The sequence below is a fragment of the Phyllostomus discolor genome, chromosome 1 (assembly GCF_004126475.2).
Source record: "Phyllostomus discolor isolate MPI-MPIP mPhyDis1 chromosome 1, mPhyDis1.pri.v3, whole genome shotgun sequence".
Classification (NCBI taxonomy): Eukaryota; Metazoa; Chordata; class Mammalia; order Chiroptera; family Phyllostomidae; genus Phyllostomus; species Phyllostomus discolor.
This window is the reverse complement of record NC_040903.2, coordinates 183,883,586-183,941,948: the sequence shown is the minus strand read 5'-3', so window position 1 is coordinate 183,941,948 and position 58,363 is coordinate 183,883,586. Positions and strand designations below refer to the sequence as shown.

At 38.5% G+C, this 58,363-nt stretch overlaps 1 protein-coding gene across 2 annotated transcripts; it reads right to left on the bottom strand.

The window, feature by feature from the left end:
* Window positions 1–22,138: 22,138 nt before the first annotated feature.
* NAA30 (N-alpha-acetyltransferase 30, NatC catalytic subunit) lies at window positions 22,139–45,234 on the bottom strand. 2 transcript variants are annotated; one of them, XM_028505500.2, is made up of 5 exons: window positions 45,035–45,234; window positions 44,018–44,762; window positions 39,187–39,310; window positions 37,146–37,201; window positions 22,139–25,513 (listed from the first exon to the last, which is right to left on the bottom strand). In XM_028505500.2, the coding sequence occupies exons 2-5, from the start codon at window positions 44,759–44,761 to the stop codon at window positions 25,376–25,378; spliced, it is 1,062 nt and encodes a 353-aa protein (XP_028361301.1). In that variant the 5' UTR covers window position 44,762; window positions 45,035–45,234; the 3' UTR covers window positions 22,139–25,375. The 2 variants fall into 2 exon arrangements, with proteins under 2 accessions (XP_028361301.1, XP_035866225.1); XM_036010332.1 differs by lacking the exon at window positions 22,139–25,513 and adding an exon at window positions 35,055–35,924 and having other exon boundaries at window positions 45,035–45,191.
* Window positions 45,235–58,363: the final 13,129 nt, after the last annotated feature.

Here is a 58,363-nt window from a genome sequence, read left to right as displayed (position 1 = left end):
CTGACATCTCGGCTCACTCTGGCATTTCTTTGCCGGCCTGCCCTCCTCCCTGGGGTCTGAGTCACTGCCAGCCATTCCTTATGACCCTTTCCTGGAAAACAGGTCAGCGGATCTGGCCCTGACCTTCTCTCTTGTTCTGAGCTGGCTTCAGGTTTTTTTCCATGTCTCTTTGCAAAGTTTCTGTTATCTAGCTTCTGGCTTCTTTCCTGACTTAGTATTTCAGAGGTGGCCCCAAAAATAGGCTATAAAGGGAATACCAAGTCTTTAGAATAGTATCTAATTACTAATAGGCTGGGAGCTCCCGGAGGCAGACACGCCGAGCCATCTGCAGTTATTATGTGGTGATCCCTTGCAGACCAGGCTGCGAATGGCTCAGGCCGAGATGCGTCGCCCACCACATGCTGAGGGCAGAGCCTGTTCCACTGCTTATTCTCCCTTCCCCATTCACATTTCTCCTGATCCCTATTTCCCTGGAGCATGTGTCAGGCCACCCTGCAACTCTTTCCTCCACTCTGCAGGCTGGGATCTTCCCTGTCAATATTGAAAAATAAAATTCTGTCCATTTGTCTAAGGGTGAAGGGAAGCTGGCCCAGAGGATTTCTGAAACTCCTTATAGTCATCTAATTCTATGGTGATTGGTCAATCCACAGCAGAGTTGACTTAACACTCCCTGGCACAGATATAAATGAGCTGTAAGGAATCAGGACTGCCTGGAGAAATGACTGATTCCAGTAAACAGTATGAACGTACAAGATAATTGTGGGCCACTTTGTTATTCAAGAAAGCAATAAAAGTATCAAATACTATTGTGATCACCTTTAAAGTTTACAGTAGCCATCTGAAGGGGTTCCAACTAATCAAAGATGGGACAATTTGAGCATAAAAAAATGAATAACTTCAATGGATTGAAATATGAAATATGTAAAAGCCCATTAGTTCATAATAACACTCAAAAGATGAGTATGCTGATTACTTGGGAGATTTCTACCACACCAACTCATTTTTCTTAAAATTCTTAAATAACTAATGGGAAAGAACTAGCAATTAATCCTGTCTTTCCTGTATAAATTAGATTTTAGCATAATCAAATATTGATAAAAAAAAGTATTTATAGAAAGAGTCCTACTAATAAATGCAAACAGAATGGTAGCATTAGAGTGACACCACTTTGCAACTTCTAATAGAATAATGGCTCTAAGCAATAGCTGTCCATTGATGCTAAAATCTTTAAGGGAAAAGCTAATGGGAGTTTTGTAATGGAGAGAGCAGGCTGGCACCACCTGTGCCCACTGACCAATGTTTTTATTGCTTTTTAAAGAATATATCAAGAACTGTGAAGGGACTGAGATTTTATTCTACTTGTAAACTAACAAATTAACCTGCCACGGTTTCCTGGAAGCTGATAGAAGATACAGATTCTGGGTCAGAGATTATGATGGTGGATTTTATGTGTCAACCTGACTGGGCCACAGGGTGCCCGGATATTTGGTCAAACATTATTCTGGGCATGTCTGTGAGGGTGTTTCTGGGTGAGATTGACATTTGAATCAGTAGGCTAAGGAAAACAGACTGCCCTCCCTAATGTGGGTGGGCCTCATCCAATCCAGCAAAGGCCTGAAAAGAATAAAAAGCTGAGTAAGAAACAATTCCTTCTCTTCACCTGACTGTGTTTGACCTGGGACACTGGTCTCCTGCTTTCAGACTTGGACTCAGACTGAAACTTACCCTTTTCAGCTCTCCTGCTCCTCAGGCCTTTGGGCTTGGACTGGAACGCAATTCATTGGTTCTCCTGAGTCTCCAGCTTGCTGACTGCTCTGACCTTGGCCTTCCCAGCTTCCCTAATCACCTCAGCCAATTCCTTGCAGTAAATCTGTGTGTGTGTGTGTGCGTGTGTCTGGAGAATCTAGACTAATACAGAGACCAAGGACAGTCCATTGCTACAGCACTAGCAGTGGCCAGAGTGTTATCATTTTTACACTGGTTCCCTGAGCCTCAATTCTAACAGAGAGGGTCAGATGACTCTGTACACATACTGGGCTGTTTAGAAGAAATAACCCCCTAGCTTAGGGAATTCTGATATTTTATACTGTCTAGTGAGCTTATCTGCCCTTTGCTCCAGTGGGAGACACTACCTCTTTCTTCCAAGATTGCTTCACTACACAAACAACCTTGAGAAGGTAGTGCAGACAAAGGGCAGTCAAAGGCTCTTCTTGCGAAACATAAGGAATGCAGAGCCCCATGGAGAACCATCACTCAACAGCCAAATCAGCTGATCTAGCTTATCACTGAAAATGGGACATCATATGTCTCCTGATGAGGTGCAATAAGAAGTACAAAGCACTACCTCAGATGTGTTCTTGCCAAAGAAGGTTTACCTGAACCTAGTCAAGCCTGGGGATCTAGCTACCAGTTTACAGGAAATACAGGGAAGAAATACAGAAACAAGTTGGACAAGGAGGCAATCAGCCAAATACAGAAGACAGGAAAGTGTATGCAATAAATGACCCAGTTTCCCCAAAAGATAACTGGAATTTTAAAAAGTGGGAAAAAAAGAAATAGTTATGGATGAAAAGAGACTTAGGAAATAATGCAGTGTGTGGATCTTGTTTAATTGTAACCTAAACAAGCCAATTGCAGGACAATGGTAGACAATGGGGAAGATCTGAGCATGGGGGAATTAGGTATTATTAAAATTACATGACAGCCCTGGCTAGTGTGTCTCAATGGTTGAGTGCTGGCCTGCAAAGCAAAAAATTGCCAGTTTGATTCCCAGTCAGGGCACTTGCCTGGGTTGCAGGCCAGGTCCCCAGTGGAGGGCTTATGAGAGGCAACCACACATTGATGTTTCTCTCTCTCTCTCTCTCTCCCTCCCTTCCCCTCTCTAAGAAACAACTAAATAAAATTTTTTTAAAAAAATTACATGACAGATTATTGTTAGGGATGATAATGGCCTTGGAGTGGGGTTATATCTTTAAAAATCCTTGTATGTTAATTTCTGAACTATCTATGGGTAAAATGATATAATGTCAATTTTGCTTTAAATTACTTTACCACCACCACCAACAGAAGTGGAAGGAAAAAGATGAAATAAGGTTAGCCAAATGTTATTAATGGTTAAAGCTGGGTTACAATACACGAAAGCTCATAATACTATTTTCTTCTATGTAATTCTGAAATTTTCTATTAAAAATTTTAATAAATAAAACCATAGACAAATGAAAAAACAGAACCCCCAAAAGTAAGAATATTAACTACACACATAAAAGGTTGTGGGGGCCCCGGCAGAGGTGCTTTCACTCAGACTTCAGTGGAACATCTCAGGTCGTTGGAAGCCTGCCCTTCCAGAGAACAACTTCCATTCTTCCTCTTCAGCCCCGAATAGTTCACACCCTTTGTTCAGTGAACCGACAGACTTCCTATGGGAAGAAGTGAGGCAGGAAGAGAAGCAGGAAGAAGTAGAGAAGGGGAGGGAGAGAGACTCACACAGCTGTATCCCCTGCTCCTGGATGTTAAGGTCTAGTGCAGGAGACATCCATAACCTCATAGTCACACAGACCAAGTACTTAATGATCAGTGGACATAAATGCTATGAAGTGAAAGAAGAAATTTCTTTAAGAGCAAATAACATGAAAACTTGGGGGTCAAAATCAATCTCCCTAAGGAAGTGAATGTTGCTGGAGCTGAGATCTAAAGGGTGGGTGGATGGGCATTAGCCAGAAGGGTGTGGGCAGGGCTGTTCTAGGACAGTCACACAAGAAGGCCACAACCTTGGGATGCAGAGCGAAGAAAGAATTGAAAGAGACACTTGGGTATGCAAAGAATGGAGGCTGGGAGAGTCTTTCAGTGGCCCCATCAAAAATAAGGATGGCTTACACCAGAATGGTGGCAATGGAGGCAGACAGAATTGGACCGAGAGATTATTTAGAAAGGAAAATTCACTGGACTTGGTGATTATTAGATATGATGATAGATATGGATGTTTCATATTGTGCTCTTGTGTTATTTCTGCACTCTTGTTGAAGGAGGTCCTCAAGAGGATGTGACAGCCAGTTGGCCCACGAGCTGGACCCAGGCAATCAGAGGCTCTTTGCACCGTTTCCCGTCTTTGGAAGGTTCGTCCTACACATGGTTCCCACAGCAGAGTCAGTTCAAAGACACAGACTTGAGAAAGTACGGTGTTGCCTAGACCGTTCAGACTGAATATGTGACTGAACCCAGTTAAGTTTAACTCTATTTAAACTTCTCGGATTCTGGCTGGTGGATGCACAGACCTACTCATCTTGAGGTCACCCAAGACAAGCCTCCTTGGAAGTTCCCTTGCTTATTAAACCTGCCACCTACCAATCTGGAGTTATCGGCCTCTTTCAGCAGTCTTGACCTCCATGTACAGGAAACAGTTTCGGGGTTCAACAGGGAATCTCCCTCGGTTGCAAACCGACAGGTATCTGCCTAAGGCACTGAGTTTTGGGAGCTGCTATTACCCAGTTTACAACGGGATAAATTAAAGTTGTAGGGTTTCAGGAAAAGGGACTAGGAGCTGGTCCCAAATAACTCATCTAAGTATTTTATTTCAAGCCTGGGGAGACTATTAGGAGAGAACTGGGGCTGCTGTCTAGCCTCTTAACACTCCTACCCTTTATACTCACATACCTTCAAGCCCGCTGCCCAGGCCCTAAGGAAGGAGGAACAGACTAAAGTCAGGAGATCTGGTTTGAATTCTGATTCTGGCTCATACAAGCTGAAAGAATTGGTCAGTGCAAACTTCTGGGTTAATGACTCAAGTGCTGCCACTGAGGTCTGTGGACCAATAGCCTCTGGACTCTGTAATAGGTGCCTGGGATGAAATCTTGAGGGAAGGAACCTGGGGGGAGGGGGAGGCGAAGAAAGTAACAGTTCAGATCTGGAGGTGATGAGCCCTACAGTAATACTTTGGGAGCTGGTCCTTTCTTCTTGTGAAATCACCCAAATGATCCTTTTTTAAAAAAATATTTTTTAAAAATTATTTTTAGAGAGGGGAAAGGAGGGAGAAAGAGAGGAACAGAAACATCAAAGTGTGGTTGCCTCTCACGCACCCCCACTGGGGATCCAGCCGGCAACCTCAGCACGTGCCCTGACTTGGAATCTAACTGGTGGCCCTTTGGTTCCCAGCCTGTGCTCAATCTGCTGAGCCACACCAGGCAGGGTAAAATGGTTCTTTTTATTGTACAGATGGTCCCTTTTATTTCCTTTTTAAATGTAAAGGAAAGAACCTCTCTGAAATATTTCCATTTCAGAAGAGGGTCTTTGCTTTAAAATTTGCATAACTAAAACCTGGCAGCAGTAAAGGGAAACTCCCAGGTTATATCTGAAGTTACCTTTGATAGATTATAAGAGTAAAACCATTTAACAAAGCATGTATCTCATGTAAAGGATCAAAGAAACCAGCAACTAGACAGCAGCAAGATCCTACACCCAGAACACAAGGAAAATACTATACTCTGGTCACCATGTACATTCTCATTCTAAAAGACCACCTACCCATGAAAGATGCCTACCCTCGGGTGAAATAAACCAATCTAATAACTCTAATTTTTTCCAGAATGCATTAAGAATAGAGATGTTAATTGTCTGAAAAATTGCATTCACATTAATCACTGACCTGTATTTCTATATTCTGCTTTAAAATTCAAAGAACAGGTCTAGTATGGATGACAAAGTCAGAAAATATAAGAGGTTGGTCAATATAGTGTTTATTGCACAAAGCACCAGATTTAAAGACAAAGGTCAATGGTTAAAACTCTCCATGGCCACTAACTAGATGTGTGATCATGTGCAAAGAAACTACACCCTCCTCATCTCCCTTTCCCCATCTGTGCGACTGTGATAATAGAGTCACCTGCCCACTAGGTGACTTACGACCATTGAATACAACACTCTGTAAAAGCACTCAACATAAATCAGTGCTGATGGATAGCTTGCTTTCCTTCTGCTTATTTTTCCCATCATCCGTCTTTGTCCCACAAGGAAAACTGAAGAGAGAAAACGGACTTTCAGCAGGGGTTGAAAGCATATGAACTCAGTCTGTCTCCAGTTACTTCTCAGACTTAATAAAAACACCAGCCAGCCAAGCCCAAAGGCCTGAAGACCCAGCCCATCATGTTGGCATCTTGGTGGGGGTAGGGTAGGGGTTGCTATAGTTCTACCTTGTTGGCCAGGTTTCTGGCTTTGATGCTACCCCTTCCAGACACACTAACACAGCCTTGACCTGTGAATGTTGATAAACCATTGTCACATTTGCCCTGTGATGGCAGGTGTAAGCAGACCAATTCAACGCATGGATTTATTTGCGTGTTGATTATGAAAGCTTTGATGGATCTAATGATCAGTTCAACCTTGCATATGACCAGGAATAATGGACCACAGCTTCTAAACTAGAATTCTCCTGGTCTTGTGTAAAAACATGGCAATCCGGTGTTCCTCAAGGTGTGGTCCCTGAGTTACCCACTCCTGAATCTGCTGGGGATCTCATTGAAATGCAGACATTCCCCAGGGCTACTGAATCCAAACCTCTGGGTACGGCCCAGGCGCCAGCGTTGTTAACCAGCACCACAGACGTTTGGGTGCCCACTCAAGTTTGAGCACTGATTATGCAAATCCAGAGCTGTCAGTCAAACCACTAAGTAACAAATAATACTGGAAGCTAGAGCAGCGTTTAAGTATACGGAAATGCTGAATTTCAATTATTGAAAATGAGTGTAATCTGAGGCGTTTAAGCTCATAGCAAAACCTAATTTTTGGAATTTTACCTACACTGATTAAGCACATTGGTTGCACTGAAATGAGCAGATCTGCCCATTATGTAACAAAATGATTGACATTAATGGCTTCAACAGGGTGTTACATCAGTCTCTGACAATGGAAATAAGCACCATAGATGATCGCTTGCCAAGTCAATCACTAATTGCAACAACTGACTATGAACCCTCACTTCGGGTTTTTACTTGTCTGTTTTGAATTTAGAATTGTATTTAAGTACGAAAAACACGTTGCACTGAGTAGCAAAACTTCTACTTAGGCTTCATTAAAGAAAAAATATACCATCTCTTCTCCTTCCAGTTCCCTGAGTCAAGGTCAAGAATTTGGCTGACGTAGTTAGCATAGTCAGTGGGGCTGGGGCCAAAGAGGCAGTCTGTACGGTGTGAACATTGGTTACACACAGGAGAAATGAAAAACTAAGCAAAAAGTTGAGGCTAAGGGAGCCAAGTTTCTCAGTGCTGGAGAATGGCATGACAAATAGGTAAAAGAGGAAAGGATAAACCCTGTGGTGTTGGATTGGAATTGAAGGTACAAATGTGAGTCCATGGTGGTTCAATGTAGATGATCAGCAAAGAGGAGACAGACAGACAGATAGGGATGCGTGTATATACATGAGTGGGTGTGTGTGTACGTACCTATTTCCTAGTCTGCTGAGAAGAATTAAAAGTAGTCGCACCCCAATGTCAATGAGCGTTGAGATCATGGTTTCTAAATTACAATCTCCCTTAAAAGGAACCAGGACTCTTTAAAGAAATAACTGATTCCAGGGCTGTGACAAGGAAATGGCAGATGAACCTGGAACATCGTGCTGAACTGGAAAGTGAGGAAGTGCTTCAAGGGATGATAGGGACACATCAGAAGGACAGCGAAGGCTGCTTGAGGGAGCTAATGAATAATCATACTAACAGGTAACAACACATTGAACAAAACAGAAGTCCATGAGTCCATGTTTATACAAATAAATGAGTGAACATATAAATACATGAAGGGAAAGATAAAGCTCTACCTTATAAGAGAGAGCCAGACAAAAATACAGAAGTAATAATGACATTAGAAAGTGATCATCAAAAGACAAATTAACAGGAGCCTACTAAAGAAGTAGTTGGCTCTACAAATGGTTTAAGTTAAAAGCTTATCTATCTAATTTAGAAGGGGAAAAAGAAGGGAGAGAGAAGGCTTTTCTAGGAAGAATTAAGTAGGTTTCTTTAGGAAAGATAAATAGGTTTTTAGGATAATAATCAAAGGATAAAACAGTTAGCTGATAATGGATAGTGCTTGTCTACACAGATACAAATGGCCTTCCGTGCCCTCTGGGGCCATAAAACTGCCCCCAGAGAAGGAATTTGGAGTAGCTTTTATTCATGTTCTTCCTTGTGGGCATAAATCTGCCCATAGAAGAAATTGACTTGTGGCTTATTTCCCCCAAATTATTGGTTTCAGTTAGATAAGGGAAACTTCAATAAGACTTTCCACCTGCTGATTCTCCAATATCTTGAGCTTAAAATAATATTTATACCAACTCTGGAGTCCTGAGTGGGCCCCTACATTAAATATTGGAAAATGTTGATGAGAGATATATAGGGGTTCTTTGTACTATTTTTTTTCAAATTTTCTATAAATTTAAAAGTATTTCAAAATAAAAAGTTTAAAAAGTATGTACAACCCATCCTCACAAATGGGGAATTGAATTTTAAAAAAATATTACCAGCTGCCCTGGCTGGTGTGGCTCAGTGGATTGATTGCTGGCCTGTGAACCAAAGGGTCTCCAGCTTGACTCCCCATCAGGGCACATGCGTGGGTTGGGGGCCAAGTCCTCAGTAGGGGGCGCACGAGAGGCAACCACATATTGAAGTTTCTCTTCTCTTTCTCCCTCACTTCCCCTCTATAAATAAATAAATAAATAAATAAATAAATCTTTAAAAAAATTGCTGCCAGTCCATTTACTTTAATAAAGAAGTGCCAACCCTGAAGGGTGGATTAAATTGTAAAAGAAAAGATGTAATTTCCATAAATAAGTGAGAAGTAAGTGTCTGTCCTTGAGGAAGAGAGCCCTGTAAGGAACATCAGTAACTCAGTCCAGGGGGAGCAAGGTGTTGTCCCAGGATGCTCAGGGCTCTCCAGGAAGAAATGCAGCCCTTCCTGTCAGACAGCAGATCTCAGGCCGAATGTAAGATAAGCACGTAGCTGAAGGCTCTGCTGTCTGGGTTACTGCCCATTGCCAAGATGCCTTTGTGTCCATAGTTTGATTTTCTTGCCAAATTCCTATCTTAGAGACGAACGTAATGTTCAGATCTTCACACTAGACTAACAGGTTCTTGATTGTCTAGTTTGCAAAATAAAAGTCCTCACATTTTCCACTACTATTGATAATACAAGCAACTCACAGTTACTAAATACATAAACTGTTTTTGCTTAATCATCTCCGTTTCCCTATGAAATAAGAACCATTATTGTTTTCTTCATTTCACAGATCAGGAAACCAGATGCTCTGAGCGACTTAACACTCCAGGATCACAAAGCTCCAAGTGGCTGCACCAGGGTTTGAGCCCAGGCTTTCTAATATCAAGGCGCATATAATTAACCACGACACAAGATGCTGTGCTTTGCCTCAACATCCTGTGGTTCCCTCTAGACTCCAGCTTATCACTTAGGATCAAAGTCCTGTGACAAATACATCATCTCAGTTGTAAAAGAAATCCTGAGATGCCCAAATGGAAAACAATGGAAAGTAACCATCTGGTTACAAACCCAAGAAAGAGGGGAATGGCCCTGCGGAGAAGAGCTGCCTTTTGTCCTAGCTGACTCACATCACACAGGTAAAGGCCTCTGGTTGCTCCACTGCTGCAGCCAACTGGTAAGTGTTTAGCTATCTTTGGTCGCTTTGGTTAAAGGGCAGGAGGGAGAGGCTGTTCACAGGAGGCAGTGAAAAATATTCATCTCCAATATTAATTAATGTCCCTTTATATTTTTTAAAGATAAAGTCTACTTTTTTAAAAAATTGTATTTATTGTTAGATGAGAAGGGAAAGAGAAAGAAATGGAGAGGAACATCAATATGTGGTTACCTCTCACGCACCGCCTCACTGGGGACCTAGCCCAGGCATGCACCCTGACTGGGAATCGAACCAGCGACCCTTTGCTTTGCAGGTCAGCACTCAATTCACTGAGCTACACCAGCCAGAGTATATTCTTAATTAGAGACTCGACTCAATTGTCATTCTCCCTCAGTTAGATTTTATATATGTCAAACAGCTATTCCTGAAGAGTATCTACTAAAATAAAATAGGAACATCCAAAAGCCAGAACCAGAAAATCGTGACTCCCACCTCCTAGGAACTCTCAAACTTTCTTTCCGCTTTGATGCACAGTAGCTGAAATGTGACATACACCTGGGCACATCTTTCAGAGGATCAGCTGGAACCCTACTCATTTCTCTTGCACACAAGAAAGAAGAGCAGACTCAAGTGAGCTCAAGTGACATTATGATCAGATGCCACTTACTCTATGGAAAAGAATACCTTCTGCAAACTTTTATGTGTCAGTTGTTACCAGTAATAAATCACAAGTAGTAGATATATGATATATCTCATTGGTATATATTCTAGGTTAAATTTCATCATTGCTCCCTTTTAGGGCTATCTCATTTTCCTTTTGCAATTATTTCATTTTAACTAGATCCCTAAGACAAAGATCTGAGAGAAGGATGACAGAAGCAGAGGAGTCTGTTAGAAATTGCTCCAGCCCAAGAATCCAGACTTACCAAGTCCAGACCTGTCCCGCATCACCTAGGAGACAAGGACGGTGAGGACTGGGACCCGGGAGAGCAGGCCTGAGGAATATTTTTCAGCTTCACTGAGGTACAAGTGGCGAAGAAAAATTGTATCTATTTAAGGTGTACAACTCAGTTTTCACATACATGTACATTGTGAAATGATCACTGCAATCAAGCCAATTAACATACCTATCACCTCGTATAGCTACTGATTTTTTTTTTATTGTGGTGAGAACATTGAAGGTCTACCGTCTTGGCAAATTCCAAGTATACAATACAGTATCGTTAGCAATAGTCCCATCGGTATACACAGGGGTGGGCAAAAGTAGGTCTTCCCTCTGCACTGAAGTGTGCTTGAGTATAGCAACTAGACTACAGGAATGAGTAAATAATGAAGGCCAGAGATGACAACTATAAACCTACTTTTGCCAACCCCCGCATTAAGTCTCTAGAATTTACTCATCTTCTGTAACTGAAACTTTGTACCCTTTGGTCAATGTTTTGCATTTCCTACACACACACACACACATACACCCCGCCCAGCCTCTGGCAACCACCGTTCTACTCACTGCTTCTGTGAGTTTGCTTACTTTAGTTTCCACATGTGAGGTCATGCAGTATTTCTCTATGTAATTCCCACATACAAGGCTCCTCTGGTTGCAAAACATTATCATCCAGCCCTGGTGGACCAACTTCGGTAACCACATTGGACTCAAAGGCAACAGGAGTCAATATCCAGTGGGATCAAGGGCTGGGCCCCTCAGCCCACATGGCAGCCCGCCTCGTGTGTACTTACATTTGGGTTCTACCCTTGTGCTCCCAGACCCCAGGGAACTGGACAGGTCGATGTCACAAGTGTCACAAGTGTCATCTCCAAACTCTGCCCTTGGTTTCCCTGTGTGAAATAGGCCTTAAATGCTTTAAGTAATAAAGATGATGAAAATAAATTTGAGTGTATCATATAACAGTGACTGGTATTTAATTATCACCATAAACATATAAAGTAACTTTTATTATTCCCTTTTCTCCAGGTGAGAAAATTGAGGTTTACAGTATTTAAATAACTCATCCAAAGTCAAACACAGATGTGATTTTGAACCCAAATCTCTCTGACTCCCAGGCAGTGCTTTTAACTCCAAGACGCAGTTTTGGTTGAGCTGAGCCTTGTCATTGACCTCCTAAAACCAGACCCTGGCAGAAGCTCTGATTTCCTGCCACAGCCCTCCAATAGCCCATCAGTCCTTGCCGGGAAGAAACACAAACATGGCTGGTGTTGAAGCTGTTTATGAAAAGGGCCTCAGTCTCTCTTCCAGTCTCAGGTCCTTTCCAGGCATGCCATATGTGTGCTTACACACGGGTTCCTTGGGAAACAGACCTGAGATGGAGATCAGCCTGCAGGAAGTTTGTCAGGAAGCAGCTGAACGGAAGGCAAAGCTGAACTGAGATGCAGCCTCCACGGAGGTTCAGGCAATCCGACGGGGAGCTCCGGCATCCAGGCCCTTTGGAATTGGGGCAGGGCGGCCAGACCTTCACAGCCGAACATCAGCCAGGCTTTGAAAATGGGCTGCTCCGGGAAGGGGCATCACATTGGGCAGAGAGCAGTCTTCTTTGACTGAAGTACTTCCTGAGATATTTCCTGACACTGAGGAGTGTCTGCCAGCAACACTGCGGTACCAACACACACACACACACACACACTCACACACGTGTAAAATCCACAGCACTTAACAGTACCTTTTAGATTTCTTTTTTAAGAGGAAGGAGAGTTGTTATAAAATTCTGATTATGGACTGAAAAGAGAATTAATAGGCTGCTGAAAATGTCCAGCTACATTTGCATTACTCATATTGCCCAGTTTTAAACTGCTTATAAGAAGGATGGCTTCTCCCTTGCTTCCTAATTAATCTTTCAAAATTTGCCTTCCACAGCTCTGACTCACCATACAACTGAATGCTTATTTAAGTGTTCCCAAGCTTACCATTAGCATTTGGAGACTGCTGTCTGCTGGAAGAATACAGATGACACCAGGGCCCCTTAAGTCTTCAATTAATGCTTTTTCTTCCCTTCCCTAGACTTGTGCTCTCTTGGACTTCACACATTATTTGATGCTAAAAGAGTGGAAGTTTTGCCCTGGCTGGTGTAGCTCAGTGGATTGAGAGTGGGCTGCAAACCAAAGGGTCGTTGGTTCAATTCCCAGTCAGGGCATATACCTGGGTTGCAGGCCAGTTCCCCAGTGGGGGGCCACATGAGAGGCAACCACACATTGATGTTTCTCTCCCTCTCTTTCTCCCTCCCTTTCTCCCTCCCTTCCCTCCTCTTTAAAAATAAATGAATAAAATCTTAAAAAACAAAAACAATGGAAGTCTTCCTTGCGGTCCCAGGTGCAATTTCTGGCACATAGTAGCTGCTCAATAAATATTGGTCAGATGACTGAATGGTGTGTTCTTGTTGGGAATTTAAACATCTCTTTGGATGCTAGCAACATTCCACTAGTGTGTTTGTGCTGCATGGTTTCCCCCTGACTGCCCAATGCACAGACCCATCTGCCAGGAGTGAGGCTCAGGCTTGAACCAGAAGGATTAAGATGACTTCCCAGGGATCCCTCTAAATATCAAAATACATGAGCTGGCAGTTAATTGTCAAAATTCTGAGGTTAAAAAAAATGGGGAGGCTCACACATAGTTACCTAACCATTCATAAGGTAAATGAATACTCTGCAATTAAATGAAACATAGACAAAAGTCAACCATGTTCCCCCTTGGTAAAAGCAAATTAAACTTCTCAAAGAAGTGACCTATCTTTCAAAGTAGATGTAATGATTTTGGCTGACATAGCATCTGGGCAAAAAAAAATATATCTATATCTATCTATCTATCTATCTATCTATATATATCTCCCTATAACATTTAAAATTTTCGTTGTAAAAATAAAATTCTGCATTAAGACTTAGACATTTCTACTTCAATCCACAAAAATCTCTAATATTCTTTCCTCTTCTTCTAGGCAGAAGCCTATTTGAATAACCAGACTGTTGGTCCTTTGCTCCTATTTTTCTATATATAAATATGACCCTGTTTTTGGCCTTGATTCTCCTTGCTGTCAGTAGGCTGCTTTGACTAAAAAGTGTATTCATTTTCTTGGTTTTGCCAGAAAATTGACTTTACAGCTGACTTGGCAAGGTTTTTTTGGAGGGGAAGACAGAAGAAGAGGTATACCATGGACAATGAATGGAAAATTTGGGTTACAGATTAGATAAACTTGAAAATGTAAGGTTTTAAAAGCACTGTTGATTTTAAAGCATTGAAGTTAATTCTTCATCGACAGTATTTGCAAATAACCTTAAAACAAAGTGTCTAACTGCATTAGGTTTATAAAAAATCATTTCTTTGAGGCTAAAATATATAAATTTAGTATCTCAATTTCCATGAAACTTTCTTGATCAAATTCCTAGGTCTAATTTACAATTCAGGGTTAATTGCATGTGGATTTCTGTGTCTGAGTAATAAAATGTTTGACACAATAAAAAAATCTTTACATTCACAAAAATGAAGTTCTTTGCTTGTTTCTTTTCCAAAAAGTCAGAAAAACAATTCAGAAAGAAAGATATCTAGGATCTTACTAATTCTCCAGAGTTATTTCCTTGTCAACTTCTTTGGCATCATAAAAATAACTCAGTGATCACCTGTGCATATCACACAAAGCTTAGGGTAGGTCTGTGAGCCTCACAAGAGCTCTCGGTTGTCTCTCTGTCCTCAGTACCTAGCCCGGTGCCTAGCCTGGAGCAGGTTCTCAGAGAAGGGCATTAGCAGAGTATGCATGTCTGCAAGCCTAATGCAGGGAAGAAGGGAGAAAGGGAGGGAGGGAAATACGGATTGCCTGTCAGTTCACACCTTGGATACCTCGGATGATTTTCAATGTGAAAACTTTCTGTAGTGCACCTTAAAAAGCATTCTTCATCAGTTAATACATTTATGTTATAAGCATTTATTTTGTGCCAGATATGTTCCAGGCACTGATGGAAGCAGTGAACAAATGCAGCCATGCACAAATTCCCTACTGTCATGAAATCACACTCGAGTGGAACCCACAGCACTACCCTAAAGGGCGAATATTGATGATGCCATTTTTATTAGTAGGGAAAAAAAGATGTTCTCCCATAGCATGTCTGCTGCCCCTGAACTGTCCAGTGCTTTAATGTTGGGAACCGCCCTGCCAGGTATCAGAAGCTGTAACCCCCGCCTAGGCTAAGGCTAAGGGAACGCCCTTGGAACCGTAAGCCAGCAAGGAGACAAAAGCTTATCTCCCTGGCAGGAGCACTGCTTCTGCTGCTTCATTCATAACTGAACCCCAAAGCTTGGTCGGTTAGCCAAAAATGGGTAAGATTCCCCAAGGGGGGAATGACGTAAGAAAGGCATGATCATGTGGGAGGCCTCCAAAAGAAGGACTTTGGGGGCTACCGCAAAAGGGGGTGATGGACCCTCGCTCCTCGGCTTTGACATAGCCTGAGTCCTCATCGTCTGGGAGAAAAATCTCCTCTCTTGGTTGCCTTAGTTCCCTTGCTCCACATAAGCCTGAAACAATGACAGGGTGGTGCAGCTCTGTGCTGAAAAGGGCTGATTCCCCGGGTGATCAGGCCTAAGAAAGAACATGTAAATTACTGTGAAACCTTCTTTGTTTAGAATGCTCTCAGTTGAATGAGAAGGGACCAAGGAGGAAGTTAGTTTGTTCCTTAAAAGTTTTACAGCTCTTTGACCCTGACTCAAAATAGACCCTCAGAGTTCCTTGTTATCTACTGTTTCATCCTTACTTCCTAGCAATGAGTAATGAGCTTTTACCTGAATTCTTATGCAAACGAAACCAATAAAAAGCCACTCCAAAGGGAGAACGGCACGCTCTCCCCACCAGGGAGGGTGGCCACGGTGCCCTCCAGGAGAGAGGGTGGCCAAGGCGCTCCCCACGTAAGGAGTGGCCCTGCTGTTCCTATTCCCCCACAGGATCTGGTTGTCTCTGTGTATGTTTTTTTTCTCAAGTTTCGACGAGCCATCTGCAGCGTTCCGTGATCACTGCTGGCCGGTGACCCACACATCACTTTAAGTGGCACAAGTTTTGCATATTAGCATCCTCTATTTGAAGCCAGCTTTATAGACCAACATGGTCATTTAACATTGGTTTACCAGCAGCTGATACTCCAATTCAAGTAAGGTTTTACCACCAAGAAAAGGGTCTATTAGGAAAAAAATTGTATAAATATGTATATGTATCATACATACACACACAGATACACGAAAATAATTTTCTAATGTTTGCATTTCTGAGGCTTAGCACTTGTTGGAAACCACCCTGCCAGGTTTCAGAAGCTGTAACCTCCCACGGCTAAGGTGGAGTAAAGACACCTTGGGACCATAAGCCACTAAGGAGACAAAGCTTATCTTCTTGGCAGGAACACTGCCTCTGCCCCCTTTTACTTCACCCTGCCTGGCCCCCAGGTGGATGACTGGTTAGCTAATGATGGGTAACATTCCTCAAGGGAGGGATAACCTAAGACAGGAACAGTCATGAAGGGGCCCTCAGGGAAGGATTTGAGGGACTGTAGAAAAGGGGGTGATGAACTCTCACCCCTTGGCTTTGACATAGCCTGAGTCCTCATTCTGTCTCTGAGCAGTCTCCTAATCTCTTGGCAGCCCACATGCCCCACCTAATTTAAGCCTGAAACAATGTTGGAGGTGTGTGTGGCCCTGTGCTGGAAAGGGAAGGTTCCCTGGGGCAATCAGGCCTAAGAAAGAATGTACAAAATCCTGTGAAACCTGCTTTGCTAATACCCTCAATTTAAATGATAAGGGTCCAAGCATAGAGTTTGTTTCCCCAAAGTTTTATGGCCCTTTAGCTAACTGACCCTGACTCAGAATAAGCCCTCAGAGTTCTTTGTATGTTATCTATTTTTTTATCCTTACTGCCTGACAACGATTGATGAGCTTTACCTATATTCCTGTGCAAACTGAATCCAATAAAAGCCCACTGAGGAACAGGCTCCTGGCCCTTCTTCTCTGAGAGACTGGTCACCTTTCCTCCCCAAGCAGATCATGTCTTGGTAGACTTATTCTCATCCTTCACAGGTGGTGGGGTCCTGCGGGCAGAGCCCAAGCCCCACCACAAGCACTCACTATAAATTGTTAGCATAATTTTGCATATTTTTAAGTATTTTACATATTTTAGACTTTAAACTTGATTAATAATCAAGGTAGTTTTCCTACCAACTCCTTCCTTTCCCTTAAAAACGCATTTCCATGGGGCTATTTGAAATTTGACAATGTAAGTATACAGGGAATACAGCAAGAGTTACATGCTAGAGCATGATACTTCAAAAATTTCAAATTAAGCATAAATAAATTATCTAAATGAGTATTCAATTTTCATATGAGACAATAGGTAAGGCAACTTTACTTTTAAAAAGTTTCAATCCCCTTGAAAGATATTACAGACCTAATTATTAGAAATGCATTAGCTGTTAAGAAAAACTACTCAATCCTAAATGCTTTAATGGATTTTACAAATTGGACCTATTAATTTAGTAGGATTCATTCAAGTTTTAATTTTATGCAACAGAATTAAACATACTGGACTCTGTCCTTTTGGGTTTCATCACACACCAGGTGTTATGGGAAGACTAGCTCTAGGAGACGTAGGAGGCCTGGGTTCAGCTCTCGTCACTGCTGCAACCCAAGGCAGAGGTGTCATTTGTGAGTGTTGGTTTATCTCCATTGCAAAGGATCTTTTTCAAGACTGAGTAAAAGTTGGTGAAGCTGCTTTGAAAACTGTTAGAAGGCATTCTCACTGCAGGATATTTATTGTTCTTATTCTATTGTTCTCCTGGCAAAGAAGAGAGGACATTAATCACAAGTCTCTCCACCACAAACTGAGGGGATCACATTCCAATGGCCGCGAGCATCCAGTCATCAGGTCAGGCCCGGTGGTCCTCTGCACAGTATGCTGTGCAAAGATGTCCAGGCGTTCTGCTGCCTCCGGTCAGGTGCTCTTTTACACAGAAAGGAAATCGGTCTCACTGGTTTGAGAACCACAATTCTGTAGCTCATACTCCACGTGAATTCAGTGTCCATACAAAAAAACAAACACACATACAACTCATAAAATAATTTCCCAATTTTATGCATTTCTGGCAACTCTAGTCAGCCATGAGGTTTAAGGTTTCTTTATAAATTCAAATAGAGGCTGTGATGAATTTATCCTGAATTCTCTACTGATCCCTTTTCAACACTATTGGTGTTATTTCAATACAGGGTTGTCCTTATCCTTTCTCAACCCTATTTTTTTTTACCAAAAGAAAACCTGTCTTCACTTGCTTAACCATATTAAAATTGTGTCCCTACATTACCACCTCTTTTTATCCTCTCCTGTTCACTATCTATTCTGCCATGCTTCACTGATATTTCAAAACTGCAACCCCTTCTCCTAAGTCATTCCTTTGTCTCTGCCGGCAATTTTACCATATTTGTCAACTCCATTTTTTTCCCCAATATCTTATGGGAAAACACTAGGTAGTTAGGATATACAAGACACAGCCCCTCCTTGCGAAGTTACCTTTACCTTTTCCACTTGTTTTCTTTAATCATTTGTCTGTACCTCCAAACTTACCTAACAGGGCATCTACTATCCTTGTAACACAAATCTTTTATCCTTTTTGAAAGAGTAACCTCCTCTCTAGTCATTACATTTACTCTCCACTTCTTATGCATCTCATTACTGCTATCAAAAACAATCTCCTAAAAATTTGGAGCATCAATACTGGTTATATAATGGTTAAAGATGATTGTGTGTGTATCATGGTATTAAATACTAGGCTTTACACCGGGCTGAGTAGCTCATCTGGTTAGACTGTTGTCCCGACATGCCAAAGTTGCAGATTTGATCCCCAATCAGGGCACATAAAAGTATCAACCAATGAATGCATAAATAAGTGGAACAACAAATTGATGTTCCTTTCTCTCTTCCTTCCTCTCTGTAAAATCAATAAATAAAAACTAAAATTAATTTTAAAAATAAAAATTAGGTATTACCATTTAAGTGCCAAAATATTTACAGATAAAAGATCATCTCTGGGATCATTTGGGAAAAAATATCAGAAGGGTGAGTGAGGAATTGATGGCATCAGATTTGCCATGGGTATTGGGCCTGGTTAAGTACATGGAGAATTCATTATATACTTTTGTCTACGTATTTTAATATTCTCTACATAAAAAGGCAAAATGTTTTCTCTTCACTTGCTTCTGGGCTACTCTCAAAAGATCTAATGTAATATTTAGATTAATTGCCATTTAAATGGTGCTATAAAACCCTATACCAAAATACAAAAAATATATATATAATTTATTATTTACTCTGTACTAGGCTATTAGGCTGTTAAGTGATTTACATAAATTATGTCATTCATTCTTTATAACACGCTTACCAGGTATTTGTCACTAAAGGTTCAGAGGTTAAAAAAACTTGCCCAGTATCATCAGTTATGAAAGTAAACCCTTTGAATGTTCATTATCCATTCCCAATATGAAGAAAATAATCATTCCCACAATAACTCAGACACAATGCTCACATCTGTAACAATGTACTTCACTTGCAAATTATTGTAAACTATCAGGTAGTCTTGGCCAAAGACAATGTTGAAATCAGTTTACTTTTACCTAGTTAAGTCAATACTTAGTAGAGTTACAATAATTTTATTTGCATTCACAATAAAATCAAGTATAACGCTAGCTAATTGTGCAGTCACTATTAACAGCCACAATTAAAGGGAGGAAGGGAGGTAGCAAAGTTTAAAGGCAGCAGGTTTAGCTTTAAGACAGCAGGTTCAGCCTCTTTAAAATGAATAACCATGTACAATCATGGGAATCTGGCCCTAAAAGTGACAGAGGTCAATCCACCCAATGTTCAGGCACTGAATCCTGAATAGTTCACAAACACACATAAAACTTAGCAATTACTTTATATCAGCTTGCAACACATTTATGCAATTATGGGTTGTAATACAGAACAGTTCCTTAACATTGTCTATATTGTTCCCTTAATGAAACTAGTGCATTCCAAAAAACACATGCATTTTTACAAATTGTTACTAATGGCTTTAACTAAACAACTGAAGATTATTTTCCTCTGGAAAAATACTGAAACCTAAGGAAATAAAACTTCTTAAGAATGCCTGTTTAAGGAGCAAACTTTTTTTTTCCAGTTAGTGCAACCTGCTGGCTTTTAAAAAGGGTTTCTTTGGTATGAAAGTAAAACATAAGAGAAACACAAATCTTTGCAGTTCTAAGTGAACAAATGAGGGTACACACTTCCTGGAACACAAATCTCACTAAATATGTTTACTGAAAAAGAAACCTCAGTTAAGGGGACCAGAAAAGGCTATGACGTCTTGAAGAAATTTCAAATTGACTGACCACATAACAAATGTCTTTATACAATTTCTTTAAAAACCAGGTCCTTGCCCTAGCATATGGTAAATTACTGTTTACAAAAACGTACAGATTCTCAGAGAACTGAGGTATTAGAAAAATGATATATTCACATAGCAAAGAGGTAGTCATGAAAATCCATAACTAAAAATGAGCCTACTTCCTAGCACTTTAAAACCTTACATTATATCCCCTGCCTTTACATGTTTTAAAGAAGATATATTTTGGCACTTAGGTGGTGTTATTCCTGTCTTTTTCATATGAAAATTAAACACTGATTGCTCTCAACTTGAACATGGGCCTTGACAGCCCACCAACGGGCTGTACCAAGCCTGGTGCTCCCATTCCGGCTCCTGTCCTTTTGATGAATCACTTGCTAGATGACCAGCTAGAATCAAGGGTGACACACTGTGACCAGAGAACACAGCAAAACTAATCTGGTTCTCTCAGAAACAAAACCACTTGCCTTCACATCAGTATGATTGATCTTCCAGGATTTAAAAAATAATGAGTCAAGTACAAATATGATATTCCTCCATGTCCCACTTTGACCACTGGTAATGAAAAATCAACCTCATTTAGAGATGTAAAGATTTCAAATTCATCAAAATGAAAATTATGCTAAAAAGACGACAGTCTCATCAGAAACCAATTTTTTAGCACTTGAATCTGTGCACCTCCACAACCCAAGGAATTTCCAAATGATAAAAACTGGAAAAGCCTACTTCCCTCAGAAGTACTACATAACAGGGGCAGGAAGTGAGGTGGTGTCACTCGGATATTGTATTAATGAAAGTTTGTCAACATAAACAGTACGGCTACACTCTTTTGCTCAGGCAATTTTTAATCATGATTCTTGTTTCGTATTTCAATAGATAGTGTGGTCTTAAAAATTCTCTACAAAAAATGCTTTCCTTAGCTTTTGCTGCTTAAATGCTATCTAAAGTTATGCTGTCCAATGCAGTAGCCACTAGCCACATGTAGTTATTTAAATTTCAATGAAAATTAAAAATTCTGTTCTTCATGCTAGCCACTCTTCAGGGACTCAGTAGCTACATGTTACTAGGGGCTAGCATTTGGAGAACACAAAGAACATTTCTACCATCATAAAAAGTGCTATATTAGACAGCACTGACCTGAAGAAAATGCAGTGTACCATATGCTCCTGAGAATTTTCAAACTCATCTTTTCTTAAAGTTGTTTAAAAGTATCACTGTATTTCTAGGCCAGAGATTAATACCAATCCCTGTTCACAGGTGTGAAAGAACAGTATCAATTTCCTAGTCCTTACTTAGATAATTTATTAAGTATTTAAAGTTCTCTATAAGAACCAAGTAAAACATAAACTCAGATAGTTTCAAAAGACCATTAAAAATTTACTATGCATGATAAAAGTAATTTAATAGTCAAGATTAAAACAGATCTCTTCTAATGTCCATAAATCTTGACAATGAAAGCATAGATGAATACCATTTAAAGCTGCTCACAAGAATGGGACAAAAGCCCTTTATATAATGTTCTTTTATACTATAGGGTCTTAGTAAGGATAAAAAAATTAAGTACAAATAAAATAGAAAATTAGGCCCTGGCTGGTGTGGCTTAGTAGACTGAGTGCCAGCCTGCAAACCACAGGGTCGCAGGTTCTACTCCCAGTCATGGAACATGCCTGGGTTGTGGGCCAGGTCCCCAGTAAGGGGTGCACGAGAGGCAACCACACACTGATGCTTCTCTTCCTCTCTTTCTCCTTCCCTTCCCCTCTCTCTAAAAATAAATAAATAAAATCTATTAAAAATAGAAAATTAGAATAAAAACTCTTAGAATAAACTGCTATGAAACAAGGACAAAAGAGTTCTGATTTAATATGCTCATTTGTACTGATATCTGACATATGAGTTGACTAACTGAATACGTTTAGGAAAATCAACTTTATGTTATTTTCTAATTTATTTTGTCAGAACACAAAGTAGAGATAACAATTGTATATCACTTCTTCCAAATAACTCTAAGATGGGAGACAGGAAGTGGGAAACAATAGATTGCTTGGGTTTTGTTCTTAGTAGGTAAAACAATTCAACCATAAAACGCACACAGCTGTATCTAAAAGAAAAATGCAAACACAACGTAACCATACTTTATTTGACTGCATCTTATTTAGACAGCTTGCACATTTCAAATCCCATTAAGTCTCTCTCTCGAAAAGGGTATGGGACAATAGAAGAAAATTATGCAGCAATATCCAGTCATCAAACAGCAGTCCAATATTTTGAGATACACGTGATATTTTATAGATACTCAACTCATATCTGACGTCAATATAACTTATGGTTATGTCTTCACAAACCTGAAAGCCCTGTAACATTATAGCACTCATTGTAGTGATGTCATGGTGCACTGAAAATTCTGATGCACTACCAATTTGTTTTTAATCTATGCTCCTGGAAAGTGATGAATTTCATGATTTTTAGACACCATAATATACACATCCAGTCTTATACATGTCAGCCAATACCGTAACACAGGGCAAGGTAAAGTTAAAACACGTGACAAACAAACTCCTTTACATAGATTTGTCAAGCAAGTGGAGAGGGTAATCTGGGGAAGAGGCAGAAAATATTAAAACCAATTTTTAATAGTAATTTTTTTTCTTTTTAAAATTTTGCTGGCTTCAACTTCAAAAACTACTGTCTGGTTTCTGATCTGTGGACTTCTCTTGAGTAGTTTTAACATAAGGAAAATTATAACCAGTCCACACATCAAAAATGGTAGTATACCCGTTAGCTTCTTCAACACTAACATATATATAGCTTCATGGTAGCATGTATAAAAAATGTTCAGCAGTATTAACTGCCAAACCAGTGTCAGTGGATAGTACAGTCAGTCTTAAAGAGGCAGCACCCCTTTAAAAGAAAGTTGCACCAATTTTGCTCAGTTTTAGCCAAGTGAACTCACTGTATCAATTTTAAATGGAATTGTTTTAAGATTACGGAAGAAAAATAAAAGCCCAATACCAATGCCCCTTCAAATGCAATTGAGATTTGGTTCTGGTACTGGGTTATCATGTTGTAGGTTAAAATTTTAGTGAGCAGTTTTTGCTTTCCCAATTAAAGACATAAAATAGATGTTGTTATTCAACATACACCAGTTTAACAATATGGCAACCATATGACTTTTTAGTCACATGGTTAAGGTCATATTTACAAACACCCAGTCAATTCAGCAAAACTTGGTCAATTCTGGGGGAAAAGGTCAGTAGTGATGGCTTCATTGATGACCTGCCAAAAACATAAGGGTTGAAGTGAAAATCCAGCATGTATCTACTTTGGAACTGTCCCCATTAGCGAGTCAACCAAATGTATGTTCAACACTCATTACCTGTGAACCAGCAAGTCAAATATAAAGTAGTGAGATAAAATCTGATAATGTAATTACTGAACTGTTTTAGTTCAGTTCTCCTCATATTAAAAATAACAAGCATCACAATGACTGGTATTCTTAAATGCTATAGACCAAATGAAGTTTGACCAAAAACATCCTCAAAATGGTTAGCTGGAAAGCTGAGTATTGTAATGTAACCAAAATTCTGCCCATTAAACTTTCAAGAGCAATACAAAATGTAAAGGAAAAGTTTTCTTTAAAAATAAGAAACTATAAATGACCCCACCAGCAAAAAGACTTTATTTTCACCAAATCTGTGTATCTTTATTTTAAAAGTACTTGTTATCATGTTCACTTTCAAGACATTACACTGAGCAAAGAGCAGCTTTCCTTTTAAAAAATAAAAAAAAGAGACAGCAAACTTTCCTGAAAGGGGGCTTTTACCAACTGTTAATGGAGGTAGGGCTTTTAAAAATACAGTAATTATAGTCATAAAATAAAATTCCAACCAAATCCTAGAGCAGAAGTAAAGCATATCCAAATTAAAGAAAAAAAAAAAACATAGATTCCTATAAAACATTTTCACAGAGAATGAATCTTTTTTTTTCCATGGGTACCGAGGTTTTCCAGTTAAATAAATTATCCATCACAGGTTTCCTGACTCAATTAATAGCAATTTCACTTTAAGATTTGTTACAGTGCACAGACTGGCCAAAACATGGTGTAACTGATGAACATGGTGATGGCTATTGAAAACCCGTAAGAATGCATTCCAAAAAAAAAAAAAATTTCCATTTCTCCCTTTTGTTTTTCTAGGAACTAAGCAAAGCTCTCTAAAGAATTTGCTCAAATAAGTGGAAAGTATATAAAATCAGTTTAAAGTGGATACAATGCACCTTAAAATTTATTTCCAAGACCAAGAACCAAAAGCCGAAACATGTTAAGAAATGAAAGCAATGTGAGAATCCTAATCAGGTGGGAAAAAATTCCAACTACATTGTAAAGCTGTTCTTCACAGCTTAGCAATAATTTTGATTAAATAAAATCATACCAGTTTACATTAATTTTCTATTCTTTTCCAAAAATTCCCTCACTCTCAAAAAAGAAAAGTGCATCCAAAACCCAGCAATCCCCGGCTCCATCAACTTTTCTCATCTGCTTTGAGCCATTTCTCAAAGATTTTCCAAGTAGATTCAACCTCTTACTTTAAAGTAAACCACTGTGTCACTCACCTGGAAAAAGTATCCAAATTATAAAAATCTGAAATAATTTATTATCAAATTTAGAATTTAAATAAAAACAAAGTTTGCTTGCAAAGGCCTTAAAAAAGGAAAAGGTAGCATGCATTTAAAAACTAGAGATGAAGACAAATATACTTATCTACACAGGCACTGGCAGACGCAATTTAATTGTTATCTTTACTCATTGTAAGACACACCCAACCCTAAATTTTTCATTCACTAATCACTGAGGTACCAATATTCAAGAATGGAAAATTTAATATTGAAAAAATAAAACCTAAAATTGAAGCTTTTCCCCCACCCCCTTCAGAAAACTATGGCAGGTTTCATGTGAAATGTTAGAATACTTAAGAGACTTTTACAATCTACATTGGCTTTTTTCAGGAACAAAAATCATGTTCCACTTACTGGTTCTGTGGTAAAATGATCACTGTGTAAATAACATTGTCAGCCGACTTTGCAAATGAACAAACAAGTCTTGGCTATCAACTGGCACATCTTGTTGGTACCAAAAAAACTCTTTAAGTTTAAAACAATCTCTTTTAATTCAGAACAAATGCGCCATGCCAAAGTGCAACAAATATTGTGCGACACTCAATGAGACACTGACAGATAAGAACTGCATGGAAATTACTAAATCCATCTGCAAAGCAATTCTGTACAAATTGCATTGCATGCAAAGGTCGATTCTGCGTGGTTGGAAAGTTGTTCCTTGATGTCAGTTTCTCAACGCAGCCACAATTTAAGTCGCAGTGCATCAACTCCATTTAAATAGTATCTGAACAGCCTCTTATCTCGAACAAAACCAAGATTTTCATAAAGTTTCAATGCAGACTTATTCGTTATTTCTGTTTCCAAAACAACCTTTAAAAAATAAGAAAAACTAAGTTATAATGTTATATATTTGAAACTAATTTATAATTTCATAATTTGACATATCACTTATAAACAATAGATCAAATATTGTTTAAAAATATACCATAATTGTTTTAAAATTGATGGCAACACAATAACTATTAATGATATACAGAAAAAACCAAACATAGTCATCAAAAGTTTAACAGCAATTCTTTTTGGGGGGCAGGTGGGTGGGAACACAGACATACTCTGTTCTATTGATTTCTGTGATGTTTGGAATTTTTAGTAGTAAGAATATATGTTTTATACTAAAACAAAGATAGATTAGTTTGCTGTGGAGAAAAGTAGTGTGACAAAAAGATAACGAAAAGAAAAAAAGCAACAATCAATGGTTCAAGAAAATAAGCCAGTATTTCAAAGTATTCACTTTGACCTTCAACTCCTATATTTTCCTTTGTTTGTCATCATTTGTCCCTGTGGCAACTACCATACTTGTTTAGAGCCTGGACCAGAGTCTGCAAACTACAGCTGCTGGGTTAAATGTGCCCACCTCCTGTTATTGTAAATAAAGTTTTATTGGAACACGGCCAAACCCATTTGTTTACATGAGGTCTATCCATGGCTGCTTTCTCAATTTACAAGGACAGAATTGAGTAGTTACAGCAGAGACCTATGGTCCACAAAGCCTTAGATATTTACTATCCAGCATTTTGCAGAGAAAACTTGCTGAACCTAGACCAAGGTATCCAAACTTTAGTGTACTTGGAGGGCTTGTTAATACAGATTGCTGAGCTTCACCCCCAAAATTTCTGAGTAGGTTTTGGATGGGGCCAAGAATCTGCATTTTTAAAAACTGCCAGATGATACTGGTGCTGCTGGTCAGGGGACTAAATTCTGAGAACCACTATCTAGACATTATAAATATCAACACTTTAAACAGAGACATAAAGCATTCGTGTCTTGCTGTGTCTTTTTTAGTATTATTGAACCAAAGGCCCTGACAACGTAGATCTGATACTTTTGAATATTATGATTTTCTTTCCTCAGTTTATTTTACCCTCCTCTACCAAAACATTTATTTTACCCTTCTCTACCAAAACATCATTTATCCCACTAACCTTTCATATTCATAGCTCTATTTGCTTTTCTATTGATTCTAAATCTACCTCATTGAGAATTATCAACAGTGAGCCAGTTACTGTGTGAATGTTATAACCCTCAGATGTTTGGAGTTGGATAAAAAAGGGCAAACATAATTAAACAGAGGCCCAAGTGAAGCCTTTGAATCTCTTCCTGTTCCAACTCAAGCTAGAATTCAACCAAAAGATGCAAATTATACAGAAAAGACTGTACCTCGACTCATCAGACACAAAATTGAGCTCATGATCAATTGCTCCTCCGTAATTCCACGCCAGTAACAAGATCTCCATCCCACCAATGCCTCAGACCTGAAGCCTGAGAGTCATCTTGGAACTTCTTTCCTGTCCACCCACATACATACATACATTCAAGCACTGAGTATTTTCAATTTTCTCTCTCAAATCTCTCTCAAACTGATCCTCTTCTTTCTATCCCCATTGATACCACACTCTAGTACAAGCTGCCATCAACTTTAAGTACAAGAGCCTCCTAACTCAAAAAGTCTCCCATTTTAAGTAGTGTGATTAATATTCTTGGCTTGTCCCCAAGAAAAAAGTCTGTAAGTAAAGATAATCTAAAGCACAGGTGGCAAACACAATGCAGGAGGGCTGAATTCAGCCCTCCACCTTGTTTTATCGGGCCTGGCACCTTGTTTCTACCTGGTGGCAGCACTGAGCTCTCACTTAACTATTAAGGAGTAGTTACATGTATACAGTCCTAAAGTTACATTTCAGCCCTTTGAAAGGCAACCTCGAGGCCGATGTGGCCCCCCACCCCCCGTGAAAGTGAGCCTGACACCTGATCTAAAGAGACCTAAAAGGCCAAACAAAATCTGGCCTCTATTTACCTTGCCAACTTTATATCTCTCCCTTTGCTTCCCAATATCAACACTAAACTCAATTTCTGGAATCCACCAAGACCTTTCCTACCTTACACCTTTCACATACTCTGTGTAGAAAGAATGCTCTTCCTACCCTCCTTGCTTTCAGCCTTAGCCTGTCACTTCCAGACTGAGTGGAGTATGTCCCTTTCCTTTTATATAATGCCACAGCACTCTGCACTGCCCCTTATTCAACTGCACCCTCACCTAACATTTAGGGAGTACGTCATCTCTCCTAGTGGGTGAGCCCAACAAGGGCAGTTGATCACAAGTACCTCCTTCACAGCTTTTTCCTCTGTACTTAACATACTGCCTGACACATAGAAATCTCTGAAATATTTGTTAATTATAACATATATGTTCTCAGCACCTTTCATTATATTACATAAATAATCACATGCCAAATACAAACTTTTGAAAGATCTAAGAACAAGTAATTAATAGTTCAGGATCAAGAGAAAACATTCCAAAGAAGGCATGAAATAAACAGTTGTAGAACAAACATCCTGGTTTAAGATATGTAAAAAGTCAACAATTTCTCTCTGCTCTCAAAAAACAGAATTTAATTTCCAGTAATGTATGCCATCCAACACTCCAGTCTGGTCTATACAATTCTGAATAATTCTCCTGGTTACTTTCTAGAATTGTTTTAGGCCAGCACCTATTTACAGCTAAAATGTTAAATCAAAGCAATTAATATGAAAAACAAAACCACAACAGCATAAAATGTGGAACTGATTTCACAGAAATTAAAACAAGTAACAGTTTTTTTTTAAATTAGCTAATATTTATTAAAGGGTTACTAAGTACTATGTAAAGTATTTTACATGCCTTATGTCATTTTACATGCATTTGTCAGTTATTTTCATAATAACCCTATAAATAAATATTAGTATCTCCAATTTACAAATAAATGAAACTCAGGGCCAGTCTTTCAATCTGAACTAGAGCTTACTAATATCCACTGTTCTATACCTCCTCCTGATTACTTTCCAGAATAAAAACAACACAGCAAATGGGAGCTCTAACCTACTTAAGAAACAATAAAGGAGAATTAATATTTGGCAATCTAAAATATTCAGAACATCTGCAGCTCACTATGACTACATAAAATACACAAAGGTTTTGAATGACATAGAAAAAAAATCACACAAAGGGCTAACCTTAGCTAAAATGAAGATGCTCTTGGCACATTCACATTTTCTAAACAAAGAGGTCATGTATTATTTGACAAAATAGAAAATGCCAGAAAAACATGACTACTTTTTAATACTAAATCACTTATATTCTTATATATTAAAAGAGAATGTGGGTTTATACTGGAAATTCACTAACTATTCTTTTAGTCCACATCACAAGAGTATTACATAGGAAGCCAATGGATAATGAGGTTATTTTGGTTCTAAAGAGACTTGGCAAAGTTGAATTCTACTTAACAGAAAAAAAAGGATTACAGTGAAGTTCCACGAATTCTCTTAGCAACAAACCATTGTCAGACTAAGCCAAACCACTACAGTTTAGAAAGCTTTTTTAAATACATAGCCTGGGTGCTGCTGGAGGGAGGACAGGCTTCTTCACTGCTGGAACCTAAGCACTAGCTCACTGTCTGGCACCCCACAGGCTACTTAACACTAATAATGTTGAAAATACCATCATTGCTCTTCATAATATCCCTTTAACATTAGAATTACCACCATACTGCACAGACAAAGAGACAGGCCATAAAAAGTTGAATGACTTGCCTACAATCACACAACTATACTAAGTGACAGCAGACAGACCTGGAAGCCAGGCTTCTCATGCCCAGGTCTTTAGTTAGGCTAAACTCACCCAAAAATCCTCACAGCTTAAATAACTCCATTTTACTCTGTTCTTTACCTAGCAGCCTCAGTCTCATAGCCAAAATGTGTTTCCAGTTAAACTAAAAATGTTAAACATACAATTACTAGACACGAAAACCTTAAAAGTCATCTTGTACATTATCATAAGATATATGATAATGTTAACATGTAATAGGTTATTTAAATAAATTAGGCCATTAGTGGTGAGAATGTGAACTGGTACAGTCTTTATGGAAAATAGTATGGAGGTTCCTCAAAAATTAAATATAAAACTATCAAGTGACCCATCAATCCCACTTCTAGGTATATACTTGTGCATCCAAAGGAACCGAAATCAGAATCTAAAATCACTATCTGCACTTCCATGTCCATTTCACAGCATTATTCACAATAGCCGAGATATGAAAACTTAAATGTCCATCAAGATATGAATGGATAAAGTAGTATATATATATACAATGGAATGTTTTTTAGCCTTAAAAAAAAAAAAGAAAGCTCGACATTGTGTCAACATGAGTGAACCTAGAGGTTCACTAAGTGCTAAGTGAAATACGTCAGACATAAAAAAACAAGTACTGCATGATCTCACTTACATGTTAAAACTGAAATGGTCAAACTCAGAGAAGCAGAGAGTAGAATGGTAGTTGCCAGGAGCTTGGGGGTGGGGGAAATGGAAGATACTGGTCAACTAAAAATGTTTTAAGGTCACATAGTACACACTTCCACTCTATTAAGAAATTTTGATTCTGGTGTATTCTCATCATATGAATTAGTACTGAGTATTAATATCATAGTAATCATACCTTAAGTCTGAAAATAATTTAAAAATTTTAATTTCCAGAGGTGAGATACCAAAGACACCTACAGATTAAAAAGTAAAGTACTATTCGTGCTCTTCAATCACCTGTTCCATTCTAAATTATTTCATAAAAAGTACATCAGATTACATGGCCACCAAGTGGGTTCATTATTTTAGGTACATAAGACCTATTCTAAAAAATACATTTCAGAAACTCACTCATGCTATTTGCATATGTTTTCCTTCCTACCCCCCCAATGTAAAACACAAACCCAAGATGCTTGTTCTAGTAGCCACAACAAGCCTGTTAGAAAACAGGATGTAAACAAATTTAAGCCAGATCAGCAATATAGGTAATGTATTTCTTATTCATGAAGCAATGAATCTAGTTGTTTCTTTTTTTATGCTGTAACTTTTTAGTCAAGCTATATAAAAATGAAAAGAACTTTAGTTAATAAGTTGTTTTAACATGTCTAATTCTGATATAAAAAGTTAGGGAAGTCATAGTAAAGAAAAATAAAAACATATGGAGATTATATCATTATTATTTGGGCAAAAATCTAATCCACAAAATATATACATACATTTCAACTCTATGATTACTAACTTTGGTTTAACTGACTCTGAATTTATCTTAAAATGACAAGTGGCAACCAAAAGCAATATAAACATGACTCAAGGCCATAAATTCTGCAAACAGAATGGAAAGTAAAAATTGCCCGGATGTGCATGGGAAGGCTTCATGAACGAAGTTTCCAAATGTATCTGTTAATAGGTTCATGTATTTTATAATATCTATTTTTGTAAGAATAATAAAAAAACCCCTGCACTACAACCTAAGTAGTAGCAAAGGTCATTTAAAACCCTTCTCAAATATTGTTCTGAGATTTTATCAAAATCCCTTAATACTTTAAAAGAAAGGTTAGTCTAAATTAATGAAAGTAAAATCACATGTTTATGTTTTATAATTGTTCACTGTATTCTTACAGAATTATAATTTCTGAGCTTTCCTCAAAACAATGAATTATATACAGAACTACTTTTACATATAATTTTGCTTTTACCAAAAGGCATTTTAACAACTTAGTTAACCCTTCAGATACATTTTTCCATCTTAGTACACACAGAACTAAGTAAGGCAACTACTGTTCCTAGCAAGGAGGTGCAGATAAGATACTAGAAACAAAGAACTAATCATTCAGCAAAGACTGGTTCAACAAAGTACTTCTAAGAACCACACACTCTATCATAAATGCCACCCTAAGAATACTGAAGTAAACACGAAAAAGCACCTCTGCTCTGCTTAGCTGCTAAGACACAGACTCTGTGCAGGAAAACTTAGGTGAAGTACAGTAGTCCTCCCTTATCTGGGGGGATATGTTCCAAGACCCCTATAGTGGATGCCTGAAACCATGGGTAGTCCCCTACCCTACATATACTATGCTTTTTCTTATACATACACACGTATGATAAAGTTTAACTTATAAATTAGGCAATTTCACAGGTAGAAGATTCGTTCTTACTGTAGATCTCAGCAACCTCAACATACAATTTTTAAATTGAGAACTTTCACCTTTTCACTTAAAGGAAGCACTGCACTCACTTTATGGCTTCTCTTTGGCATACGTAAATTGCCAGCATACCACTCTTGTACTCTGATGCCACTACTAAGTAAAATAAGGACTACCTGAATACAAGCACAACAATACTGCAACAGTCAATCTAATAACCAAGATGGCTACTACACGACTAAAGGGCAGGTAAAATACACAGCCTGTATACAGTGGACAAAGGGATGATTCAAATGGAGCAGCACATTGCCGGCGTGAGATTGCCACATGCTATTCAGAATGGCAGGCAAACTAAAACTTATGAACTGTTTATTTCTGAAATTTCCCATTTAATATTTTCAGACCATACTTGACCACGGGTAACTGAAACCCGAAAGCAAACTGCAGATAAGTGGGGTTGACTATATTACAAAAAGGGAAGTCAAGAAAATCAGAGAAGGTGCAGGGAATTGTGTCCAGAAGGATTAAAATAAATTAGAGAGGCTGCTGATATTTGAACTGGGTATTAAACTGAGAAGTATTTTAATAAGCAGAAGAGGACCAAGAAGCTACCCGTTCAAGCAAATAATCAGTTAGAAAGTAGTTACAAAGGAGTAGAGGAAGAAGAAAAGAAACCAAACGGGATGAAATGGCAATAGAAAGTGGAACCAACAAACATACTACTATAAAAAACTAAAAGGAGAGATGTCTGGTCAAGACAGTGGCATAGGTCAAAACATCAAAATTACTACTAAATATAGAACAACCATCACTAAGAACTGTCAGAAATCAAGTTGAATGGAAATCTGACAACTACCAAATTCAAGAAACCATATTTACCCAGACAGGTAGGAGGGGCAGATACACAGAACCACCAGTCCCATATCCCTGAGTGGTGGATAAAACTTCAGAAGGGTTATCTTGGGAGTAAGGAGCCCCACCCCACAGGTCCAGTCCCAGGAAGATAAGTCCCCATAACCTGTGGCTGCAAAAACCAGTGGGGACTGAGTTGGTTGAACTGCTGGAGTCCCAAGCTGTTCCCCTTAAAGGGCCCACAAATGGACTTAATCAGACTGAGCTCCAGCGCCCCGCGGTAACAGCTTGAAAGGCACCAGTGGCATACGGAGAGGGACTGAAGTGTCTGGTATCAAAGTGAGAGCTGGGGGACAGCTTTTGCCTAGACAGAAAAGTGGGCAGAGGCCATAGTACCTTTTCTGAACCCTCTCCATATAGCCACAGAGCCAGTGGGAGCCACATCTAAGAATCGATCAACCTGGATGACACTATTAGCCCTACCCTGGAGATTCCCTGAGGCTCCATCCCACCCAACCTATAGGCCCACCCAAACTGTTAACAGTAGATTTTCCATATGAATGGCAGATCTTGACTCATGCTTCACAACTTCCTAAATCCTATCAAACAAACAATAGCTGGCCTCAATAATCCCTAGCCCCCAAACCTCTTAAGTGGCTCCAGGCCCAGCACTAGCAGCAGCCAGCCTATATTCACAGCTTGGCTTTGCCTGGGAATCTCCAAGCCCTGCACAAGTAGCAGCCATCTCAGATTGCATTATAGCTCAGACAGGGTGGCTCCAGGAAGAACACAGGTGGGGGCTGACCTTGGCCTGCACCACACAGGAAACTCCAGTGCTTTAGCACCCAGTGTACAGCTACAGACCACATCGGAGCACCACCATCCTGGCCCTGCATATCTGATAACTCCATGTAGGGCAGAAGTTGGCAGCTAGTGGTCACAGCCAGGCTTTGCAACAGACTGGCCTGGCTAAATCCCTCCCACTGACCTGCCAATGGCAATCAATATTCAACTACAAGAGGAGGATGTACTAGGCCCACACAAAGGGTGTACCCCGAGCATCCAGCCTGGTTGATAAGGGAGGCTGTGACACTGGACCCTACAGTACACCTACTATGTTAGGCCATGCTATCAATACAGGTAGTCACAGCAGCTGTACCTAATACATAAAAACAAACACAGGGAGGCTCCCACAACAGGGAGACAAAGAAACATGGCCCAGATGAAAGAACAAATCAAAACTTCAAACAAACAAACAAACAAAAAAACTAAACAAAATGGAGATAAGCAATCTATCAGATGCAGAGTTCAAGTAATGGTTATAAGGATGCTCAAGGAACTTACTGAGTACCTCAACATGATAAAAATGATCCAACAGAAACAAATGATACACTAAGTGAAATAAAGAACCATTTACAGGCAAACAACAGTAGAGTGGATGAACCTGAAAGTCAAATCGATGATTTGGAACATAGAAAAACCACCAGTCAGAACAGTAAGAAGACAAAAGACTCCAAAACCCCCCCAAGAATATTATAAGCAGCCTCTGGGATAACTTCAAGAATTCCAACATTCACATCATAGGGGTGCCAGAAGGAGTAAAGAAAGAGCAAGAAATTGGAAATCTACCTGAAAATATAATAAAAGGAAACTCCCCTCATTTGGTGAAGGAAATAAACATGCAAGTCTAGGAAGCACAGAGAGTCCCAAACAAGATGGATGCAGAGAGGCCCACTCCAAAACACATTATAATTAAACTGCTAAAGGTTAAAGATAAGAGAATCTTAAAAGCAGAGAGAGAAAAGCAGTTAGTTACCTACAAAGGAATTCCCATAAGACTATCAGCTGATTTCTCAAAAGAAACTTTGCAGGCTAGAAGGGATTGGCATGAAATATTCAGTCATGAAAGGCGGGGACTTAGCCAAGATTGTTCTGCCCAGCAAAGATATCGTTTAGAATAGAAGGGCAGATAAAGAGCTTCCAAGACAAGAAAAAACTAAAGGAATTCATCATCACCAAACCTTATTACATGAAATGTTAAAGGAACTTATTTATGAAAAAGAAGAACACCGAAACTATGAACAATAAAATGGCAATAAAATATCTATGAACAATTAAATCTAAAAAACAAACTAAGCAAATAAGAAGAACAGAGACAGAATCATGGATATGGAGACCCTTTTGGTGGTTGCCAGATGGGAGGTAGTGTGGGGGAATGGGTAAAGAGGTGAGGGGATTAAGAAGTACAAATAGATAGTCACAGAATAGCCCTAGGGATACAAAATACAGTATAGAAAATGGAGTAGTCAAAGAACTTACACACATGACCCATGGACATGAACAAAGGTGTGGAGAATGCCTGAAGGAGTAGGGGGTTCTGAGTGAAGAGGGGCAAAGGGGGAAAAATTGGGACAACTGTAATAGAATAATCAATAAAATACAATTAAAATGTTAAAAAATTAAAAGGAAAAGGGGGATAGAAGAGTATGTTCCTGTTCTAGTTGTATGGTTTAAAACTCAATGAAAGAAAGGGAAAGTAAAATCCTTATAAAGAGTAAATGAGAGTTCTATCCCTTCATACAGCAAATCCTTTACCTGAACATTTTTTTAAAGCATGAAAGAGTCTAATTCAGAGGCAAAGCTATTCACACTGCAGAAACCATCTATTTAAAACCATACAACTAGAATAGGTTCATGAAACCATTCCCATTTCAGTCTAAGATTAAGTACTACTCACTGTTTCAAAAGAAATACGATCAGAGTCAAGTTTTTGGGTCCACAATGAAAAGATTATTTCTACCACAAAATATATCACTAATTTAGGATTTAACCTTAGACTAAAACAATATAACCAAAATCTCCATATCCTTTCTCCCAACTTTCAAAGAAAAACCAATACTATTTAAATATCTGATCAGTTAAATAAAGCATGTCTCACAGGTACCTAACTAGGATAACTCAGAAAAGGCTTAACCGTAAGGAACATAATATTTCCTGCTCATAGCATCCCTGTTCACTGGAAACCACTCTACTCAGTAGCAGTAGGAAACCAAAACATGGTCTCACCACACCAAAGTTTCTCCAAAATGTTACATGCTATTTTCTGCAAAGCTTGACATTCTTCTTGATGAGCTGTTTAAGCCAGTGTGGCTATGGCCCAAATACATAGATGTATACTCATAAACGTATGCAAATTTTAGTTACCAGCCATGTAAATTATCAAGGTCACTGTACCTTTTACTTTTTGATATTAAAAGCTGCGAACAATATGAGATCCTCCACCATGTGTAATTATCTTATTTGGAGTAAAATTAAATATCCTTAAATCCCAGGACTTCTCTGTGCTGCTTAGTATGTCTGTAGGCCTTCACACACAACCACCATTTAGTGTGATCTGTCAGAATACAAACTAATGTGAACAAGAAGCATGAGAATATTCTGCGGTAAATCTCTATATTCTGACATGGAAATGTGTTCATGAGATAGTTAAATGGAAAAAGTATTACAGAATAATAATTATGATTTGATTTTTATAAAAAAGTATTACATATTTGCATACAGGTGTGCTTAGAAAATGGTAAGATGCATATGCATATCGAAAGATTAATAGTAGTTGTAAGTGGAAAGATGAAGAGTTGAAGAGCATGAGGACAGTGAAAGAGACTTTATAAAACAAAGTGCACACACACACAAAATGGTTAACGACTGTGTCTAGATTTTGTACAAAACAAACAAAAAAAAACTTAAAAAAACGTAACCAAGACAAGTAACTTATTAATGTCAATCTGTTGGGAAAAAATACTCGATTTCAAGTATATTGTAAACTTTCTAAGGCACATTTGCCCTCCAATAATAAAGATAACTGTCACTTCTTTTGCTCATAAAGTTACTATACATAAAAATGCAACTTTGTTCCTTCTCAGTTATCATTGCTAAATAGACATCTATACTTCCCCTAACTTATTCTTTCCCAAATTATTCAATAGTAAATCTTAACATTCCCAACCATTACCATTATTTATTGAACATCTACCATGTTTAAAGCCCAGGGCTACAGCATACAAAGAAATTATACTTGCCATCAGGCCTTACAAACAAGCTGAAAAGAGATGCTCTTAGATTAATATACAGACAGCTCTACATTTAAAAAGTGGTTGTCTTCCCCCCACCAAGCACTATCATTATTTAATGTTAAAAGGTATTTTTCAAATATGAGGTGATAGTTAGCCAACAGCTGAAAAAATATTTAGAGAGAAAATAAGGCTTATATGCAAGTAAATTACAGTAAGGTTTGCAAAAAAAGCTACCTTAAATAACTGATAACAAGTCCTCTGAATACCAATTCCTCTGAGTATCAATTATTTACTGAAAATGTCTAAGATTTCAGCTTTACATTTTGACACAAAACAAATTTTAGCTCCCATTAACTTCTTAAAATTTATTCTAAGTCAAAATTCATGTGTGTTTAAATAATGTATAATTTCAGTACAAGCTGTATCTGTACAGTAATAGTTTGTAATAAAACCTGGAGTACAATTATTATGGACTACTTATAAAAAATATACAGTAGAATACTGCCCAGGATAAAAGGTCTTAAACATTTAGAAAGACTTACCTCATCACAGTCTCCTTCAACCATGGCATATATAGCTTTCTTAACCAAGTTAGTACCTAGAACATAGATCTGAGTATTAATGAAGGAAAAATGTAAGTAGTTTCTTAAAGATAGCTAAATTATAATATCATAATAGACATAGATATGTCAAATGCTGAGTTCTACCCTGAATGCAGATACACATATTATCTCAACTCAAGTAAGAAGACTTTTAGATTTAAAATGAGAGGCCAACAGAACCTACACATAGCAACATAGTAAGCTTCCTCTTGAAAGACCTAAGTCCTGACATATTCCTTTTTCTCAGGTGTAATCATTTGCTCCAAGCAGTAGTTTGTGCTATTCTGTTTGAAGGGAAAAGGGAAAAAAGAAAAAAGCAAGATATAGTACAGCCGAGCAACCCAGGAACCTCTTGAGCTGGCCAGGACTCAATACATGACCTTTGAACCAATCTTGCCAAAGATCATACCAGAACTGCTATGATTTAAAGCAGGCCCAAGACACTGGATTGGTTCCTACAAACCTTATAATGAGCCTAGGCATACTAAAGTCTGGCACTCCCAAATGATGTCAGAGGTATGTCTGCAAATGCCTAGCAAAACATATCCTAGTTTGGGGTCAGATATATTTGGTACACTAAAGGGCAAACAACTGCCAAATGTGATTTTAAGAGAAGAAAGAAGTACACATTTTATAAGAAATCTCTTAATTCTCAAAACATGAGCAAACATGCATTATATGGGCCAAACAAAATGTCTGAGGGCTAGGATACAACCCTCAGGCTACTGGCTTCTGCCCTCTGAAATAGCCATTTGCCTATCATTTGCCATGAGTTCACATCAGTTCTTTTTAATGCATCAATGTCTCAAACTTGACTTATATATTAAGCCTGATTCATTAAAAATCTTAGTGGTAAACTATAACATTTTAAGTTGGTTAAACCTAATGTAGTAAGTCAACCTATTCATAATAATTTCCCATGATATCTACGAGTCTGCCTTACACTGGACAATAACACTAATGGTTGAAAAAAAAAAATACAAGTGACAAAACTGTTAGTAATTAACTACTGCCACGGCATCAAATATTCTTTCCTGAATGCGAACTTAGCTTCAGTATATCCCAGAATTTGACATACTCAGGCAGCTGCTGGTTTACCTGATCTTTCATCTTGAACAAAGAGCCAGTAGTTCCTAAACACTAGGACAGGCTTACATCACTGTCACCTGGGGAAGCTTCAGCCCTGCTTCTAACAGGACAAACAAGATTCTCAGGGGGAGGGGCCCAAGTATTTGTTTTTAAACTACCCAGATGACTCTAATGGCCCTTATAAGATTAACTAAAAAATGCAACAAAGGAAGATCCACAAAAGAGATGATTGGGAACAGAGAGAATTCTTTTTGCAGGTCTTCCCTGAATTGTTAACATATAGTGTTTGATAACTAGTACTAAATAATGGTTAACGATTTCTCCATAATTTTGCATTCACTGAGGTCCACTTCACCCAAGTATAGACAGCTGCTTGAGGACTATGATCAAGTACCCTAATAATGCTATCAAAAACTGCAGTACTTAGTATATAAAAAAGCATCCTGAACATAAAAAAAATGTTTGGAGGTAAAAAATAGGTCACCTGCAAACAAAACAAGACCAGAGGCATGGATACATGGAACAGACTGACAGATCTCTGAGTGCAGGGGGTGGGGGTGGAGAGAATGGAAGAGATTAGCGGAAGAACATGCATACATAGCCCGTGGACACAGACAACAATGCCGTAACGGCCGCAGGGCAGGGGGGAATGGGGGACATCTGTAATGGTATCAACAATTAAAAAAAAAAAAGGTCACCTGCTACTTATTAGACAGATAATCTCTCAATTAAATCAATACAAAATTCACTGAAAACATTTTAGAAAGTTTGAAATAAAAACAATCTTAGCATCATGCTCATTTCTACATATTTACATTTAAGTCTTTTGCTTCAAAAACAGAAAAGAAAAATAACTTAATGCATTCTTTTAATTACATAATATTTTTCTTACCAATGCCATTTCTCCTGTATTTGGAATCCACAGCTAACATGGCTATATAACCTCTGCGGAACATCTTTTTGTGCATGTCCAACTTGCAAACGATGGCACCTACACACTCCTCCCCTACCATGGCCTTAAAAATAAACAAACAGTTATGAAGAACATACTGCCATCAGGTACTTCACCCAGGGAAATAGCAACCAACTAGTGGTCAGCATTTCTGAGGGAGGAAGAAGTAATGAGAATTCTAGTGAGAGAGCAGACGTTTCAGAAATCCCAAAGCTCCTTCAAATGTTCTAGTTTTAAAATCTTTCAGTAGTCTTTAGAACATAAATTTCTTTTGCTTATTATCAAAGCATGGGAGGGAGCAAGAATTCCACAATGTAAACATTTGAGTATTTTATAAAAGGGTTCTAATTATAATTAGCTTTAAAAGAGATTTAAAATTACAATTATTTGTAATAAAGACCTACATATTTAAGACTTGGGAAAGGGAAAATATGTGATAATAGTTTCTTTAAAAAGTCTACTCATTAAAATATGATAAAATACTGTTTAAATCGCTTATCAGCCAAGTACAATAGTTTAAAATTTAATTATAATAAAGCATTAGTGAAGATATGACATAATATTTATACTTGAATAGAGTTAGAGTTTGATCAGGGAAAAAAATGTAAAAAATTTTCAGAAAAAGGATTGTTTTAAGGTATTCCTTGGATCCTACCCAAGGGGTTTTTATTCTTGAAGTACTACAAAGATTAGAGATACAATGGTCTTACTTTTAGGACACTCTTGGCAGTGTGAGTCATTGTCATACAGCTCACAGAATACCTAGAACTCAATACAAGAGCTTTCAATTTTACCGAAAATGTACAGCTTTCCAGAGTCTTTAAGACCTCCAGTGTCACCACTGAAAATATTTTTCAAAAATTCCATCACTGATAGAAAGTTCCAGTGATATGGTATTCTGGTAAATGTAAATAGGGAAATAGCTCCAACTGTTTAATACTGTTTCAGTGAGAAATACTTGTTTGCTGTAAAGAGTCTTCATTAAAAAAAATTAAAATTTGAAATTCTCTTGATGAAATTGACTTTTCAGAAGAAACTATTTCAACAACAAAAAACAGGAATGGATTAAAGATTATTAAGCAGAATCCAATTTACACTTCTTAATACTTATTTTAATTTAAATTTGTTGTGAGATTTTTTTAGTTCATCATTTTATAAAATGCATTAAAAGCCCTTGGCTTAAAAAAAAAATTGTGGAGAAATCTTTTAGGCAAGATCATTTTAATCCATTTCATGCAAACTTCAACCTCAACTAGGTCAGGAAAATCCTTTTGAAGGAATATGAAATTCAACAATCCACCCTAATTAATTTATTTTATCACACAGCCCTATTTTGAGCCAACAAACCTCTAAAATTATTTCCATTTTCAATCATAATAAATCAATCTGATGCTCTCAAAATCTTTTGAAAACCAAAATTTCTTTCTGTATTAAGACCTGAAATATACACAACAGTTAAACAACTCTGACAGCATTTTCTGATATGAAAACTCACTTCAAAAATAGGTGTGGTTGTGTCAGTGTGTGTACATGTCACAAACAGTACATTAAAAAAAAATTTGGACCTAACCCCATTAGCTAGGGAAATAGAAAGCTATATAAATATATAATACAAAACTGTAGAAGAGCCATTCTTCACAGTTAATAAACCATCCAGAAGAGGAAAAATTTAAAACCACTAGATACAATACAGCTGGACAATACTTTCAAATTAGAAATTTCAAATCTTCTTTGTCCTTTGACCAAGGAAGTAAAACCCAAACAAAGCATATTAGTTCCCTCTAGGACTAGATTGATTTCTTCCTGATTAAGAATCTATAGGAGCAAAAACCAAGTTGTTTTTATACATTATTACTAACAGGATGTTGGTAGTGAGGAAGCTCAATGCTATTTTTTTCCTGGTAAATTGCTGATAAATATACGCTTACAAGAATCACTAAACTGCTTGTCGATTTTTCCAAAAGCTTCTGCACATACATTTGGAACACAGGCATCAAACGTGTTCTTTTTTTCAGATGGGAACTGAAAAATTCCAGCAAGGTTAAGACAACTCTAAAGGCCAAAGGCTTGTCAATCTATAGTACTTGAAAAATATAAATTGTATGAATTAGAGATTCCTAAATTCCAGAACACTAAAAATAGGAAAGAAGTGTTTCCAGAGGAAGCCGGAAAGTTAAACTTAGAACAAATAAACGGAAGTACTATACATCACTGGTAATAAGTTTAAGAAGTTTGAAAACACACCTACAACTAAAAATACCATGAACTCAAAAAGATGTAGTGAGAAATTAGTTAAGTACACAGTAACTGACAGTGCTTCCCATTTGTATAATACTCTTTCACATGTTACAATTATTAGGAAGAATAACAAAATGTAATTCTGTTAGTCAAATATAATCAAGTACTGGCAATTTTCTAAGGTCCAACCTCATTTATTCCATTTAATCCATTACAGGTTACTCATGAAAACCAGGGACAGTTTGGAAATTTCTAATCACTGAGATTGATTTGGGTAAGGACAATGTGTCCCTTGATGAAGTATAACTTGGTGACAATCATGTTCAATGAATGGGTCAAGGTTATGTCATTTTTCAGGTTCTTGTTTCCATGAGGCCAGGAAATTTGGGTTCTAGCATTACCTCTCTGACACTAAATATCTAGAGATTTAAACATTGTAAAGTCACTCTGGTCCTTACTTTTTTGCATTAAAAAAATAAAGTTGAGCTATATTATCTCTAGGGTCCTTTATAGTTTTAAAATGATATGATTTAAAATAAACACATACACTTAAATTTGTTTCATATAGTTCTCATAGGAAATTCAAAATTTTTAAATGCCAATATAAAGGCTCCAGCGCTACAATGGCCTCTAATTGTTTAGCTATTGCTTTATGTTCCATACCACTAGATTATATTTGCACTAGTAAACCTCTATAGGTCAAGCACTTGCACATATCTCCATTTCTAGATATTTAGAATTTAATGTTAAACTGACTCTCAAGGGCTAAAGTACAAAATAACTGGTGAACTGGGAGGAGTCTACATAAAATCAAAATTAGAGTTTACTAATACTAAATTTATCAGGGTCTAAAATGGCAGACAAGTTGAGAGAGGCCTAGATAGTATCAGAACTCAAAAGTTTACTAAATATCATATACTAGGGTGGGCAGAAGTAGGCTTACAGTTGTTGAATAGTGATGCAATAATTAATAAATAATACAATTGTTTCACATATCCATGACTTTAAACCTATTTTTGCCCACCCCTGTATATACCCAACTATTTTCTGAAATTAACAGAAACACATATAACTGTTTCAATTCAAAGTGTAACTCAATTGTACACTTCTGTGGGTTAATTTAAATCCAGTAAATAAATCTGTAATTTTTAGTAATTACAATGGCATTTTATATGACATTTATAATAGTGCCAAAAAATCATTTTCCCATTTTTTGATACAATGGTTAGAATCTTAAGAGGAGTTTCATAGAATATAAACTAGTTTCCATGATTAAGACAAATGTACTAAACTGAAGTTTAGCAAAGGAAACAACAGAAAATAGGAGAACTACAATGCTAAGGATATATTTTCAGATTACCACTAAACTACAGAATGAAAAAGATGGATTTCTGAAGTATCATTAAAACGTCTTGCAGGGAATTACCAAGTGCAACTAAATCAATGCTGAAATAAACAGTGGCAGTGGCTTTTCCTTTTACATATCATAAAATCCTCCTTAAAAGCATGTTGCCTTTCAGTCAAATTCAATGGAAACAACATGCTTGTGATCACCTGATACAAAGCATATATCTGCAGTTAATATTTAAGTGAAGGCTTCAAACAGAATAAAATTGGTAAATATAAATGGAAAGAAGCTACCATGTAAAGTTTTAAAAACTTGTTCAGCTTATTTATAGCCAGGTTTTTTGGCTTACACACAAACAAAAATTTTTGCCAATTATACTTCACACAAGCCAGTGTTACTACTAGTATTTAGGCATATCTATGACCAGTTTCTTAAAACATAATACATCAATAAGTTAAAAAAATTAAAAAGGAAACACTTTTCCCTTAGAAACCCACTTGGAAAAAGGCAGGTATCTGGATGTGGAATTTAGTAACAATTTCACACTTAGTTTCCTACATTTCGCAAAAAGGTATTTTGTTCAAGTTTCAGTTTTTCAGCCACCAGAAGTGTGAATAGCGCCTTCTGCAATCAAGCACCAGAAAGCAGGCTGGCTACAACTGTTAATTGTCCTGTTGAAGGAAAAGGAAACAATCTCCATGGTAGAATACGCTTGTAAGATTTAATTCTCCAATGTGACCACGTTAAGTTTACTGACAATCATGTTCACCAAAACATGTTTATGCATACACTCTTCCCTGATTATAGCTGTAATTGAGAGATTAATAAGGTCTGCAACGAACAGAATCATGTTCAAATTAAATGATTGCAAAGTACTCTGAGAATGAGGGAGGGTAATTAAAGAGGTTAAACATTATTATAAGCTAATGCAAACAGGATACAAAACCCCCAACACGCAACGTACAGGCTTGTTGCATTTACATCAGTATCAAGTTAACCGAGCTCAAGAGGTCTCACCTTGCGAAGTTTCATTAAATACCTAGGAGCGTGTACACGCACTCAACATCATGTCAGGTACTAGGAAACGCAGCGCAGATCCACTGCCACTCTGCCCTCACACTCCCTGCCCTGAGCGGCCTGGGTCTCGCTGCTGGGTTCACCCTCTTTTCATTCCATCCCACTTACCAAGAAACATAGCTGTGGCCAGTTGTGGATAAAATATCTATAGGTATAAATGGAGTAGGGTTCAGACAGATCTTTGGTGATCAGTCTCATGATATCGGGCATTTGTAGCTCGGATTCATATCGGACATAACGTATCGTCCGATCCTCCCCAGGCTCAACCTCCCGGCCCGAGGGGCTTCTTAAACTGCAGCCGGCGGTCAGGGAAGAAGACAGCAGCCGCACCTGCTCGTCTTCCTCCTCCTCCTGCTCCGCGCCCTCCGCCAGTCCATTGCGGGCCGCCGCTGCCTCTGCGGGGCTGGGGAGCGCAGTTCTTGCATTACTGGGGAGGCAGTGAGGGGGGCTCTCGCCCGAGTGTACCCCGGATCCTTTTGTTGCAGTTGCTCTGGGGCCCCCGTCAGGGGTGGCCGTGGTCGTGGCCGCCTCGGCCGCGCTTAAAACCTTGCTCTTGAGAGACGCGGCCGCCCGGAGGTGCCGCAGTTCGGGGCTGATCAGTCCGTTGAGCTGCAGCTGCTCCTGCGGTGGCTGAGGGCACCGGAGGCACGGATGCCCCTTGGCCGCCGCCGCCTCGCTGCCCGCCGCACTCCTGCCGCCGCCGCCTTCGTGCTCCTCGTCGTCCTCCTCGTCCTCGCTGCAGCAGACGAGGGCGGCCCCCGCCGGGAAGGGACAGCGGGGCTCAGCCACTGCCGAGGCCGGAGGTGCCGGTGGTGGGAGGAGGCTGCTAGGCCCAGGCGGTACCTCCGCCATCCTAGAGGCGACACAAACCGAGAGCGGAGGCCATGAGACCCGGCCGACCAGCGCGGAGCAAAGGGGGCGGCGGGCGGGGGACAGCGGAGGTGGGGGAAACAAAGGCAGAAATCGTACCCCACAGAGGCGTCCCCCCAATTCTGCGGCTCCCCCCGACCCCCTCACGCTCTTCAGCGCCGCCCAGCTGCTCAGCCGGCCACCGTCCCCGTGTGCCCGGGCCCATCCGCCAGTCCTGTCACCGCTGCCCCTCCCTGTCCCCTCCGCGGGGCTCACCCGGCACAAGTCCCCGCCGCCACTGCCGCCACTCCTCTTTTTCCTCAGCCGCTGCCGCCGCCTCCTTCGCCGCCGCGGCCGCCTCCACCGCCAAGGCTCACACTCAGCCGCCGTCGCCGTAAAGCGCCTCGGCTGTTACCCCGGGTAAAGTTTCCTGGGCCTGGCTTTACGACACTTCCCTGCCTGCCGGCTGCCGGGGCCAAGGGAAAGGGGCGTGGAGGGAGGTGACCTGTGGAGGGGCGGGGCCGAAGGTGTCTCAGGCGGGCTTCGGGGGAGGTGCGTGCTGAGGAGTGGGGCTATGGGGCGGGGAAGTTGCTGAAGGCTCTGGAGTAACTTGTTTCCAACCCGCTCTCTCTGGCTTTGGAGTTCCTCGGAGTTAGTTAGCAGCGCGGGGCCACAGAGAGCTGGGCTGGACGGGCACTCCCCGTTTCAAGCCAACCGCTCCCACGGAGCTGCCGAGAAGCCCGCCCGCTCCGGGCCTGTCGATCCCGCCATTTACAGGACTCTTAAAAATGTTTTTTGCTCAGTTGTATCTCTTTTAACGTTGGCCCGAGGGCGAGGGGTCGGGGGGCGGTTACCCGAGTCTCTTTAACTGGAGCAAATCAGGGGAGAAAATCGAAAAGGAGAGGAAGTTAAAATGTCACGTACGTTTAACTAGACTTTGCCCCTTTAACACTACAGAAGGAGGACAGGTACTCCTCTTCCTCTTTAAGGATACCCCCCTTCACCCCGCCCAGGAAAATTGGAGGTAAATGTGACTAACCGGTATTGGGCTGCAGCAAGCAAGCCTGGGGCAGAGTTAGGGTGGAAGAGAGTGACAGCGACTAAAAAAGCACATTCCGATGTAATATACAGCTCCTGTACCATAGAAATATACACTTGAAACCTATATAATCTTATTAACCAATGCAAACCCAATAAGTTTAATTTAAAAAAAATGTAAAAGCAGATTCCTAAATTTGTGACAGGAGTTGTAATAGGACCCCCCCCCCCCAAAAAAAAAAAAAAAAAAAGCGATCTGAAGCTCCTCCCCCTTCCTCTTGGAACTGTCCGCCTACGCGGATGCAGAAGGGATAGCACTGTGGCGCGCTCCAGGGCAGTGGCATGCTCTTTCCGCAGGGGTCCACGACTGATGATTTTCAGCAGACCTGTCCTACGAGGAACGCAGGTAGTGTAACTCACCAGCACACGGAGCAAATTAACTTTTTAAACGAGATTGATACAGCGGGTCAGGTGTGCAGCAGACGGAAGTTTTCAGATATATAATTCTATGACTGATTATGTTTGCAAGTATTTGCCATAATCTAAACTGTGAACAGTGGTATGCACTGGACATAGCTGCTGTTAGATAACAATCGTGAGGGTGCTTGTCACTAAAGATGGAAAGGAAAAACTGCCACTTTCTATGTAGAAGTTCAACTCACACTGATTCAAAAGTAACCAAAAAAATTTTTTGTTACTATTTGCCAGGCACTGTTCTAAGTATCTTACATGTATTTATTAACTCATTTATAAGTTTCTATAAAATCTCCCCTGGGTGTTTGTAGATATACTGACATTTGTACACCAATAGACATAGAAGCTTATTTATTTCACCCTTCTTTATAATAGGAAAAAATCCCAACCACTTAAGTATCTATCAACACAGGAATCACTAAAACTCGTATGATACATAAATACTGTACATTGTCATAGTTTAAAACATTGAAATAGATATAGGTGCTCTTCCAGTTACTCTGGCTGCATTGCAAAGCCCCCCTAACAACATAGTGATATAAAACAAGCATTTATTGCCCTCGCAGATTCTCTGGGTCAGGAATTCAGAGAGCACAGCAGGGATGACTTTTCTTTGCTCCATTATCAGTAACCTTATCAGTCGTACAGTGTCAGTTCAGTTTTGCTACATTCGATTTACCCATGCTGTTACAAAGCCTCATTCAGGTTTAAGAGGACAGGAAATGAACCCTACCTCTTGATAGGAAAGAGGCAAAGTTCTTAATGAGTGTGTGAGACCAGAAATATTGCTGTGGCCATTTTTGGAAAATACAAGTTTGCCACAGGCACTTACATTGAAAGACCTCTAAAATAACTTGAGGGGGTAAAATAAATGAGAAGCATACTAAGTACAATGTGATACCATTTATGGTTTATAAAAAGTATAAAACAAACTCATATTTCCAAATGTTCATACATTGTTTAAAGATATATATTTTTTGAAAGACATGGTTTCTAAATGTAACCTGCATATTCAGCAAATGAAACAATCTGTTCAAGTCATGCAGGAAAAACTGATCAAGATGGCCCCATACAACTTATTAAGATGTGTTTAAGGGTAATTTTTACTTGGAGAAATGTCTGTCCCTCACTGTGGAATATAACCTTCTCATTAGAAAGCTGTGACTCTATTGTAATGAATGAGTGGTGGCAAGTCTTCACGTTATTTCTGTGTTGTAACTGGGCATTGAGCTTTCTCACACTAAGGAGCTGACCTGATGTCACAAAGTTATTTTCAGAAAGATGAGATTTATAAAGACCTCCTTGAAGTCAGGGACTGAGTCTTCTTCACTTTGTATTCACATATCTAATACATAAAAGGGGGCTTAAGTTTTTTTACTGAATTATGCTAATCTTTCATTCAGCAGTCCAGGATGTTTATAATTAACCAAAGTAAATTCTGGCCTTCTCACTAATTAATAAGCTAAGAAGAGTTCTGATATTTAAGTTCCAGTGACTCCACTTTATATCCCAGTATTAAAATTCCAATAATGATCTTTGAAGTCAGATGCCATCTCTAAGAAACCTGTACTTATACTTATGAAATCTTTCCTTTTTAAAATTTTTAAAAATTTATTTATTTTTAGAGAGAGGAGAAGGGAGGGAGAGAAATATCAGTGTATGGTTGACTCTCAGGTGGCCCCCACTGGGGACCTGTCCCACAACCCAGGCATGTGCCCTGGCTGGGAATCAACTGCAGAGCCTTTGGTCCACAGCCTGTGCTCAATCCACTAAACTACACCAACCAGGGCAAAATCTTTTCTTATTTACTCATTTTATGAGTAATATGCTCATATGATGGTAGCATTATTTTAGGAATAGAAATGAGATTAGTTCACTCATGATTTAGGTATATTTACCTCTAATGAGACTCTAAAAAGACAACTGTATCTCATGAGCAATGACTTCATAGGAACAAATGGTCTCAGAGCAGGTAAAGTATAACCAGTGATACTCTTCTATCTGGATAATTGGTATGTTGATTGCTTTGTAAAAGCTTATGATGCCATAGTCACTTTTTTTACTATTGTCTTTGTTCTGTTTTTGAACATCCAAAGGACACACCTTAATTTTTTTTAGAAGAAATAACTCCTCTCCCTGAGTGGTGTGGCTCAGTTGGTTGGGTGTCATTCCACAAAGGGAAAGTTCCCAGGTTGGATTCCTGGTTAAGGCACATACCTAGGTTGCGAGTTTGGTCCCTGGCTGGGGCATGTACTAGAGGATCCATGTTTTTCTCTCACATTGATGTTTCTCTCCTCCTCTGTCTCCCTCCTTTTCCCCTCTGTTATAGAAAAAAAGAAATAACTCCTCATTAAATCAATTAAAATAACCAATAGCAATTTCAAAAACAAAATCCTAAAACAACTCCCCGAAGTTAGCTTGAAAGGCGAAAAATCCCTTCCTAATTCTTTCTAACAGCTAAACATTTTTCTCTTATTGGCTAAGTTTAGAGGGGAAACCTAGCTGTGTACTTGCCTGAAAGGTAACCATAGGAATGAAGACATTAATAAAGGAGAGATGTTTTAAGTTCCTTTGACTCAGCAGGATGACATGTTATATGACATAAGCACACATACTGACTAAATATTTGTGTAGTTTTATTTTACATTCTGTGGGGTTCTTACTTATCCTATCTAGTATACATAAAGCATTGAATATGAGTCCCCTTAACTTTGTTTTATCCTGAATGAAAGAAAGAGCATACATCAAATTTGAGGGCCATAGAATTTAATCAAAGACTGAATATTAGTATATTGCTTTACTACCTGCAATCCTGGGACACTGTGAGATTCCTAAGTGCTTTAATTAACAATATTATTCTTCTTCCCTTTGAATTTTGGGGTGTGACAGTCTGTTCTTTAACCCTCTTTTCCTTTGAGAACAGTGATTGGCAGTCCCAATTATATGTACAGATTTTCTTTGTAGAACTGAGGCCTCTGGAGAATATGAGGAACCAGCGAGAACTATAGTCAAATGGTCCTCATTTCCATTACTTTTAACCTCATACTTACTTTCATAACAGGCTGATTTTCACATCTCCAACAGTGCTTATGAGTGGTACTGGGGAAACTCATATTCCTACATGGTTAAAGCCTTTGGAAATTCGTGATCGCCAACTTAGCTATGCCATAGCTGTCAGGACTCTAGAATTATTTAATTTGTCTTCCAGGCTAGCTTCACCCCATGGTGACTATTCCAGACCACAGCGTGCTTCACTCTCTCCCTCTCAGCAGAGGACCCTGCCTTCATTTCACTAAGAAAAATGAACTATTCCATTGGTACACTCTCTCAACTTCCACTCCTTACCCATACTTACAAATGCATCTATATCTGAACTTACACTTACCTCCTTCCCCCCAGTCTTAGAGGGGGATAGATGTCCTGATTTTTTAAGAATAAGGCCATCAAGGGAGGGCTTGATGCCATCCCTTTCAGTTTCCTTTGGGACTTGTCCTATCATTATTTGTCTCTTGAATTTTCAACAGTATCTTTGCTGGCCACCACCTCAGAGTTTATGCCTCTAGCTGAGGCAATCACTGGAAAAGGGTTGGGTTTACTCATATCAATTAGGCATATTTAAGGCTGAGAGTGAGATGAGTTGCTTCTGATATATATCTATATCTATATGTATATCTATATCTATATCTATACCTATACCTATACCTATACCTATACCTATATCTAAGAGTGAAGGAATGTGTATAATGAAATTGCCACTTAGTAGCTTCGTGTTCTTAGACAACTTCATGTCTCTGGGCTTCAGATTCCTTTTATTGAATGTGGGTACTATTACATGCTCCATAAGATTTTGGAAAGGTTAAATGAATTAATATACAAAAATGTTTATTACAAAGTGCATGGTAAGCCTTTCATATATGGCAACAAGCCCCTCATCCTGTCTGTCCATCCTCAGCGTTTCTGCCACTGCTGTTCTCATAAAGTGCAAATTGGTGATGTCAGTCTCCTGCTTAAATATCTTTGTTGACAACCCATTGCCTGATAAAATCTAAACTGGTTAGGATATTTTGGACACAAATAACAGAACAACTAATGCAATCTAACTCAAAAAAGGGGGGAGGGGAGTAAATTAGGTCATGTAAAACACTACCAGAGGTAGTGTGAAGTTCAGGGTTAGTTGATTCAATGACAGTATTGAGAATCCAGGTTTTTTCTCTCTTCTGCCATTTTTAGAGGCAGCTCCATCCTAAAGCTGGTTTCCCTCATATTATTAATATGGTTGCCATAAGCATTTAGAGCTATGTTGTTTCTCTCTTTAAAAAATATTTTATTTATTTATATTTTTTTTTAAGAGAGAAGGTGAAAGGAGGGAGAATAAAAGGGACAGAAACATCAATGGGGACCTGCAACCTAGGCATGTGTCCTGACGGGGAATCCAACCAGCCACCTTTCAGTTTGCAGGGCAACACCCAGCCACTGAGCCACACCAGTCAGGGCAGAGAGCTATGTGCTTCTTGATTCATGCTCAGTGAGAGAAAAGGAGAGGCTTATAGTGATTTGTATGAATTGCTTTCCCAGGAACCTCTAGCAGACTCTCTTAGTATCTCATTAGTCAGAATTAGTCATATGCTATTCCTGACTCAGTTACTAGAAAGAAACCAAGCGTACCCTCATTTAGGCTATCTGGGGCTAAGCGTAGGTGAGCTTCTTTGGAGACATATAGGTTTATAGGGAAGAGGTATATACTAAGTAACATGAAGTTTCTGTTAGAAAGAATGGGAGTGGATTCTGGGAGGACTACATTCTATGTTCACTGTATAAACAAAGTCCCTTTTTTTTTTAAGTTTTTGTTCATTTAGTTTCAGAGAGAGGGCAAGGAAGGGAGAAAGAGCAAGAGAGAAACGTTGATGTGCAAGAGAAACAGATTGGTTGCCTCTCACACACCCCCAGCTGGGGACCCAGCTCACAACCCAGGCAAGCGACCTATCTGGGAATTGAACCGGCAACTTTTCAGTTCACAGGCTACCATTCAGTCCACTGAACTACACCAGCCAGGGCTAAACAAGGTCATCTTGAGGATCTTACCTTGAAGCACAAATTATTTTTGCCATTCACAACTCTAACTCAAAGAATTCAATTAATGATTATTGTATATATGAATGAATGAACTTTGAACCAAACTACTGCTTGTAGTTCCCAAAATGTACAAGATGATTTCTGGTCTCTGTGTCTATGCTCATGCTGCTACTGCTCTTTGAAATCATCACCCCCACCACACCTGGTCAATCTCTCTCTCCCTCTCTCTCTCTCTCTCCCTCTCTCTCTCTCTCTCTCTCTCTCTCTCTCATACACACACACATACACACACACACACCCCTTCTCACTACTTGGAAAACTGGCTTTTCCATGCTGCAAGTGCTTTGGATTTCCATGAGGATACTTGTTTACACTTTTTTTGCTCACCTGCAGCTTCTTCTAGAATGGAAGCCTTTTAAGAATGGGAATTATGTTTTCTTCTATTTTTTTTTCACTGGTAAGTGCATAATACATTATTCTGAGTATATGACTCAAAGATTGGCCTTGCTTTACATTTTTTCAGATAGTAGATCTCTCTCTTGGTGTAAATGCTTCAAACCAAGTTTATTTATACAGAACTTCTCATCACTAGAAGTGATAGAACTGTCTTCTAGAGTCTGAAGGGTCCAGTTGTGTCTTCTAGGGTCTTTTGCTTAAGATTCTTTTGCTTAAAGTAGTTGCTTACAGATGCATTTTTTATTATTAAAATGAACACTTTGAGGCAATATGTTCAACGACAACACCGCAGTCTACATACATATGACCAGTTGGATTTTCTAGGCTCTAGAAGTCACAACCAGAAAGAAGTGCATTAGCAAGGAAACAGTTTCATCATCATGGGGACTGGTTTGTACATCCAGTTTAGGAAAGGATTTTGTAGACTTTGATAACACATTAAAACACAAACTATGTGAAACGAAAATGCTTGTTTTATTACTTTTCTCTGAATGTGAAAATGTAGGAACAGTCAAGACATTGAAAAGCTAGGTTTAGAAAGCACACAAAGAACGTAACAGCAGGAATGGTGCTTCAGCGCTCATGGCGGCTGTGTAGGGGTCCAGTCCTAATACATTTTGATTGGTTTCTCAATCAAACCTTAAATGCAACCATAGCAGGGAAATAAAAACAATATGGTAATCAAGATATTTGTAGTGTTATATTTATAGACCGTAATGGAAGTCTGTGAGTAATCTATAAACTCACAGCTGCTTCTCAAAGTTCCCATAGGACAAGCCTTTGAAGTTCAGGGAGTGGCTAATGGTTCCTTTGATCTCCTCAGTCTTTTTGCACTTCAGGGAGATTTGGAAGAGGGCAATTTTGCTTATCACTATACCTATTGTTAAGCAAAAGAAAAAGCAACTTCCTAAATCTATTGAGATGGTGGTGCAGGTGAGGGATTTTCCCAGACTAGCAGTCTGAACTGCTGCTTCTGGCCTGTTTCAGGAGGTAATTTTGACCAAGGTCACCTCTCCCCAGTCCACTTCAACTAACTACAGTCAGTTGATTACCTGTAGCCTATCCTTTAGGACTTTTTTAATGTCATTTTTTTGGTACCAGGTATAATAAAATACATTAATTTACTTTCAAAACCATTTCACAAAGTACTGTTTAATAAAATTGCCTTCTCTTGAAAAATAAGAAAAACTTGAAACATAAGGATATTTGAGAAACCAAATTCAAGACAGTTATACTTTCTAGTAGAATAGTTGCTAGATTATAGTCTTCTAGTAGCATCTGCATTAAAGGTCATTGTATTACTAAATCTATTCAGTATAAAATATTGTAAAATATGCATGTGCTCTTGGAAGAAAATCATAAAATATCCTTTAGTCTTAAAACAATTTTGGGGATAACTGCCTACACATAAAGGAATTACTCTTATTATAAAGAGTTTTTGATAATGCTTCATGTTTTAACAAAAGTAATATGTGCTTATTCTAAAGAGAAATACTGAAAAGTTTAAGGTAGAAATGACCTTCAGAAATAATCACAATATGTTTTTAATGCATTTCCTTTCAATACTTTTATTATGTAAATATATAATATATACATTTCTTTTCATGTGGGAGATAGTAGCTTTTTTATATGTAGTTGTGTACTTAAACCTTACCAAAATATTATTAATAATAATAGCATTATATTATTATTTTTACCATGTCTTTAAAGATTTGTATAATTCTTTGATAAATTACAGGGTATTTACTCCCCTATTGTCAAATGAAGTCATTATTTTTAAGGATTAGAAATGATTGGTCAATAATTCAGAATTTTTCCCATGAAGGGCTTGAAAAGTAATATGAAAAATCTTTTGAAATATACACACACATATCTTTTACCTGAAAACAAGAGTTAGGACCTCAGTGCCGAGTGAAGAACTCCCAGCATCCCAGGACTACCACCATCAGAATGTATATCTTTTTAATTTTGATATTCATTTGCATCAGAATACCTCTTTAAAGAAAGTTCAGGGAAGTTAAATTTATTCATCCATTTATTCATTCTTTAAGTAAACATCTGTTGCTCCCGGGTTAGGCATTGTAAGTGCTGAAGTGAATCGGGCTTACTTAGCCCTTTCCCTCCCAGAGCCTACAGTCCAGATGAGGACAATTAAACCAGAGTATTTAATAACATACAGAAAGACCTGTGATAAGGAAAGCAGTGATTACGATGGGTGCATATGGTGGTGGCAGCTAAGTTTTCCCAATGAAGGCAGTGTTTAAACAGAGACTTGAAAAGGAAGCAGGAGTTAGAGACAGGGCGGGTCCAACTGGAGAGTATACCAGGGCAAAGCCTGGCAAAGATCAGAAGCCTGGAAGGCAGAGCGAGGAAGCAGAAGGGAACCATAGAAGTAAGATGAAGTCAGATCTTTAAAGGCCTTGTCAGCCACCATGCAAAGTTTAGAGTTTATCTACGGGGCACTGGGAATCTGTTGAAGGTTTGCTCTTTGAAAAGACCACCCTCACTGCAGTATGGAAAATGGGTGGAGATGGAGGCTAAAGGGAGACAAGGGATGTTGCAGAAATGCAGGTAGGAAGACTGGCTCATTAGCTACAATCTAGCTGAGAAAGTCCTATAGGGTGGCTGGAGGTCAGCTTCTGTTAACTATCCTTTGCATTCAACCATTTATCACATTTAACTTCTAACCCTTTCAACCAACCTAACATGTATTCAGCATTTAGTAAGCAGTTGTTGCTCTGATACATCACCTGTCTGTTTTTTCTTCTTTCAAAGAATAAAGATTTGGGAGAAAAAGTATCCATTCTAAGGACCTTTCCCACTCTTTTTGTGGCGTAGGGCCCCTCCCCTTTCCCACAATCACTCATCTGGATGCTATACCCCGACCTAGTTGCTGAAGTCCTCGTTTTCTTCACAAAAGCTTTCTTGAGCTTGCATAGAAAGCCCACCGAGAATTCCTGATTTCTATAAAGAGGGCACTACCTGGGTTCTGGTGATGTTAGGAAGGAACATGGGGACTTCCCCTATTAAAACAGTGATTCATATGCAACATGGAAACTATAGACAAGTCAAAAATAGAGAAAAAACCCATCATAGTTCCACCCCCAAATGACAACCACTATAATATTTGGTGACATTTCATTTTAGTCCAGATTTTTAAAAACTTAAAATCGTAACATAGGAAAATGTTGTTATTTTAAATGTTAAAACTTTAATAGTTGTGAGAGATTCCACAGTATGATTGTATTCCAATCTAATTTGACACATGGCTATATTTAGGTTGTTACTGATGTCTGTGCTATAAATTATGCTATGATGAGCAGTTTTGGCATAGAATTTTTGGGTACTTAGGATTGCACTCTTGAGATAAATTCCTAGAAGTAAACCTAATAATTCTTTTTTAATATACTGCCAGTTTGATTTACAAAAATGTGTACCAAGTTTACATTTTTACCAGCAACATTTGAGAGTACCTATTTGAATTAGGCAACATTCAGGAAAAAAAAAACTTTGCTAACTTAATAAATAAGGAATTTTTTCAAAATAACTTAAAATGTTAATTGTGTTTTTATATACCCATAATAACAAAGCTAAAGGAAGAAACTGACTGCAAGGACATTAAGCCAACCTATACTAAATAGATTAATTGGCTAAATCTTCTATTACTTGGTAATATGGGCACTTAGTACCAAGGTTTTAGTGTTCCTTGATATTATTCTAAATTTTTCTTTATGCATTTATGTCTGTTTGAATCTGCTTTTTCTTAACTTTAAGCCATAGTATTTTATAAATTAATTCTGAGATATAAAAGAATAGAGTTGTACCACGAACCCAAATGCAAACATTAAGTTATGATATGTATGGTTTTGAATGTACAACTTTGAAGTTCATTTAGTAGTGAGTTCATTTTAAATGCAACAGTTAAAAGCTGAATGTGAAATTGATACAAATAATAATGACCTAACTAGAGAAAACACAAGAGGGCAATCTTGCACAACAATAAAATGTTTTCATAAGATAAAAATAATTCAGCATTTTTAATCAGCTGTGATTTTGTTCAATAAAATGTAAAATCTTGTCATATGTACTGTCTTTTTATTATCAAAGAAATATAGTGTCTGCATCCATGCAACAAATTTTGTATATATTTGAGTTATATTTTTTAGTCCTGGAAAGAAATGAATCAGTTTTCCATTGGTCACTACATTTAGCCTGATTTCAGTTTATAGAAAAGTGAGGAACCAAATCTCCTATAGAAGAGACACCAAAACAATATATTTTTTTCCTGGATTCATTATATATATTTTTTCAAAATGGGAATTGTTTCTTTTTTTCTAGTTAGGAATGTGTGACCCACTAAATCTCAATGAAAGAGACTATTTTTTTTTAAATAAGAAATGAATAAATTGCTAAAGGAAGAACATGGTCTCATGATTAGAGTAGGGAACATGTATGATCTTTTCCATATTTTAATTTCCTGACACTTACATAGAACTATAATTTATGTTCAATTGCTAGGCCCTAAAAATCAAAGGCATGGGGAAATGGGAGATTTAAGACAACAGCTTGCACTTTCGCATGTGCAAATTCTCACAGATCTTGATTTCATCTGCAAAGCTAACGCAGAGGTGGCGTATATGTGGTCGTGCTTCCCGTACTCCCAAACCTCAACTAATGTGGAGTTTAGAGTGCCAACCAGGACAGGAAAAAAAAAGGAAGTAGAAATAGGTGTTTTTCTAATCCTCCTGGTAAGAGCAAGCCTTAAGAATTCTGTCAAGTACCTGGTACTTAGAAAAGCAATATAGCATAGCAGTTAATCACCTGGAGTTTGACTCATGCAAACAACAGTGAACAAATAATTATACAATTAATTAATAAATTAAAATCTCAGAGTAAAAAGTCTTGGGAGCTATAAGGCATGTGATGGGGCACGACCATCAAGTAAATCATGACTAGAGACATTTTTTTTAAGGTTTACAATTTGGCCTTTTAAAAATTTATTAAATATGTGTTATAATAATTTGCTGTTTCTGTCTTCACAGTGGAGATATGTGTTCTACAGATGTAAAATTTAGTTTGCTTATTGGGGCTCTCCAATTTCAATGTGCATTTTCAACTTCTGCCTTTTCTATACTTTTATACAAGCCATTGTTAATGGTTGACATTTTAAAAATACGCTAATACCATGGATCACTTTATATAAAAGAAAGAAGTTCTTTCAGCCTTAGAGACGTATCTTTTACTGCGTGGTTAGAGTCTCTGAGTCTGTGTGTTATTTAGTACCCCTTATAAATACTCGTGGCAAAACCAAAATAAACTCTTCAGAAGTTAATGTATGCTCTCATCAAAGTCCTGTGCCTTTGGAATGAAGTAGTGGAAGACAGCCACCCAGCAGTGATATAAAAGCTCATAGCAGCACTATTCACAATAGCCAAAAGGTAGAAACAACCCAAATGTCTACCGACAGAAAAATGGATAAACAAAATACGGTATATCCATCCAGTGCAATATTATTCAGCCTTAAAAAGGAACACAGCTCTGATACATGCTGCAACATGAGTAAGTCTTGAAGGCATTATGCTAAGTGAAATAAACCAGACATAAAAGGACATATACTGTATAATTCCCTTCATATGAGGTGGTAGAATAGTTAAAATCATTGAGACAGTAGATTAGAGGTTACCAGGGGCTGAGAGGAGGGGAGAATGGTGAGTTATTGTTTAATGAGTACAGAGTTTCTGTTTGGGATGATGAAAAAGTTCTGGAAATGGATGCTGGTGATGGTTGCACAACATGGTGAATGCACTTAATACCACTGAACTGTACTCTTAAAATGGTTAAAATGATGGGTTTATGTTATGTGTCTCTCACCACAATAAAAAAATACAAAACCAAACTATGTGAAAAGTGTACAGATGCTGTCACTATAGGATGCCTAATGTTTTGTGTAAAGCTAAAAACAAACAAAATTCCTAAATTTTTCTCCATCCCATTCACTCTTTTCACCTCTTTCATTTACCTTACAGTTGCTTTATTTTGTCATCCACAGGATTTTCTGCATCCAAGTCAGACAGCATTATCATTTCATCATTATTATATATTCTTGGATTGCTTCCATTGTCCTGATGTCCTGTTTATATTAAGAGCTTGATATACCTAGTATGAGCCTGTAAAATGTAGAGCAAAAGGGGAGTATGCCAGGATAGTGTTGTTGACAGCACAGTAGTTTTGTCTGACTCCATTAAGCTTTTGTTCTTTTCTTCTTGACCTTGGCAGGGTGCCTGAAATATAATGAGGTCCATGAAAAAACTGCAGGACTGAAGATGAAGATGATCTTCCAATACAAGAAAAACACTTTTTTATTGAAAACATATGACAAACCTTTTTGTTCTTCTAACAGTTACTTGGCCTTGAAGAAATATGTTAACCATCACAAAATGTGTTTACTATGCTACATTGGGAGCAAGGGAGACATATGAGGCTTGTCTGGAAAAAGTCTAGCCATTGTTAATATAAACGAAAATGTTTTGTGTGACATCAGTGTAACCTGGCAGCCAAGGAGAG

Coding starts and splice junctions, on each gene's coding strand:
- NAA30 (XM_028505500.2), bottom strand. CDS start 44,761: ATGGCGGAGGTACCGCCTGGGCCTAGCAGCCTCCTCCCACCACCGGCA. Junction 37,202..39,186: donor ATACAGGAGAAATGGCATTG/GTAAGAAAAATA, acceptor TCTATGTTCTAG/GTACTAACTTGGTTAAGAAA. Junction 25,514..37,145: donor TTGAAGGAGACTGTGATGAG/GTAAGTCTTTCT, acceptor TATTTTTTAAAG/GTTGTTTTGGAAACAGAAAT.